Source organism: Microchirus variegatus (assembly GCF_963457635.1).
Source record: "Microchirus variegatus genome assembly, chromosome: 23".
In the NCBI taxonomy this organism is placed as follows: domain Eukaryota; kingdom Metazoa; phylum Chordata; class Actinopteri; order Pleuronectiformes; family Soleidae; genus Microchirus; species Microchirus variegatus.
The window spans coordinates 18,032,020-18,104,108 of record NC_139824.1 but is presented as its reverse complement, the minus strand read 5'-3'; the positions used below and the strand labels follow the sequence as shown (position 1 = coordinate 18,104,108).

The following is a 72,089-nucleotide window of genomic DNA, read 5'->3' as shown; positions in this document are numbered from 1 at the left end:
CCGTCTCGAGTCGGACCTGCTCGAAGGAGTAGATCTTCAGAGGCCGGTGAAAAAGCCAGTACAGGGAATAAATGCACAGGATTCCATAGACGCCGACGAAGCAGACGTAGCAGTAGGCTAGCTTGGAGAACAGATGGGCTTTGTTGTGGTTGCAGCAGTAGATGTCGTAACCGGTCAGGTCAGGAGGCACCAGGCAGCGCACGATGATCTCAACGTTCGGCACCATCACCGCGGTGTAGATGATGATCAACATAAACTTGAAGACCTTGACGGAGGTTTGGAGCACGTACATGACGTTCAAGAGGTCGCCCTCTTCCACGTGGGTTCGCAACTTCTTCACCTTCTCAAACAGAGCTTTGGCCTGCTCTCCCTCCTTCTTATCCAAGACGGACAGCGACGACTGAGGCTCTGCGGGTTTCTTCTCAGGATTGGACTTGACGGAGGACTGGCGGAGAAGGCCCACGCTCTCCTCCTCGTCCGCCCGTCGCTCCGCGTGGTCCTTCGACGTCGTGTTCCTTCTCAAGATGACGAGTTTCTCCTCTCCTCTCTCCTCAGAAACCTCGCTCAGGGCTCGCGTGGTCCACGGCGAGTCGAAGCACTTCCCCATGATGGTCACGAAGAGGTCGATTTTGGACGACGTCCCGGGGAACTTGAACCAGAAGCTGCTCGCGACCATGAAGATCAGCGTGTGGATCACGACCAGGTACGGGAAGTACTTTGCGTACCAGTGGACGAACCTCTCGTAGCAGTAGTAGTTGACAAACAGGTACTGGTGGATGTCCAAATTGTTCTTGCGGCCAACCACCTCGCGGATGATGGGCGTGGCGGTTTTGACCAGCGTGTGGCGCTGCGTCTCGTTCTCCTTGTAGCTGCGGATGTGGCTGCAGTCGATGGCTTCGGGCGTCGGGCTGCTGAGGGGACTCGGCAGGCAAGAGATCTTGTCTTGGGTGAGCTGTGGAGAACAGATGCGTGGGTTCATGAGTGCATTTAATGGAACCGTTGAAATACAGATATACTGTATAAGTAAGAACGCATGCATGGAGTTTGCATATCCCGTCCGTCAATACTGCTGCCGTGAGCTTGAACTTCATTGTACTATGGATTATTTTTTAAATTTGGAATTGATTTCCTATTTACTACATTTACTATCATTACAGTAAATGAATATGATATATAACATTTTCCAATAATATACGGTTTCTGCTTGATTTAAATTTAAGACATTACATTACTTTTCAACGGAAGCGTATTGCATTCACTTGAAAAAAAAAAAAAATCCAGTTTTTCTCAGTAATTAATTTTTGGTTTGATTTTTTGAATAATCTTTTTTCTGTTTTTCTGAGTAATATTTTTTCCCCTGTTTTTCTGTCTAATTTTTTTTCTGTTTTTCGGAGTAATTTTTTTTCTGTTTTTCGGAGTAATTTTTTTTTCTGTTTTTCGTGCACATTTTTTTTTTTTTCTGAGTTTAGAGAGCATTTGAAATAATAAACACATTCACTCCTTTATTGAGAGTTCGATTTATAACAACATGGATGGCTTGTTTAGTTTAAGGCTTACGATATAAGGATACAGTCCAAAACATAACTAACTAGAGTATCATAGCCTGTGTGTAACTAATTACACGCCTTACCTTAATTGACCCGCTACGGTAGATCATTTATGAGGCATGTATGTGCGGGAAGGAGTCATGTGTATGCATGGATGTATATCCATGGGTGTATGGGAGTCACTTGCAGGTTGGAGGTTCTCGCGAGAGTTCTCGATAATTCAGAAAAAAAATTACTCTGAAAAACAGGGAAAAAAGATTTGCACGAAAAACAGAAAAAAAAATGACTCAGAAAAACAGAAAAAAATGACTCAGAAAAACAGAAAAAAAAATTACTCAGAAAAACAGAAAATAATTAGACAAAAAAACAGAAAAAAAAAATATTCAAAAAATCAAACCGAAAATTAATTAGTGAGAAAAACAGGATTTTTTTTTTTTTCAAGTGAATGCAATACGCTTCCGTACTTTTTAATATCATTTTTTCTGTCGCCCATTTTTCCTTTCACCCCAACCGGTCGAGGCAGATGGCCGCATATTTTTTTCTTCCTCTTAAAGGGGAGATTTTTTCTCTCCAATAATACTTGCTCATTATGTGACTTGTTGGGTTTCTCTTCTCTCTGTAATATTGTAAAGGTTTCTGCCGACGGTGCTTTGACGGTGCTGTTGTTAGCATCCACTCCCATCTAATTTAGTGTAACAACTGTGTAATTAACCAATGTAGTGGAACTTGTTGTGTCTGTTGTCAGTTTAGTTTTGCTTTTCTCCCTGGGAGACAAAAACACAGAGTTAGCATACATACTAGCTCATCTTAATCCTGTTGATTTTCCTCTCTCTGCGACATTGCGCAGGTGTTGAGCGACACGTTAAGCGGTAAGTGGGTCAGGACGGTCTTCAGTGAGACTGTTGCCGTTTTCATCCTCGCTTGTAGGTCAGACAAAAGTGTTGTGACATAACAAACAGACGGTGGAGAAGGTTGTGGGGGAGCACAGTTTTACCCCAGATAAGACACTGAGTCACGGCCAGGTACACGTGCTGCAAACGTCTCGTCAATTCGGTACTGTGGAGGGTTAGTGTTGGTTACTGTGGTTACTATAGGGCCTCACCTGCAGCGTGCACCCAAAGACTCCGATCATGAGCATAGCGACGCACAGGTACTCTGAGAAAACATCCCACCATGGTTTCAGGACGCGTAACTTTGAATTCTGCTCAATGCCGAGGGATTTGAGTTCATTCACGGGGATCATCCTGGCTGCTGCTGCTGCTGAAACAAACGAGCATAGGACATCGTAGCTTTAAAAATCAACATTTTCATTTCGACATGATATTTTCTATATTAATAGTCAGCGTCACCCTGAACAAAGATCCATTGAAAATATTTGCGAATCTCTTAAGGAATAATTTTAATGAATTTTTGAAATTGAGAAAATGATCCATTCGCCAGTACGCACTTTAACAATGGGGGATCTTAGTCTTGCAGCAGAAGCTATTTTGACTGAGCTGCATAAAAACACTTTCTTGCTGTTTTTAAGCTCTGTTTTTGGTCTTAAGTTTCAAATGTGTGTGATCTTGACTTCATTGTAAGATTAGAACGTATAACCTCAGAGATACAAGTCATCTTCTGGTGGTCTGAGATACTTGTCTTCATGCTCTTACTCTGATTTTCTTGGTTTCTCATCTTGGTCAGAGTTTTTGAAACATTTAACCACTGAATTATGAGGACAAACTGTTTGAATGCTCATCAGTTCACTTATTTCATGTGATCGTCTGTCCCTGTCAAGAATGTCTTCAGCGCTGAGGGTGGTCCAGTGGACAAGGACGTTGCATCACGACTCAAAGGATCGTGGGTTCAAATCCAGCTGCAGGTATATGTTTACGAATATATGTGTGTCTGTCTGGGAATTTCAAAATAACTTCATTTGGACCAAAAAAAAATTTCAGCTAGCACTTTTGACAATTTTTGTGAAGTTATTTTCTAATTCCCAGACAGACACAGTGCTAGCTGAAATTTTTTATTGACTAAAATTTGGCTAAATCATCAACAACTTATGTTGTTCAAAAGTTGTTTTTTTTTTTTAAATGTTTGGTCAAAATTGGGCAAAATTTGACAAACGACATACTAGGTATATGTCGTCCATATGACAATGTTGTCCAAAATTTGACAAAACAAGACATACTATACTTTGTCGTCCAAAATCTGACCATTTTTTTGAAAACCATTTTTTTAGTTCAAAACTTGGACAAAAACGACATACTAAACTATGTCGTCCAAAATCTGACCATTTTTTTGAAAACCATTTTTTTGGTCCAAAACTTGACAAAAACGACATACTATACTATGTCGTCCAAAATCTGACCATTTTTGTGAAAACCATTTTTTTGAAAACCATTTTTTTGGTCCAAAACTTGACAAAAACGTCATACTATACTATGTAGTATGTCATACTATACTATGTCTCCAAAATGTGACCTTTTTGGAGAAAAACATTTTGGTCCAAAATTTGACAAAAACGACATACTATACTATGTAGTATGTCATACTATACTATGTCTCCAAAATGTGACCATTTTTGGATAAAAAATAATTTGGTCCAAAATTTGACAAAAACGACATACTATACTATGTCGTCCAAAATCTGACCATTTTTTTGAAAACCATTTTTTTGGTCCAAAACTTGACAAAAACGACATACTATACTATGTCGTCCAAAATCTGACCATTTTTTTGAAAACCATTTTTTTGGTCCAAAATTTGACAAAAACGACATACTATACTATGTCGTCCAAAATCTGACCATTTTTTTGGAAACCATTTTTTTGGTCCAGAACTTGACAAAAACGTCATACTATACTATGTAGTATGTCATACTATACTATGTCTCCAAAATGTGACCATTTTTGGAGAAAAAATAATTTGGTCCAAAATTTGACAAAAACGACATACTATACTTTGTCGTCCAAAATCTGACCATTTTTTTTGAAAACCATTTTTTTGGTCCAAAACTTGACAAAAACGTCATACTATACTATGTAGTCGTCATACTATACTATGTCTCCAAAATCGGACCATTTTTGGATAAAAAAACTTTTGGTCCAAAATTTGACAAAAACGACATACGATACTATGTCGTCCAAAATCTGACCATTTTTTTTAAAACCATTTTTTTGGTCCAAAACTTGACAAAAACGTCATACTATACTATGTAGTATGTCATACTATACTATGTCTCCAAAATGTGACCATTTTTGGATAAAAACATTTTGGGCCAAAATTTGACAAAAATGTCATACGATACTATGTAGTATGTCATACTATACTATGTCTCCAAAATGTGACCATTTTTGGATAAAAAATAATTTGGTCCAAAATTTGACAAAAACGACATACTATACTATGTCGTCCAAAATCTGACCATTTTTTTGAAAACCATTTTTTTGGTCCAAAACTTGACAAAAACGTCATACTATACTATGTAGTATGTCATACTATACTATGTCTCCAAAATGTGACCATTTTTGGATAAAAACATTTTGGTCCAAAATTTGACAAAAACGACATACGATACTATGTAGTATGTCATACTATACTATGTCTCCAAAATGTGACCATTTTTGGATAAAAAATAATTTGGTCCAAAATTTGACAAAAACGACATACTATACTATGTCGTCCAAAATCTGACCATTTTTTTGAAAACCATTTTTTTGGTCCAAAACTTGACAAAAACGACATACTATACTATGTCGTCCAAAATCTGACCATTTTTTTGAAAACCATTTTTTTGGTCCAAAATTTGACAAAAACGACATACTATACTTTGTCGTCCAAAATCTGACCATTTTTTTGAAAACCATTTTTTTGGTCCAAAACTTGACAAAAACGTCAGACTATACTATGTAGTATGTCATACTATACTATGTCTCCAAAATGTGACCATTTTTGGAGAAAAAACATTTTGGTCCAAAATTTGACAAAAACGACATACTATACTATGTCGTCCAAAATCTGACCATTTTTTTGAAAACCATTTTTTTGGTCCAAAACTTGACAAAAACGTCAGACTATACTATGTAGTATGTCATACTATACTATGTCTCCAAAATGTGACCATTTTTGGAGAAAAAACATTTTGGTCCAAAATTTGACAAAAACGACATACTATACTATGTCGTCCAAAATCTGACCATTTTTTTGAAAACCATTTTTTTGGTCCAAAACTTGACAAAAACGACATACTATACTATGTCGTCCAAAATCTGACCATTTTTTTGAAAACCATTTTTTTGGTCCAAAACTTGACAAAAACGTCATACTTTACTATGTAGTATGTCATACTATACTATGTCTTCAAAAAGTGACCATTTTTGGATAAAAAAGTTTTGGGCCAAAATTTGACAAAAACGACATACTATACTATGTCGTCCAAATTTCTGACCATTTTTTTGAAAATCATTTTTTTGGTCCAAAACTTGACAAAAACGTCATACTTTACTATGTAGTATGTCATACTATACTATGTCTTCAAAAAGTGACCATTTTTGGATGAAAAAGTTTTGGACCAAAATTTGACAAAAACGACATACTATGCTATGTCGTCCAAAATCGGACCATTTTTTTGAAAACCATTTTTTTGGTCCAAAACTTGACAAAAACGTCAGACTATACTATGTAGTATGTCATACTATACTATGTCTCCAAAATGTGACCATTTTTGGATAAAAAATTTTTGGACCAAAATTGGACAAAAACGACATACTATACTATGTCGTCCAAATTCTGACCATTTTTTTGAAAACCATTTTTTTGGTCCAAAACTTGACAAAAACGTCATACTTTACTATGTAGTATGTCATACTATACTATGTCTTCAAAAAGTGACCATTTTTGGATAAAAATTTTTTGGTCAAAAACTTGACAAAAACGACATACTATACTATGTCGTCCAAAATCTGACCATTTTTTCGAAAACCATTTTTTTGGTCCAAAACTTGACAAAAACGTCATACTTTACTATGTAGTATGTCATACTATACTATGTCTTCAAAAAGTGACCATTTTTGGATAAAAAAGTTTTGGACCAAAATTTGACAAAAACGACATACTATGCTATGTCGTCCAAAATCGGACCATTTTTTTGAAAACCATTTTTTTGGTCCAAAACTTGACAAAAACGTCAGACTATACTATGTAGTATGTCATACTATACTATGTCTCCAAAATGTGACCATTTTTGGATAAAAAAATTTTGGACCAAAATTGGACAAAAACGACATACTATACTATGTCGTCCAAAATCTGACCATTTTTTTGAAAACCATTTTTTTGGTCCAAAACTTGACAAAAGCGTCATCCTATACTATGTAGTATGTCATACTATACTATGTCTTCAAAAAGTGACCATTTTTGGATAAAAAAAATTTGGACCAAAATTTGACAAAAACGACATACTATACTATGTCGTCCAAAATCTGACCATTTTTTTGAAAACCATTTTTTTGGTCCAAAACTTGACAAAAACGTCATACTATACTATGTAGTATGTCATACTATACTATGTCTCCAAAATGTGACCATTTTTGGATAAAAATTTTTGGACCAAAATTGGACAAAAACGACATACTATACTATGTCGTCCAAAATCTGACCATTTTTTTGAAAACCTTTTTTTTGGTCCAAAACTTGACAAAAACGTCATACTATACTATGTAGTATGTCATACTATACTATGTCTTCAAAAAGTGACCATTTTTGGTTAAAAAAATTTTGGACCAAAATTTGACAAAAACGACATACTATACTATGTCGTCCAAAATCTGATCATTTTTTTGAAAACCATTTTTTTGGTCCAAAACTTGACAAAAGCGTCATCCTATCCTATGTAGCATGTCGTACTATACCATGTCTTCAAAAAGTGACCATTTTTGGATAAAAAAATTTGGACCAAAATTTGACAAAAACGACATACTATACTATGTCGTCCAAAATCTGACCATTTTTTTGAAAACCATTTTTTTGGTCCAAAACTTGACAAAAACGTCATACTATACTATGTAGTATGTCATACTATACTATGTCTTCAAAAAGTGACCATTTTTGGTTAAAAAAATTTGGACCAAAATTTGACAAAAACGACATACTATACTATGTCGTCCAAAATCTGACCATTTTTTTGAAAACCCTTTTTTTGGTCCAAAACTTGACAAAAACGTCATACTATACTATGTAGTATGTCATACTATACTATGTCTCCAAAATGTGACCATTTTTGGATAAAAATTTTTTGGACCAAAATTGGACAAAAACGACATACTATACTATGTCGTCCAAAATCTGACCATTTTTTTGAAAACCATTTTTTTGGTCCAAAACTTGACAAAAACGTCATCCTATCCTATGTAGTATGTCGTACTATACCATGTCTTCAAAAAGTGACCATTTTTGGATAAAAAAATTTGGACCAAAATTTGACAAAAACGACATACTATACTATGTCGTCCAAAATCTGACCATTTTTTTGAAAACCATTTTTTTGGTCCAAAACTTGACAAAAACGTCAGACTATACTATGTAGTATGTCATACTATACTATGTTTCCAAAATGTGACCATTTTTGGATAAAAAAATTTTGGGCCAAAATTGGACAAAAACGACATACTATACTATGTCGTCCAAAATCTGACCATTTTTTTGAAAATCATTTTTTTGGTCCAAAACTTGACAAAAACGTCATACTATACTATGTAGTATGTCATACTATACTATGTCTTCAAAAAGTGACCATTTTTGGATAAAAAAGTTTTGGGCCAAAATTGGACAAAAACGACATACTATACTATGCCGTCCAAAATCTGACAATTTTTTTGAAAACCATTTTTTTGGTCCAAAACTTGACAAAAACGTCATACTATACTATGTAGTATGTCATACTATACTATGTCTTCAAAAAGTGACCATTTTTGGATAAAAAAAATTTGGACCAAAATTTGACAAAAACGACATACTATACTATGTCGTCCAAAATCTGACCATTTTTTTGAAAACCATTTTTTTGGTCCAAAACTTGACAAAAACGTCATACTATACTATGTAGTATGTCATACTATACTATGTCTTCAAAAAGTGACCATTTTTGGTTAAAAAAATTTGGACCAAAATTTGACAAAAACGACATACTATACTATGTCGTCCAAAATCTGACAATTTTTTTGAAAAACCTTTTTTTGGTCCAAAACTTGACAAAAACGTCATACTATACTATGTAGTATGTCATACTATACTATGTCTCCAAAATGTGACCATTTTTGGATAAAATTTTTTTGGTCCAAAATTGGACAAAAACGACATACTATACTATGTCGTCCAAAATCTGACCATTTTTTTGAAAACCATTTTTTTGGTCCAAAACTTGACAAAAACGTCATCCTATCCTATGTAGTATGTCGTACTATACCATGTCTTCAAAAAGTGACCATTTTTGGATAAAAAAATTTGGACCAAAATTTGACAAAAACGACATACTATACTATGTCGTCCAAAATCTGACCATTTTTTTGAAAACCATTTTTTTGGTCCAAAACTTGACAAAAACGTCAGACTATACTATGTAGTATGTCATACTATACTATGTTTCCAAAATGTGACCATTTTTGGATAAAAAAATTTTGGGCCAAAATTGGACAAAAACGACATACTATACTATGTCGTCCAAAATCTGACCATTTTTTTGAAAATCATTTTTTTGGTCCAAAACTTGACAAAAACGTCATACTATACTATGTAGTATGTCATACTATACTATGTCTTCAAAAAGTGACCATTTTTGGATAAAAAAGTTTTGGGCCAAAATTTGACAAAAACGACATACTATACTATGTCGTCCAAATTTCTGACCATTTTTTTGAAAATCATTTTTTTGGTCCAAAACTTGACAAAAACGTCATACTATACTATGTAGTATGTCATACTATACTATGTCTTCAAAAAGTGACCATTTTTGGATAAAAAAGTTTTGGGCCAAAATTTGACAAAAACGACATACTATACTATGTCGTCCAAAATCGGACCATTTTTTTGAAAACCATTTTTTTGGTCCAAAACTTGACAAAAACGTCAGACTATACTATGTAGTATGTCATACTATACTATGTCTCCAAAATGTGACCATTTTTGGAGAAAAAACATTTTGGTCCAAAATTGGACAAAAACGACATACTATACTATGTCGTCCAAAATCTGACCATTTTTTTGAAAACCATTTTTTTGGTCCAAAACTTGACAAAAACGTCATAATATACTATGTAGTATGTCATACTATACTATGTCTTCAAAAAGTGACCATTTTTGGATAAAAAAGTTTTGGGCCAAAATTTGACAAAAACGACATACTATACTATGTCGTCCAAATTTCTGACCATTTTTTTGAAAATCATTTTTTTGGTCCAAAACTTGACAAAAACGTCATACTATACTATGTAGTATGTCATACTATACTATGTCTCCAAAATGTGACCATTTTTGGATAAAAAAATTTTGGACCAAAATTGGACAAAAACGACATACTATACTATGTCGTCCAAAATCTGACCATTTTTTTGAAAACCATTTTTTTGGTCCAAAACTTGACAAAAATGTCATACTATACTATGTAGTATGTCATACTATACTATGTCTCCAAAATGTGACCATTTTTGGAGAAAAAACATTTTGGTCCAAAATTGGACAAAAACGACATACTATATACTATGTCGTCCAAAATCTGACCATTTTTTTGAAAACCATTTTTTTGGTCCAAAACTTGACAAAAACGTCATACTATACTATGTAGTATGTCATACTATACTATGTCTTCAAAAAATGACCATTTTTGGATAAAAAAGTTTTGGCCAAAATTTGACAAAAACGACATACTATACTATGTCGTCCAAATTTCTGACCATTTTTTTGAAAATCATTTTTTTGGTCCAAAACTTGACAAAAACGTCATACTATACTATGTAGTATGTCATACTATACTATGTCTTCAAAAAGTGACCATTTTTGGATAAAAAAATTTTGGACCAAAATTTGACAAAAACGACATACTATACTATGTCGTCCAAAATCTGATCATTTTTTTGAAAACCATTTTTTTGGTCCAAAACTTGACAAAAGCGTCATCCTATCCTATGTAGCATGTCGTGCTATACCATGTCTTCAAAAAGTGACCATTTTTGGATAAAAAAATTTGGACCAAAATTTGACAAAAACGACATACTATACTATGTCGTCCAAAATCTGACCATTTTTTTGAAAACCATTTTTTTGGTCCAAAACTTGACAAAAACGTCAGACTATACTATGTAGTATGTCATACTATACTATGTCTCCAAAATGTGACCATTTTTGGAGAAAAAACATTTTGGTCCAAAATTGGACAAAAACGACATACTATACTATGCCGTCCAAAATCTGACCATTTTTTTGAAAACCATTTTTTTGGTCCAAAACTTGACAAAAACGTCATACTATACTATGTAGTATGTCATACTATACTATGTCTTCAAAAAGTGACCATTTTTGGATAAAAAAAATTTGGACCAAAATTTGACAAAAACGACATACTAAACTATGTCGTCCAAAATCTGATAATTTTTTTGAAAACCATTTTTTTGGTCCAAAACTTGACAAAAAACGTCATCCTATCCTATGTAGCATGTCGTACTATACCATGTCTTCAAAAAGTGACCATTTTTGGATAAAAAAATTTGGACCAAAATTTGACAAAAACGACATACTATACTATGTCGTCCAAAATCTGACCATTTTTTTGAAAACCATTTTTTTGGTCCAAAACTTGACAAAAACGTCATACTATACTATGTAGTATGTCATACTATACTATGTCTTCAAAAAGTGACCATTTTTGGTTAAAAAAATTTGGACCAAAATTTGACAAAAACGACATACTATACTATGTCGTCCAAAATCTGACCATTTTTTTGAAAACCCTTTTTTTGGTCCAAAACTTGACAAAAACGTCATACTATACTATGTAGTATGTCATACTATACTATGTCTCCAAAATGTGACCATTTTTGGATAAAAAATTTTTGGACCAAAATTGGACAAAAACGACATACTATACTATGTCGTCCAAAATCTGACCATTTTTTTGAAAACCATTTTTTTGGTCCAAAACTTGACAAAAACGTCATACTATACTATGTAGTATGTCATACTATACTATGTCTCCAAAATGTGACCATTTTTGGATAAAAAAATTTTGGGCCAAAATTTGACAAAAACGACATACTATACTATGTCGTCCAAAATCTGACCATTTTTTTGAAAACCATTTTTTTGGTCCAAAACTTGACAAAAACGTCATACTATACTATGTAGTATGTCATACTATACTATGTCTCCAAAATGTGACCATTTTTGGATAAAAAAATTTTGGGCCAAAATTTGACAAAAACGACATACTATACTATGTCGTCCAAAATCTGACCATTTTTTTGAAAACCATTTTTTGGTGCAAAACTTGACAAAAACGTCATACTATACTATGTAGTATGTCATACTATACTATGTCTCCAAAATGTGACCATTTTTGGATGAAAAATTTTGGACCAAAATTGGACAAAAACGACATACTATACTATGTCGTCCAAAATCTGACCATTTTTTTGAAAACCATTTTTTTGGTCCAAAACTTGACAAAAACGTCATACTATACTATGTAGTATGTCATACTATACTATGTCTCCAAAATGTGACCATTTTTGGAGAAAAAACATTTTGGTCCAAAATTGGACAAAAACGACATACTATACTATGTCGTCCAAAATCTGACCATTTTTTTGAAAACCATTTTTTTGGTCCAAAACTTGACAAAAACGTCATACTATACTATGTAGTATGTCATACTATACTATGTCTTCAAAAAATGACCATTTTTGGATAAAAAAGTTTTGGGCCAAAATTTGACAAAAACGACATACTATACTATGTCGTCCAAATTTCTGACCATTTTTTTGAAAATCATTTTTTTGGTCCAAAACTTGACAAAAACGTCATACTATACTATGTAGTATGTCATACTATACTATGTCTTCAAAAAGTGACCATTTTTGGATAAAAAAATTTTGGACCAAAATTTGACAAAAACGACATACTATACTATGTCGTCCAAAATCTGACCATTTTTTTGAAAACCATTTTTTTGGTCCAAAACTTGACAAAAACGTCATACTATACTATGTAGTATGTCATACTATACTATGTCTCCAAAATGTGACCATTTTTGGATAAAAAAAATTTGGACCAAAATTGGACAAAAACGACATACTATACTATGTCGTCCAAAATCGGACCATTTTTTTGAAAACCATTTTTTTGGTCCAAAACTTGACAAAAACGTCAGACTATACTATGTAGTATGTCATACTATACTATGTCTCCAAAATGTGACCATTTTTGGATAAAAAAATTTTGGACCAAAATCGGACAAAAACGACATACTATACTATGTCGTCCAAAATCTGACCATTTTTTTGAAAACCATTTTTTTGGTCCAAAACTTGACAAAAGCGTCATCCTATACTATGTAGTATGTCATACTATACTATGTCTTCAAAAAGTGACCATTTTTGGATAAAAAAAATTTGGACCAAAATTTGACAAAAACGACATACTATACTGTCGTCCAAAATCTGACCATTTTTTTGAAAACCATTTTTTTGGTCCAAAACTTGACATAAACGTCATACTATACTATGTAGTATGTCATACTATACTATGTCTCCAAAATGTGACCATTTTTGGATAAAAAAATTTTGGGCCAAAATTTGACAAAAACGACATACTATACTATGTCGTCCAAAATCTGACCATTTTTTTGAAAATCATTTTTTTGGTCCAAAACTTGACAAAAACGTCATACTATACTATGTAGTATGTCATACTATACCATGTCTTCAAAAAGTGACCATTTTTGGTTAAAAAAATTTGGACCAAAATTTGACAAAAACGACATACTATACTATGTCGTCCAAAATCTGACCATTTTTTTGAAAACCATTTTTTTGGTCCAAAACTTGACAAAAACGTCATACTATACTATGTAGTATGTCATACTATACTATGTCTCCAAAATGTGACCATTTTTGGATAAAAATTTTTTGGACCAAAATTGGACAAAAACGACATAGTATAGTATGTCGTTTTTGTCCAATTTTGGTCCAAAATCTGACCATTTTTTTGAAAACCATTTTTTTGGTCCAAAACTTGACAAAAACGTCATCCTATCCTATGTAGTATGTCATACTATACTATGTCTTCAAAAAGTGACCATTTTTGGATAAAAAAAATTTGGACTAAAATTTGACAAAAACGACATACTATACTATGTCGTCCAAAATCTGACCATTTTTTTGAAAACCATTTTTTTGGTCCAAAACTTGACAAAAACGTCATACTATACTATGTAGTATGTCATACTATACTATGTCTTCAAAAAGTGACCATTTTTGGATAAAAAAGTTTTGGGCCAAAATTTGACAAAAACGACATACTATACTATGTCGTCCAAATTTCTGACCATTTTTTTGAAAATCATTTTTTTGGTCCAAAACTTGACAAAAACGTCATACTATACTATGTAGTATGTCATACTATACTATGTCGTCCAAAATCTGACCATTTTTTTGAAAACCACTTTTTTTGGTCCAAAACTTGACAAAAACGTCATACTATACTATGTAGTATGTCATACTATACTATGTCTTCAAAAAGTGACCATTTTTGGATAAAAAAGTTTTGGGCCAAAATTTGACAAAAACGACATACTATACTATGTCGTCCAAATTTCTGACCATTTTTTTGAAAATCATTTTTTTGGTCCAAAACTTGACAAATACGTCATACTATACTATGTAGTATGTCATACTATACTATGTCTTCAAAAAGTGACCATTTTTGGATAAAAAAGTTTTGGACCAAAATTTGACAAAAACGACATACTATACTATGTCGTCCAAAATCGGACCATTTTTTTGAAAACCATTTTTTTGGTCCAAAACTTGACAAAAACGTCAGACTATACTATGTAGTATGTCATACTATACTATGTCTCCAAAATGTGACCATTTTTGGATAAAAAAATTTTGGACCAAAATCGGACAAATACGACATACTATACTATGTCGTCCAAAATCTGACCATTTTTTTGAAAACCATTTTTTTGGTCCAAAACTTGACAAAAGCGTCATCCTATACTATGTAGTATGTCATACTATACTATGTCTTCAAAAAGTGACCATTTTTGGATAAAAAAAATTTGGACCAAAATTTGACAAAAACGACATACTATACTGTCGTCCAAAATCTGACCATTTTTTTGAAAACCATTTTTTTGGTCCAAAACTTGACATAAACGTCATACTATACTATGTAGTATGTCATACTATACTATGTCTCCAAAATGTGACCATTTTTGGATAAAAAAATTTTGGGCCAAAATTTGACAAAAACGACATACTATACTATGTCGTCCAAAATCTGACCATTTTTTTGAAAATCATTTTTTTGGTCCAAAACTTGACAAAAACGTCATACTATACTATGTAGTATGTCATACTATACTATGTCTTCAAAAAGTGACCATTTTTGGTTAAAAAAATTTGGACCAAAATTTGACAAAAACGACATACTATACTATGTCGTCCAAAATCTGACCATTTTTTTGAAAACCATTTTTTTGGTCCAAAACTTGACAAAAACGTCATACTATACTATGTAGTATGTCATACTATACTATGTCTCCAAAATGTGACCATTTTTGGATAAAAAATTTTTGGACCAAAATTGGACAAAAACGACATACTATACTATGTCGTCCAAAATCTGACCATTTTTTTGAAAACCATTTTTTTGGTCCAAAACTCGACAAAAACGTCATCCTATCCTATGTAGTATGTCATACTATACTATGTCTTCAAAAAGTGACCATTTTTGGATAAAAAAAATTTGGACCAAAATTTGACAAAAACGACATACTATACTATGTCGTCCAAAATCTGACCATTTTTTTGAAAACCATTTTTTTGGTCCAAAACTTGACAAAAACGTCATACTATACTATGTAGTATGTCATACTATACTATGTCTTCAAAAAGTGACCATTTTTGGATAAAAAAGTTTTGGGCCAAAATTTGACAAAAACGACATACTATACTATGTCGTCCAAATTTCTGACCATTTTTTTGAAAATCATTTTTTTGGTCCAAAACTTGACAAAAACGTCATACTATACTATGTAGTATGTCATACTATACTATGTCTCCAAAATGTGACCATTTTTGGATAAAAAATTTTTGGACCAAAATTGGACAAAAACGACATACTATACTATGTCGTCCAAAATCTGACCATTTTTTTGAAAACCATTTTTTTGGTCCAAAACTTGACAAAAATGTCATACTATACTATGTAGTATGTCATACTATACTATGTCTCCAAAATGTGACCATTTTTGGATAAAAAAAATTTGGACCAAAATTGGACAAAAACGACATACTATACTATGTCGTCCAAAATCTGACCATTTTTTTGAAAACCATTTTTTTGGTCCAAAACTTGACAAAAACGTCATACTATACTATGTAGTATGTCATACTATACTATGTCTTCAAAAAGTGACCATTTTTGGATAAAAAAGTTTTGGGCCAAAATTTGACAAAAACGACATACTATACTATGTCGTCCAAATTTCTGACCATTTTTTTGAAAATCATTTTTTTGGTCCAAAACTTGACAAATACGTCATACTATACTATGTAGTATGTCATACTATACTATGTCTTCAAAAAGTGACCATTTTTGGATAAAAAAGTTTTGGACCAAAATTTGACAAAAACGACATACTATACTATGTCGTCCAAAATCGGACCATTTTTTTGAAAACCATTTTTTTGGTCCAAAACTTGACAAAAACGTCAGACTATACTATGTAGTATGTCATACTATACTATGTCTCCAAAATGTGACCATTTTTGGATAAAAAAATTTTGGACCAAAATTGGACAAAAACGACATACTATACTATGTCGTCCAAAATCTGACCATTTTTTTGAAAACCATTTTTTTGGGTCCAAAACTTGACAAAAGCGTCATCCTATACTATGTAGTATGTCATACTATACTATGTCTTCAAAAAGTGACCATTTTTGGATAAAAAAATTTGGACCAAAATTTGACAAAAACGACATACTATACTATGTCGTCCAAAATCTGACCATTTTTTTGAAACCATTTTTTTGGTCCAAAACTTGACATAAACGTCATACTATACTATGTAGTATGTCATACTATACTATGTCTCCAAAATGTGACCATTTTTGGATAAAAAAATTTTGGGCCAAAATTTGACAAAAACGACATACTATACTATGTCGTCCAAAATCTGACCATTTTTTTGAAAATCATTTTTTTGGTCCAAAACTTGACAAAAACGTCATACTATACTATGTAGTATGTCATACTATACTATGTCTCCAAATGTGACCATTTTTGGATAAAAATTTTTTGGACCAAAATTGGACAAAAACGACATACTATACTATGTCGTCCAAAATCTGACCATTTTTTTGAAACCATTTTTTTGGTCCAAAACTTGACAAAAATGTCATACTATACTATGTAGTATGTCATACTATACTATGTCTCCAAAATGTGACCATTTTGGAGAAAAAACATTTTGGTCCAAAATTGGACAAAAACGACATACTATATACTATGTCGTCCAAAATCTGACCATTTTTTTGAAAACCATTTTTTGGTCCAAAACTTGACAAAAACGTCATACTATACTATGTAGTATGTCATACTATACTATGTCTTCAAAAAATGACCATTTTTGGATAAAAAAGTTTTGGCCAAAATTGACAAAAACGACATACTATACTATGTCGTCCAAAATCTGATCATTTTTTGAAAACCATTTTTTTGGTCCAAAACTTGACAAAAAACGTCATCCTATCCTATGTAGCATGTCGTACTATACCATGTCTTCAAAAAGTGACCATTTTTGGATAAAAAAATTTGGACCAAAATTTGACAAAAACGACATACTATACTATGTCGTCCAAAATCTGACCATTTTTTTGAAAACCATTTTTTTGGTCCAAAACTTGACAAAAACGTCATACTATACTATGTAGTATGTCATACTATACTATGTCTTCAAAAAGTGACCATTTTTGGTTAAAAAAATTTGGACCAAAATTTGACAAAAACGACATACTATACTATGTCGTCCAAAATCTGACCATTTTTTTGAAAACCCTTTTTTTGGTCCAAAACTTGACAAAAACGTCATACTATACTATGTAGTATGTCATACTATACTATGTCTCCAAAATGTGACCATTTTTGGATAAAAAATTTTTGGACCAAAATTGGACAAAAACGACATACTATACTATGTCGTCCAAAATCTGACCATTTTTTTGAAAACCATTTTTTTGGTCCAAAACTTGACAAAAACGTCATACTATACTATGTAGTATGTCATACTATACTATGTCTCCAAAATGTGACCATTTTTGGATAAAAAAATTTTGGGCCAAAATTTGACAAAAACGACATACTATACTATGTCGTCCAAAATCTGACCATTTTTTTGAAAACCATTTTTTTGGTCCAAAACTTGACAAAAACGTCATACTATACTATGTAGTATGTCATACTATACTATGTCTCCAAAATGTGACCATTTTTGGATAAAAAAATTTTGGGCCAAAATTTGACAAAAACGACATACTATACTATGTCGTCCAAAATCTGACCATTTTTTTGAAAACCATTTTTTGGTGCAAAACTTGACAAAAACGTCATACTATACTATGTAGTATGTCATACTATACTATGTCTCCAAAATGTGACCATTTTTGGATGAAAAATTTTGGACCAAAATTGGACAAAAACGACATACTATACTATGTCGTCCAAAATCTGACCATTTTTTTGAAAACCATTTTTTTGGTCCAAAACTTGACAAAAACGTCATACTATACTATGTAGTATGTCATACTATACTATGTCTCCAAAATGTGACCATTTTTGGAGAAAAAACATTTTGGTCCAAAATTGGACAAAAACGACATACTATACTATGTCGTCCAAAATCTGACCATTTTTTTGAAAACCATTTTTTTGGTCCAAAACTTGACAAAAACGTCATACTATACTATGTAGTATGTCATACTATACTATGTCTTCAAAAAATGACCATTTTTGGATAAAAAAGTTTTGGGCCAAAATTTGACAAAAACGACATACTATACTATGTCGTCCAAATTTCTGACCATTTTTTTGAAAATCATTTTTTTGGTCCAAAACTTGACAAAAACGTCATACTATACTATGTAGTATGTCATACTATACTATGTCTTCAAAAAGTGACCATTTTTGGATAAAAAAATTTTGGACCAAAATTTGACAAAAACGACATACTATACTATGTCGTCCAAAATCTGACCATTTTTTTGAAAACCATTTTTTTGGTCCAAAACTTGACAAAAACGTCATACTATACTATGTAGTATGTCATACTATACTATGTCTCCAAAATGTGACCATTTTTGGATAAAAAAAATTTGGACCAAAATTGGACAAAAACGACATACTATACTATGTCGTCCAAAATCGGACCATTTTTTTGAAAACCATTTTTTTGGTCCAAAACTTGACAAAAACGTCAGACTATACTATGTAGTATGTCATACTATACTATGTCTCCAAAATGTGACCATTTTTGGATAAAAAAATTTTGGACCAAAATCGGACAAAAACGACATACTATACTATGTCGTCCAAAATCTGACCATTTTTTTGAAAACCATTTTTTTGGTCCAAAACTTGACAAAAGCGTCATCCTATACTATGTAGTATGTCATACTATACTATGTCTTCAAAAAGTGACCATTTTTGGATAAAAAAATTTGGACCAAAATTTGACAAAAACGACATACTATACTGTCGTCCAAAATCTGACCATTTTTTTGAAAACCATTTTTTTGGTCCAAAACTTGACATAAACGTCATACTATACTATGTAGTATGTCATACTATACTATGTCTCCAAAATGTGACCATTTTTGGATAAAAAAATTTTGGGCCAAAATTTGACAAAAACGACATACTATACTATGTCGTCCAAAATCTGACCATTTTTTTGAAAATCATTTTTTTGGTCCAAAACTTGACAAAAACGTCATACTATACTATGTAGTATGTCATACTATACTATGTCTTCAAAAAGTGACCATTTTTGGTTAAAAAAATTTGGACCAAAATTTGACAAAAACGACATACTATACTATGTCGTCCAAAATCTGACCATTTTTTTGAAAACCATTTTTTTGGTCCAAAACTTGACAAAAACGTCATACTATACTATGTAGTATGTCATACTATACTATGTCTCCAAAATGTGACCATTTTTGGATAAAAATTTTTTGGACCAAAATTGGACAAAAACGACATAGTATAGTATGTCGTTTTTGTCCAATTTTGGTCCAAAATCTGACCATTTTTTTGAAAACCATTTTTTTGGTCCAAAACTTGACAAAAACGTCATCCTATCCTATGTAGTATGTCATACTATACTATGTCTTCAAAAAGTGACCATTTTTGGATAAAAAAAATTTGGACCAAAATTTGACAAAAACGACATACTATACTATGTCGTCCAAAATCTGACCATTTTTTTGAAAACCATTTTTTTGGTCCAAAACTTGACAAAAACGTCATACTATACTATGTAGTATGTCATACTATACTATGTCTTCAAAAAGTGACCATTTTTGGATAAAAAAGTTTTGGGCCAAAATTTGACAAAAACGACATACTATACTATGTCGTCCAAATTTCTGACCATTTTTTTGAAAATCATTTTTTTGGTCCAAAACTTGACAAAAACGTCATACTATACTATGTAGTATGTCATACTATACTATGTCGTCCAAAATCTGACCATTTTTTTGAAAACCATTTTTTTGGTCCAAAACTTGACAAAAACGTCATACTATACTATGTAGTATGTCATACTATACTATGTCTTCAAAAAGTGACCATTTTTGGATAAAAAAGTTTTGGGCCAAAATTTGACAAAAACGACATACTATACTATGTCGTCCAAATTTCTGACCATTTTTTTGAAAACCATTTTTTTGGTCCAAAACTTGACAAATACGTCATACTATACTATGTAGTATGTCATACTATACTATGCCTTCAAAAAGTGACCATTTTTGGATAAAAAAGTTTTGGACCAAAATTTGACAAAAACGACATACTATACTATGTCGTCCAAAATCGGACCATTTTTTTGAAAACCATTTTTTTGGTCCAAAACTTGACAAAAACGTCAGACTATACTATGTAGTATGTCATACTATACTATGTCTCCAAAATGTGACCATTTTTGGATAAAAAAATTTTGGACCAAAATCGGACAAATACGACATACTATACTCTGTCGTCCAAATCTGACCATTTTTTTGAAAACCATTTTTTTGGTCCAAAACTTGACAAAAGCGTCATCCTATACTATGTAGTATGTCATACTATACTATGTCTTCAAAAAGTGACCATTTTTGGATAAAAAAAATTTGGACCAAAATTTGACAAAAACGACATACTATACTGTCGTCCAAAATCTGACCATTTTTTTGAAAACCATTTTTTTGGTCCAAAACTTGACATAAACGTCATACTATACTATGTAGTATGTCATACTATACTATGTCTCCAAAATGTGACCATTTTTGGATAAAAAAATTTTGGGCCAAAATTTGACAAAAACGACATACTATACTATGTCGTCCAAAATCTGACCATTTTTTTGAAAATCATTTTTTTGGTCCAAAACTTGACAAAAACGTCATACTATACTATGTAGTATGTCATACTATACTATGTCTTCAAAAAGTGACCATTTTTGGTTAAAAAAATTTGGACCAAAATTTGACAAAAACGACATACTATACTATGTCGTCCAAAATCTGACCATTTTTTTGAAAACCATTTTTTTGGTCCAAAACTTGACAAAAACGTCATACTATACTATGTAGTATGTCATACTATACTATGTCTCCAAAATGTGACCATTTTTGGATAAAAAATTTTTGGACCAAAATTGGACAAAAACGACATACTATACTATGTCGTCCAAAATCTGACCATTTTTTTGAAAACCATTTTTTTGGTCCAAAACTTGACAAAAACGTCATCCTATCCTATGTAGTATGTCATACTATACTATGTCTTCAAAAAGTGACCATTTTTGGATAAAAAAAATTTGGACCAAAATTTGACAAAAACGACATACTATACTATGTCGTCCAAAATCTGACCATTTTTTTGAAAACCATTTTTTTGGTCCAAAACTTGACAAAAACGTCATACTATACTATGTAGTATGTCATACTATACTATGTCTTCAAAAAGTGACCATTTTTGGATAAAAAAGTTTTGGGCCAAAATTTGACAAAAACGACATACTATACTATGTCGTCCAAATTTCTGACCATTTTTTTGAAAATCATTTTTTTGGTCCAAAACTTGACAAAAACGTCATACTATACTATGTAGTATGTCATACTATACTATGTCTCCAAAATGTGACCATTTTTGGATAAAAAAAATTTGGACCAAAATTGGACAAAAACGACATACTATACTATGTCGTCCAAAATCTGACCATTTTTTTGAAAACCATTTTTTTGGTCCAAAACTTGACAAAAACGTCATACTATACTATGTAGTATGTCATACTATACTATGTCTTCAAAAAGTGACCATTTTTGGATAAAAAAGTTTTGGGCCAAAATTTGACAAAAACGACATACTATACTATGTCGTCCAAATTTCTGACCATTTTTTTGAAAATCATTTTTTTGGTCCAAAACTTGACAAATACGTCATACTATACTATGTAGTATGTCATACTATACTATGTCTTCAAAAAGTGACCATTTTTGGATAAAAAAGTTTTGGACCAAAATTTGACAAAAACGACATACTATACTATGTCGTCCAAAATCGGACCATTTTTTTGAAAACCATTTTTTTGGTCCAAAACTTGACAAAAACGTCAGACTATACTATGTAGTATGTCATACTATACTATGTCTCCAAAATGTGACCATTTTTGGATAAAAAAATTTTGGACCAAAATTGGACAAAAACGACATACTATACTATGTCGTCCAAAATCTGACCATTTTTTTGAAAACCATTTTTTTGGTCCAAAACTTGACAAAAGCGTCATCCTATACTATGTAGTATGTCATACTATACTATGTCTTCAAAAAGTGACCATTTTTGGATAAAAAAAATTTGGAACAAAATTTGACAAAAACGACATACTATACTATGTCGTCCAAAATCTGACCATTTTTTTGAAAACCATTTTTTTGGTCCAAAACTTGACATAAACGTCATACTATACTATGTAGTATGTCATACTATACTATGTCTCCAAAATGTGACCATTTTTGGATAAAAAAATTTTGGGCCAAAATTTGACAAAAACGACATACTATACTATGTCGTCCAAAATCTGACCATTTTTTTGAAAATCATTTTTTTGGTCCAAAACTTGACAAAAACGTCATACTATACTATGTAGTATGTCATACTATACTATGTCTCCAAAATGTGACCATTTTTGGATAAAAATTTTTTGGACCAAAATTGGACAAAAACGACATACTATACTATGTCGTCCAAAATCTGACCATTTTTTTGAAAACCATTTTTTTGGTCCAAAACTTGACAAAAACGTCATCCTATCCTATGTAGTATGTCATACTATACTATGTCTCCAAAATGTGACCATTTTTGGATAAAAAAAATTTGGACCAAAATTTGACAAAAACGACATACTATACTATGTCGTCCAAAATCTGACCATTTTTTTGAAAATCATTTTTTTGGTCCAAAACTTGACAAAAACGTCATACTATACTATGTAGTATGTCATACTATACTATGTCTTCAAAAAGTGACCATTTTTGGTTAAAAAAATTTGGACCAAAATTTGACAAAAACGACATACTATACTATGTCGTCCAAAATCTGACCATTTTTTTGAAAACCATTTTTTTGGTCCAAAACTTGACAAAAACGTCATACTATACTATGTAGTATGTCATACTATACTATGTCTCCAAAATGTGACCATTTTTGGATAAAAATTTTTTGGACCAAAATTGGACAAAAACGACATACTATACTATGTCGTCCAAAATCTGACCATTTTTTTGAAAACCATTTTTTTGGTCCAAAACTTGACAAAAGCGTCATCCTATCCTATGTAGTATGTCATACTATACTATGTCTTCAAAAAGTGACCATTTTTGGATAAAAAAAATTTGGACCAAAATTTGACAAAAACGACATACTATACTATGTCGTCCAAAATCTGACCATTTTTTTGAAAACCATTTTTTTGGTCCAAAACTTGACAAAAGCGTCATCCTATACTATGTAGTATGTCATACTATACTATGTCTTCAAAAAGTGACCATTTTTGGATAAAAAAAATTTGGACCAAAATTTGACAAAAACGACATACTATACTATGTCGTCCAAAATCTGACCATTTTTTTGAAAACCATTTTTTTGGTCCAAAACTTGACAAAAACGTCATACTATACTATGTAGTATGTCATACTATACTATGTCTCCAAAATGTGACCATTTTTGGATAAAAAAAGTTTTGGGCCAAAATTTGACAAAAACGACATACTATACTATGTCGTCCAAAATCTGACCATTTTTTTGAAAACCATTTTTTTGGTCCAAAACTTGACAAAAACGTCATACTATACTATGTAGTATGTCATACTATACTATGTCTTCAAAAAGTGACCATTTTTGGTTAAAAAAATTTGGACCAAAATTTGACAAAAACGACATACTATACTATGTCGTCCAAAATCTGACCATTTTTTTGAAAACCATTTTTTTGGTCCAAAACTTGACAAAAGCGTCATCCTATACTATGTAGTATGTCATACTATACTATGTCTTCAAAAAGTGACCATTTTTGGATAAAAAAAATTTGGACCAAAATTTGACAAAAACGACATACTATACTATGTCGTCCAAAATCTGACCATTTTTTTGAAAACCATTTTTTTGGTCCAAAACTTGACAAAAACGTCATACTATACTATGTAGTATGTCATACTATACTATGTCTCCAAAATGTGACCATTTTTGGATAAAAAAAGTTTTGGGCCAAAATTGGACAAAAACGACATACTATACTATGTCGTCCAAAATCTGACCATTTTTTTGAAAACCATTTTTTTGGTCCAAAACTTGACAAAAACGTCATACTATACTATGTAGTATGTCATACTATACTATGTCTTCAAAAAGTGACCATTTTTGGTTAAAAAAATTTGGACCAAAATTTGACAAAAACGACATACTATACTATGTCGTCCAAAATCTGACCATTTTTTTGAAAACCATTTTTTTGGTCCAAAACTTGACAAAAACGTCATACTATACTATGTAGTATGTCATACTATACTATGTCTCCAAAATGTGACCATTTTTGGATAAAAAATTTTTGGACCAAAATTGGACAAAAACGACATACTATACTATGTCGTCCAAAATCTGACCATTTTTTTGAAAACCATTTTTTTGGTCCAAAACTTGACAAAAACGTCATACTATACTATGTAGTATGTCATACTATACTATGTCTCCAAAATGTGACCATTTTTGGATAAAAAAATTTTGGGCCAAAATTTGACAAAAACGACATACTATACTATGTCGTCCAAAATCTGACCATTTTTTTGAAAACCATTTTTTTGGTCCAAAACTTGACAAAAACGTCATACTATACTATGTAGTATGTCATACTATACTATGTCTTCAAAAAGTGACCATTTTTGGTTAAAAAAAATTTGGACCAAAATTTGACAAAAACGACATACTATACTATGTCGTCCAAAATCTGATCATTTTTTTGAAAACCATTTTTTTGGTCCAAAACTTGACAAAAACGTCATACTATACTATGTAGTATGTCATACTATACTATGTCTCCAAAATGTGACCATTTTTGGATAAAAAAAATTTGGACCAAGATTAGACAAAAACGACATACTATACTATGTCGTCCAAAATCTGACCATTTTTTTGAAAACCATTTTTTTGGTCCAAAACTTGACAAAAACGTCATACTATACTATGTAGTATGGCATACTATACTATGTCTTCAAAAAGTGACAATTTTTGGATAAAAAAAGTTTTGGGCCAAAATTGGACAAAAACGACATACTATATACTATGTCGTCCAAAATCTGACCATTTTTTTGAAAACCATTTTTTTGGTCCAAAACTTGACAAAAACGTCATACTATACTATGTAGTATGTCATACTATACTATGTCTTCAAAAAGTGACCATTTTTGGTTAAAAAAATTTGGACCAAAATTTGACAAAAACGACATACTATACTATGTCGTCCAAAATCTGACCATTTTTTTGAAAACCATTTTTTGGTCCAAAACTTGACAAAAACGTCATACTATACTATGTAGTATGTCATACTATACTATGTCTCCAAAATGTGACCATTTTTGGATAAAAATTTTTTGGACCAAAATTGGACAAAAACGACATACTATACTATGTCGTCCAAAATCTGACCATTTTTTTGAAAACCATTTTTTTGGTCCAAAACTTGACAAAAGCGTCATCCTATCCTATGTAGTATGTCATACTATACTATGTCTTCAAAAAGTGACCATTTTTGGATAAAAAAAATTTGGACCAAAATTTGACAAAAACGACATACTATACTATGTGGTCCAAAATCTGACCATTTTTTTGAAAACCATTTTTTTGGTCCAAAACTTGACAAAAACGTCATACTATACTATGTAGTATGTCATACTATACTATGTCTCCAAAATGTGACCATTTTTGGATAAAAAAATTTTGGACCAAAATTGGACAAAAACGACATACTATACTATGTCGTCCAAAATCTGACCATTTTTTTGAAAGCCATTTTTTTGGTCCAAAACTTGACTAAAGCGTCATCCTATCCTATGTAGTATGTCATACTATACTATGTCTTCAAAAAGTGACCATTTTTGGATAAAAAAAATTTGGACCAAAATTTGACAAAAACGACATACTAAACTATGTCGTCCAAAATCTGACCATTTTTTTGAAAACCATTTTTTTGGTCCAAAACTTGACAAAAACGTCATACTATACTATGTAGTATGTCATACTATACTATGTCTCCAAAATGTGACCATTTTTGGAGAAAAAATTTTTGGGCCAAAATTTGACAAAAACGACATACTATACTATGTCGTCCAAAATCTGACCATTTTTTTGAAAGCCATTTTTTTGGTCCAAAACTTGACAAAAGCGTCATCCTATCCTATGTAGTATGTCATACTATACTATGTCTTCAAAAAGTGACCATTTTTGGATAAAAAAAATTTGGACCAAAATTTGACAAAAACGACATACTATACTCTGTCGTCCAAAATCTGACCATTTTTTTGAAAACCATTTTTTTGGTCCAAAACTTGACAAAAACGTCATACTATACCATGTAGTATGTCATACTATACTATGTCTCCAAAATGTGACCATTTTTGGATAAAAAAAATTTTGGACCAAAATTGGACAAAAACGACATACTATACTATGTCGTCCAAAATCTGACCATTTTTTGAAAACCATTTTTTTGGTCCAAAACTTGACAAAAGCGTCATCCTATACTATGTAGTATGTCATACTATACTATGTCTTCAAAAAGTGACCATTTTTGGATAAAAAAAATTTGGACCAAAATTTGACAAAAACGACATACTATATACTATGTCGTCCAAAATCTGACCATTTTTTTGAAAACCATTTTTTTGGTCCAAAACTTGACAAAAACGTCATACTATACTCTGTTGTATGTCATACTATACTATGTCTCCAAAATGTGACCATTTTTGGAGAAAAAATTTTTGGGCCAAAATTGGACAAAAACGACATACTATACTATGTCGTCCAAAATCTGAAAATTTTTTTGAAAACCATTTTTTTGGTCCAAAACTTGACAAAAACGTCATACTATACTATGTAGTATGTCATACTATACTATGTCTTCAAAAAGTGACCATTTTTGGTTAAAAAAAATTTGGACCAAAATTTGACAAAAACGACATACTATACTATGTCGTCCAAAATCTGATCATTTTTTTGAAAACCATTTTTTTGGTCCAAAACTTGACAAAAACGTCATACTATACTATGTAGTATGTCATACTATACTATGTCTCCAAAATGTGACCATTTTTGGATAAAAAAATTTTGGACCAAGATTAGACAAAAACGACATACTATACTATGTCGTCCAAAATCTGACCATTTTTTTGAAAACCATTTTTTTGGTCCAAAACTTGACAAAAACGTCATACTATACTATGTAGTATGTCATACTATACTATGTCTCCAAAATGTGACCATTTTTGGAGAAAAAATTTTTGGGCCAAAATTTGACAAAAACGACATACTATATACTATGTCGTCCAAAATCTGACCATTTTTTTGAAAGCCATTTTTTTGGTCCAAAACTTGACAAAAGCGTCATCCTATCCTATGTAGTATGTCATACTATACTATGTCTTCAAAAAGTGACCATTTTTGGATAAAAAAAATTTGGACCAAAATTTGACAAAAACGACATACTATACTATGTCGTCCAAAATCTGACCATTTTTTTGAAAACCATTTTTTTGGTCCAAAACTTGACAAAAGCGTCATCCTATACTATGTAGTATGTCATACTATACTATGTCTTCAAAAAGTGACCATTTTTGGATAAAAAAAATTTGGACCAAAATTTGACAAAAACGACATACTATATACTATGTCGTCCAAAATCTGACCATTTTTTTGAAAACCATTTTTTTGGTCCAAAACTTGACAAAAACGTCATACTATACTATGTAGTATGTCATACTATACTATGTCTCCAAAATGTGACCATTTTTGGAGAAAAATTTTTTGGGCCAAAATTTGACAAAAACGACATACTATACTATGTCGTCCAAAATCTGACAATTTTTTTGAAAACCATTTTTTTGGTCCAAAACTTGACAAAAACGTCATACTATACTATGTAGTATGTCATACTATACTATGTCTTCAAAAAGTGACCATTTTTGGTTAAAAAAAATTTGGACCAAAATTTGACAAAAACGACATACCATACTATGTCGTCCAAAATCTGATCATTTTTTTGAAAACCATTTTTTTGGTCCAAAACTTGACAAAAACGTCATACTATACTATGTAGTATGTCATACTATACTATGTCTCCAAAATGTGACCATTTTTGGATAAAAACATTTTGGACCAAGATTAGACAAAAACGACATACTATACTATGTCGTCCAAAATCTGACCATTTTTTTGAAAACCATTTTTTTGGTCCAAAACTTGACAAAAACGTCATACTATACTATGTAGTATGTCATACTATACTATGTCTCCAAAATGTGACCATTTTATGATAAAAAAAATTTGGTCCAAAATTTGACAAAAACAACATACTATACTATGTCATCCAAAATCTGACCTTTTTTTCTGAAAACCATTTTTTTGGTCCAAAACTTGACAAAAACGTCATACTATACTATGTAGTATGTCATACTATACTATGTCTTCAAAAAGTGACCATTTTTGGATAAAAAAAATTTGGTCCAAAATTTGACAAAAACAACATACTATACTATGTCGTCCAAAATCTGACCATTTTTTTGAAAACCATTTTTTTGGTCCAAAACTTGACAAAAACGTCATACTATACTATGTAGTATGTCATACTATACTATGTCTCCAAAATGTGAGCATTTTTGGATAAAAAAATTTTGGACCAAGATTAGACAAAAACGACATACTATACTATGTCGTCCAAAATCTGACCATTTTTTTGAAAACCATTTTTTTGGTCCAAAACTTGACAAAAACGTCATACTATAATATGTCTCCAAAATGTGACAATTTTTGGAGAAAAAAATGTCATTCTATACTATGTCATTCAAAGTTTAAAAAATGTTTGTATAGTTGACAAAACCGTCATACTATACTATGTCGTTCAAAATATGACCATTTTTTGAGAAAAAAAAATTTGGACCAAAATTGACAAAAACATCATACTATACTTTGTCAAGTCAAGTCAAATTTATTCATAACACCCATTTACAAGTGGCTGAGCTGCAACCAAAGTCCAAAATTTGACAAAAATGTCATACTATAGCATGTGACCAAAAGTCTTACATTGGTATCATTTGAAAATAACTTTTTTCAACAACTACCACATGGACTGTTTGTTTCCATGACACTGGATAAAGACTATGACTATTTTAATACAGAACACTACATGTCACGACTGTAACTCTTAAACACTGGACCATCAGAGCACAAAAAGACCAAATCTCCAGAATGGATCACGTACAGAATGTTCAGGTGTGAGCAGCTGTGATCATTATGTCGACAGAAACTATAAGTGTCAGGTCTTTATAATGGATGAGCAGAGCTCTGGAGCTGACGCTGGCTTCAAAGTGGATAAACTCGTTTGACCACAATGACACAAAGTAAACTCCCACGATAGAAACGGATGAGGGTGAGTTTTGTTTGAAAATCTATGGAAGTTACAAAGTTAAAATCCCATAAATGTAATAAACACTTGTAAATAACATCACTCAATCAAACATTAAAAATCATTTAATTTCTGCTCTGGTGTTTAGAAGTAAACAATAAAAAGTTACTAAGTTACCTGTTTGACTTTAACCAGTTTCCACACAAACACACACTTCTAATTAGAGAAAGTTAAACATCACAGCAGGAAAACCACTGGACCGTGTTTGGCAACAGGATCACACAGACACTCAATTAATCATTAAAAACAATATGACATGAAATCAGGAAAAAAAAAGTGGTAAGTTTGTGTCTGAAGTGTCAAACACAAACACGTCACAGTGAAACACAAACGCGCGATATATTGTTCCGCTTGAACCAGGTGAATTAAACTTTACCTGAGGCCGCAGAGGATCCACAGGTGTCCGCCGGCTGCGAGGATCCAGGTCTGATCCGGGACTGATGTTCATGCTTGAAGACGAGCGCGAGCACCGGTGTCAAGTTACAGGGAAACAACAAACATCCGGGCGGGATTTTCAAAATAAGGCCTTTCTCAAAATAAGTCCACACTCCACCAGGAAGTGAACAACATGTATAGACATACACATACATATATATATATATATATATATATATATATATATATATATATATATATATATATATATACATACACACATATATATATATATATATATGTATATATATGTATAAATATACAAACATATACATACATATATATATATACATGAAATACATATATACATGTATATATGTATGTATCTATACATATATGTATATATACATATATATATACATATACATATATGTATATATACATATGTATATCTATATATACATACATATATACATGTATATATGTATATATATATACATACATATGTATATATGCGTATATATATATCTATATATACACATACATATATACATGTATATATATACACATATACATATATATGTGTAAAAAAATATATATATATACATATATGTATATACATATATATATCTATATATACATACATATAGACACATATATATACACATATATATACATACATATATATACACACATATACATACATATATACACACACATATATATGTATATACATGCACACATATACGTATATATATATATGTATATATAACTTAACTGTCACAATTAATGCATACAATTGCTATTGTCTTTTGAAGCACTGAACAGCCTTGGGATACAAAGTTTCCTATATTTTATTCCATTATAATTTTTTGTATTCATGTTTCCTCCATGAAAAAGAAAGTACTAGATTCCATTATGGAATCTAGTATTTTCTTTTAGACAAAATAAATTATTATTTTATATATATTTCATCATATATCGATAATAGCTGGGGCCTGTTGTGATTTTAATGTGAGTGATTTAAAGTGCGTTGGCTGCAGATGTTAGTGCAGCTGTATCAGCTCCTCTCTGATGTGGTTCTAACCGTCTAAACCCTCTCAGGGTTTTGCCAGGATCGGGTCCTGATGCTCTTGTAAGCCTCATAATCAGGTGCGTTTTCCTCTCGGATGAGAACATAATCCCGGTGTTTCTCAGCGTGTCCGTGCAGACGTGTCTGGGATGAGCCTGGGTGGTCGACGAAAGACTCCAGAACACATTTACAGACGGAAGAAATGTGATATTGATTTGTGTTGATTATGATGACAAGAGAAAAACAGCTTCAGTGTTTGTTTAGTGTCCAAGAGCTTTGACTCCCCCTAGTGGCCACTGCTCTAAAATGACCAAAAAGATTCTCCAGCAGTACAATAAACATATATTTTATTTTACAATGTATTATTGTACAGAACATTTTTGCTTGGAAAAAAAAAATGTACAAAGCAGACCTTAAATATTCTAATTTCCATTCCAACTACTGACAAACAGGAAACAAAGTCCCTTTTCTTCTTCTTTTTTTTTTTTTTTTTTTAAAGTGAAGCTATATATATATATATATATATATATATATATATATATATATATTTCTTTTTTAAATTTTTTTTATTTTTTTTTAGCAAACATTCAAAATTAGCAATTAAACAGGCATTCCTAACCAGTTACAACACATGCTAGTAATAAAAAAAACAAAAAAAACAGCAACAGAGTCCGATTGAATACAAAGCCGACGTCAGTTTAGAGGAACAAGAAAAAAAGAGAAGAGAATTTGAACAAATAAATAAAAAAGTGAGCTCAAATTCTGTACAAGATGTCTTTAGAGTATCAATGTACAAAATGTCATTTAAAAACCTGCGCAGCTTAAATTGCCGTTAGAAATACACTGTTAACGTTAAGCGTTTGTCGTCGGCGTTGGACGTTAAAACGCCGACGTACAAACGGTCGCGGTCACGTCTGTTTTCAGAGGTCTGATGGAACCAAACGTGAGAGAGAGGCTCTCGAGAGTTAGTGTTTTTTATTTATTTTTATTAAAAAACACATTATGGAACACTTTTATTTTTATATTATTTTTTTTAAATGCTACAGTATTCTGTTTCCTCTAAACACAGTCGTCACAAAAACTTTCTTCATCTTCTTGGCACTCTGACCAACTACACACACACACACACACACACACACACACACGTCTATTTTTTACTGTGATGTTCTGCCATCTTCTCCTGTAACACGCTCATTTTAGGCCTAATGCAAGAACCCACACTGTAGATCTGCTCTTCAGGGACACATAAAAAAATAATTGATTTATTCTCTTTGTACGTAAAGGTTTTACGGCCGTATTTTTTACGGTCTCGCAAATTTGAAATAGGTGGATTAAAATGGGTTTAATGAGCAGTGAACAGATAATATTTGATGACCCTGACCACAGAAACAAAAAGGTTCTTGCATGAGGCTCAATCTGTGTCTACAGAAGTGTACTGCATTCACTTAATTTTTTTAAATTATTCTTTCAAGTTTGTTTTTTTTTAATATTTTTTTTCTGTTTTTCTGACAAATATATATATATTTTTTTCTGTTTTTGTGCAATTTTTTTTTCTGTTTTTCGTGCAAATTTTCCCCCCATTTTTTTATGAATTATTGCGAACTCTCGCGATATCCTCCAACCTGCAAGTGACTCCCATAGAGTCTCTACTCTATACTCCGAAAAAGAGAAAAACATTAGACAGAAAAACAGGAAAAAAATGTATCCAAAAAAAAAAACACGAAAATTTACTACTCAGAAAAACAGGATTTTTGTGTGAATTTTTTGTGATTTTTTTTTTTTTTTTTTTAAGTGAATGCAATACACTTCCGTATGCGTCTGTGTTCATGTTTATGTCACACAGTGACCGTCTGTGACCTCACAACAACGAGCACCGAAATACAATATACTGACCACAGTAATGGCACTTTGAACGATGCTGCTCTGCCCATACTGACAAATGCTACTTTCATGTACTTTATATATATAGATATATATATATATCTATATATATATATATAAAAATAATACAATCATTTGAAATCCTTTCCTCCTCTCAGATTAAACATTACCAACATTTCCCCCCTGATGACTCAATAAGTACTTTTTTAGTATGCAGCCCTTTACTCCCATGACTTACACCTGGGAGATGGTACGATGGTCCGACATGAACACGCACACACTCACAAGTTGGATTTGGCAAAAAAAAAAAAAAAAGGATTTACCATGGAAGGGCCGTGTTCTCAGGTGCTTTGTTAGCGTGCGTGTGCACGCGCGGCGTCAGGTTCTTCTTCTTCTTCTTCTTCAGTTGCTTTTACCAAACGGCGAGCTGTTCCTCTGATTGTGGTAAAACCCAGAGCCAGAGTTCGCCGCCGCCGCCGCGCTCTCCCTCTCCCGCTCGGACGTTTGACACGGCGGAGGAGGAGGAGGCGGCTCTTTCTGACAGGGCTCCATGGTCACGGCCACGCCCACGCCGCTGCGCCCGGACGTCATCCTCGTCACCTCCGACCAGGTGTCCCTCTCCGGGTCGTAGCACTCCACGCTGTCCAGGAACGTGTTGCCGTCGTAGCCTCCTGTGAACGCAGCGTTTGACGTGTGTTAATTCTAGAGCTGAAACCATTAATCGATTATTAATCCATTACTAAATTAATCGGCAACTGTTTTGATAATCGATTTGAAGCTTTTTTTCATGATTAAAACAAGATTTCTGATTGTTTTAGCTTCTTAAATGTGAATATTTTCTTTGTTTCTTTGCTCCACATAAACAAAGAAATCATTAAAACTGAATCATTTTGGTTTGTGGACAAAACAAGACGTTCAAGAACATCATCATTTCCAGGTTTGACAAACACTGATCAACGTTTTTTAACATTTTATGGACCAAACGATTCATCGAGAAAATAATAGACGGATTAATCGATTACGAAAATAATCCTTAGTTGCAGCTGTGATTAATTCCCACATGCGCGGCACTTTTTTTTTACTTGTTTCAGGTAAAAACGATGATTTATTGGCTGTAAATTAGCACCTGGAAATCAGATGACATTTACATACACTGATGTTAATCTGAGATTTAAATATTGGGAAAAGAAAAATTCAAACTGAATAAAACCAAATTGTACACGACACAATCTGTCACTACTATGAAATTAGATGTGTCAATATTTTCAAACAACACTATTGTTCATTTGTTCTTTGCTTCATTTTTGTTATTTGTGGGCGGGCCTTAGGAAGCCGTCTGCTGATTGGCTACTGGGTTTTGAGTGACAGCTCAATGGACCGGAAGTCGTCACGGGCTCAAAGTTGCAGATTTTACGAGATTAAAAGTGTCAAATACACGAGAAAATAAAGTGGCAGAATTATGAGAAAGCGTTGTTTGAATCGTGAAAAGTGGCATGTCTCACAAAACCACATGTGAGCAGTGACGTGGGCAGTAAAAGTCACATTATTGACGCAATGTTGGATTTTTGGTGTTGGATTACGTCTGAAAAACAAGTTTCTCTGGTTAAGTTTCTGCCATTTTACTCCTGGTCCCTATTTTCACCCGGTCCTGGTCTCTGATCTGGTCTGAAATGGGTCTCAGTGTCGAGGCAAATCCCCACAAAGCACATTGTGACGTTGAAAGGGTCTAACATTTTTTTTTTTTTGTGATTTAATGGTATTAATACAGATAATGTCATAAATCTGCATGACTGTTATAAGTCTGTATGAATGTGTGATCGTTCAAAGTGTGATAACAACTTTAAACCTGCCACGATGGAGCAAAATAAAACATCTATAAGGCAAAATCTTACTTTAAACACTGGTATGTGTATCGTTGTAAATAATAATGGTGGGTCTGAAGAACACTATGTAAAGTTAGCAGGAGACGACCTCACTTTGTGAGATAAAGACGTGCCTGCAGCACAGGAAATGCGTCAGTGTCCTTGAAACAAAACCGGTTTGTCTGCAAAACAACAGGCTGAGTGTGTGAGTGAGTGAGTGAGTGAGTGAGTGAGTGAGTGAGTGAGTGAGTGAGTGCTGCGGAACTACAGTAGATGAAAAAGGCCGAGCAGAACAACTCACCCAAAACAAAGATGCGTCCGTGTAAGGCGGTGACTCCCAGAGCGCTGCGCCGGTGCCTCATGGAGGCGGCGAAGCTCCACGTGTCCGCCTCCACGTCGTAGCGCTCCACCGTGTTCAGCTGGTTGGTGCCGTCGTAGCCGCCCATCACGAAGATTTGATTCCCCAGCGCACAAACACCTGGATCGTACAAGTGAAGTTAAAGGCGCCATATGTAAGAATGTGGCCAAAAACAGTTACTACATCCAAATTCAAAATACAGAGGTCTTTTAGGTTTGGTTTTCTGACGTAACTGGCAACCCGTGGTTGCTCGGCAGCTGAGACTCTACTGACTGCAATGATCGGTAGACGGCGGTAGGTGGCGCCACATGACGCCAAAACATGATTTCAAAACATAAACATGATTTGCAGTCTGCAAAATATTTTTGTTTTTAATGCAAATATTTTGTCTGTACTGTTGTTGTTGGTGAGTTCAGTTTGTTATATGAACATTATTCCTGAGTCTCTGTGACATATTAGGAGGATTTTATGATTTATTACATAATGCACCTTTAACTTTCAAGTCACAAGTGGTTTAACTGGAGATGAGCTGTAATATCTCTGTAATATCTGCTGCTACGATACGACACCTGTGTACAAAATAGAAATAAACACTTCTATTATAATAATAATACAGAATGAATTGGTATGGATTCATGGACACATGAAAACCACCTTCCTCTCTGATTTAAAACCCTCTCATTGATCTCACCAGCATGAGTAAAGCAACATTTAAATCATTAAACACTTCTTAAAATTATTTTTATAGACTGGCCTTTATGTGATGCTGTATTTCTGTCTCTTTTTTATCCTTCGATCTCATTGCTCTTTCTTTGTAAGCGCCTTAAATCAATTCATATTTGTTCTATTTATACTGTTTATATGTGTGTATTTCCATTTGTATGTAAAAGCACTTTTAAACTGGTGCTATACAAATAAAGCTATTATTACGAGTATTATTATTATTATTATTTGCAGCAGATTAAAAACTCGAAACTACGTGAAACTAAACGTTCAAACACATGCTGCGCCAAAGTCTTATTTACCGGCTCCGGAGCGCACTGTGTTCATGGGCACCATGGTCTTCCACTCGTCCCTCTCCGGGTTGTAGCACTCGCAGGAGCTGAGCCGGTTGGCGCCGTCGAAGCCTCCCACGGCGTACAGCAGTCGGTTGATGACGGCCACGCCCACGCCGATGCGCCGCGTCAGCATGGGCGCCACCAGCTGCCACTGGTCTCTCTCTGGATCATACCTGCACGGAACAAACACCGCAATTCAGTTTCCTTCATACTCTTTTACGTGGGTTTTAATCCCAATTTCTCCTCGATCCGACAGTAGGATTAGACACCGTTGCACAGAGGAAGTGTGCAGCTGCTCCTGTTCCTGTTTCACAGTGGTTGATTAGCCACTGCTGCCTGTTTTGCATCATTAGCAGACAGAAGCCAGACGACGGACACATTTTCAACCATAAATAAATGATTGACTGATTTGCAGACGACCTGGCAGATTATGGATTATGTCACAGGTCTCTGTCTGAAGCAGAACAAACAACAATGACAGTTCACAGGTGTGAGGTTATTCCTCTGGTGGACAGAAACTTCCTCTATGAACTAAAAATACACAATGGGAACAAAACTAATCGTTTTCTCAGGAAGTTCCCACACCACACCACAGTTTTGCAGGATTAAGTCCATGCTTTTTTATACACTACTGTTCAAAAGTTTGGGCTCACTTAGAAATGTCCTTATTTTTGAAGGAAAAGCTCCTTTTTTCCAATGAATATAACATTAAATGAATCATAAATACACTCTATACATTGTTAATGTGGTAAACGTCTGTTTTTAATGGAATATGTACATAGGTGCATAGAGGCCCATTTCTTAGAAGTGTCTATATTTTTTAAAAAAAATTTAAGGAAAAGCACTTATTTTCAATGAATATAACATTAAATTAATTAGAATCAGAGCACCTCAGAGCTCAAATGCTTTTTTTGCTTAGATATTGTAGTGTTACGTCTAGTTTTTCTGTTACACCTCAGAAGTTAAAGGATGAGGATACTTTCTCTAGGTTATATGAGGAAAGAACAATGCATTTTGGGGGATTGAGGTCATGGAAACCACTCGATGTGAAGCATTGTGTGACTTTTATGGGCCACTGTGTTGTGAATGCATTAAAACTCTTGCATTTAAATCTGATATTGAACACAGACAAAGTCAGTTTTGGGCGCAAAAAATGTTCAAACAACAAAAACAAAGCTTAAAAGTTTGGGGTCACTGAGAAATGTCCTTATTTTGGAAGGAAAATCACTTTTATTTCAATGAATAGAACGTTAAATGAATCATAAATAAACTCTATACATTGTTAATGTGGTAAAAACGTCTTGTTTGGTTTTTAATGGAATATGTACAGGCCCATTTCCAGTGTTCTAATGGTACATTGTTTTTTCTAATGGCGTTAGAAGGCTATTGGATGATTAGAAAACCCTTGTGCAATGATGTTAGCACAGCTGAAAACAGTTTTATTTGGAATAGAAATCATTATTTCAAATCATGACTATATTTTCTATTCATTTTCCAACTCTTTTGATGAATAAAAGTCTGACTTTTAATGAAAAACACAACAAAAACGGTATAGGTGAGCCCAAACTTTTGAACGGTAGGGTACAAGTGTATAAAGTAAATAAGGAACATATATTCTGAGGATTAAAAATAACCTCCTATAAATGAAAACATACACACACACACACACACCCACCATGTGTCAGCTGTGGTCATACAGGTCAGACTTGTTTTCAGGATAAATTCATCACCGGTTTCAGAGAAACTCTCGAGCCTTTCACACATTTGCACATCTTACCTTTCCACGCTGTTGTGATGAATGCAGCCATGCGATCCTCCGACCGCGTACACCATCCCGTCGATAACGCCCACTCCGATCCGGTTCCTGGGCATGCTCATCGGCGCGCACGGCAGCCAGCAGTCGTTCATGGGGTTATAGCAGTCCAGAGCGTTCGAGTCCATGTTGCCGTCGGGCGCGTTGTTTCTTCCGCCCACGGCGTAGAAGAGCCCGCTGATGACGCAGGCTGCCAGGCCACTGCGCGGCACCTGCAGGTCAGCGAGCCTCAGCCACGTCCCCGAACACGGATTATAGGCCTCCAGGTAACTGAGCGACTGGCGGAAATAACCCCCCGCCGTGTAGATGAGCTGCGGCACCTTCGGCGTTCGGCAAGAAATCACCTTGTTGGGCTTGTGCAAGGTGAGGTCTTGGAAGATCTGCGCCAGGTAGTCTTTACACTGAGGGTCCCACTCCAGAGACTGGAGCTGGGCCTGCAGGAAGTTTGGCGTGAGGGAATGGCAGCGGACGGCCTTGAGCAGGGCCTGGACGTACGGCCGGCGGTTCTCGCGGTCGTAGCGCACCCAGGCCACGCACGCCTGGAAGACCTCGGACTCGCAGCGCACGTTGAGCTCGTCGCGGCTGATGAGGTTGACGAGCTGACAGTGGGACAGGTTGAAGAACTCCTCCTGTGTCGCCACCTGGAGGCACAAGTCGGGATAAAAAAGTTGCTTTTACACGACAAGAGAAAATAATGGATCTAGTTATTCAAGTTTGTGGAGCAAGGAGACTGTAATCAACCAAAGAAACTCTTGGTCGACTAAAAATCGACTAAACGTTGTGCTTTGCGGGGCTTTTCAAATTAAGAGCCTCTTTTAATTTGAAAAGACCCGCAGCCGCGGCTGGACACGCGACAGGAGGACTGACTGTAGCCTAAAATGAAAAGCTCAAAATTCACGTCTAATTAATGGCAACGCTAATCTGTCTGTCTCTCGTTAGCCACGGAGCGACAACAACCCACTGGGCTGGACTAAACCAAAATAGTGGAAAGCAAGGGGGGGGGGTGTTCTCTGAAGACACGCAGTTACCTGTGAAACACGGGTGCTCCAAAACACCCCTATTAGCTCTTTCTTCCTAATGAAATTCACCATAATAATAACAATAATAATATTTTTTTTTTCGACTTTTGACTTTACAGCCCTAAAGGAGATTATTCAATTATTTCTTAATAAGAAAAGTCCTAGACCATAAGGACCGAAAACAAGTTTCAGCATGTGCAATATACTGTCTTTTTTACAAAAGTGCAATATAAACATATAATACCCGATGCTCAATCTCTGTCTATAATGTAAATATCTAACCCATACTGTATATATTCTGGAAATTGTCCATTACGTATACTTGTATACTGTTTTATATAGTCTCAGTGTTAATATATTTTTATATTGTACTTTTCTTGTTAATGCATGGTTATTATTTATTATTCTTATTACTGTCTTTCTGCTGCAACTCTGTAAACTCTCGTATATCTTATATACAAGACAATACAGTCAAAAACACCCTTTCCATATGAATTTTCTCACAGATAGATATAAAATAATAATAATAACTCATTTTATATCACAACTGATCTGGCTCAACTGCCACTGTTGAACTCAACTCACTTTAATGTCACATGAATAATGTCCCAGTAGAGAGAATAAATTACAGTAAATCTGTAATTTTATTACAAATCTGCGTCACGTGATCGTTTGCGTCTTCGCTGCTGCTGCTGCGTTGTACCGTCATATTTTCAAAGTCAGTCATGTTTGCTCAAACCACATGAAAGGCTGCGCAGCCCTCGTCGTGACTCATAAACCTGCATTCTTGACAACCGTGAGACGCTCTGAAGAGGAAAGAGTCAGCCGGCAAAAACCACAATGGAAACTACCTTTGCTCGCGTCTCATCACTCGACACACACACACACTGTATAAATAGTTCTATATATATAAAAAAAAAAAAAGGTGAATATCAGATGTCTTTTTTCAGTTATGAGCAGATACACTTACACGTATCACTGTGACTGATTATTGTAGATCACTTTAGTGTTACCTGAGCATCTACTACTACTACTTAAAGCGGAACTAGACCGGAAGTTCCTATTAACGCTGTTTTTTTAGTGTGTATCTGCGTCATTACCTTGTTTATGAAGCCCTGAAGGTTCTAAACAAACAGTTCAGCCATTGATGAGAACGCTGTGTTTTATTGTAATCTCGGGGCTCAACGAGATCACAGAAAATCCCGTAATAGTTACGTAAACAGCGGCTCTCCTGAACAGCAGATCCTCCTGCTCTGGGCACTAGTCCGGGCACATCCGGTTGCGTACATTGAACCGCAGAAGAAGAATAACGTCCGTTGTGGAGGTGTTTCACGAGCGACAGTGTCTTCTGACTCTGGGTCTGACTCCGGGTCAAAGGTCGTCAAAGGGACTGAGGCGGGGAGTCGTGAAGAAGCTATTTTTAAACACTGTTATAACAATGTTTTGATAATGAGGAGCAGTGCATCCACCGTTCCAGAGGGGGGCGCTGCGCTTCTGAGAACGGATGTGCTGGATAGTACTGGCCAATCACAACACACTCTGTCTTCTGGGGGTAAAAGTTCACTCTGAAATCTCGCAGCAGAAAAACACCGGCAGAAAAGAGGATTTCTATCGGCTCGTTTACAGCAACTAGGAGGTTTTTGACCATAAAAACAAGTTAATGTATGTAAGTAGACCTCCATAACTAACATATATGTGCAACAGGACCACTCTATGTCACCTTTAAGATTTATCTGGCTGGCTAGAGATGATAATCCTGTCCTTACAGTGAATGTACAAAACGATCCTCACCTCACTGAAGTTCATGTAGATGTACTCTCTGGCCTTCTGGTGCAGCTCGGTGCAGCCGATCTGCTCGGCGAAGCTGGCGATGCCGATGGCGTTGCTGGGGTCGAGCTGCTGCACCAGGAAGTCGCAGCAGGCCTTGACCACGCTGTCGATCTGGTACATGACGGCGCCGTTCATCACGTGGATCACGCACTTCTCGCCCACGGAGATGCTGGCCGTGTAGGCGAACTCGATCAGTCTCTCCATTACCTGAACGATAAGGCGAGGAGGACAAAAAAAACGATTGGAGAGGGGGGGGGGAGGAAGGAAGGAAGGCGTTGGCAGAGTGAAAGGAACAAAGAAACGGGTGAGGGTAATTACACGGAAAGAAAGGGAAGGAAAACACAGCTCAGCTGCTTTTTAGTGTGTACACTTTAACCCATTGATGCTACGTAATTCTACCATAAACGCCGGTAAAGTGGATATGTCAATTTTCGGGGGGTATAAGGATTCCTCGCGACTTTGTTTTGAAATTTCTTGGAGCAAACATGGAGGAGAGATTTCTGAAGGCAGTGATTTTGAGGAGTTTCTCGTCTTCGATGACATCATCGCTGATAACTTGGAACGCGCTGAACCAATCGACCGTGATTTATAGTTAAAGGTGCGTTATGTAAATAAATCTAAATCAACAGGCCGTAAAATCCTCCTAATATGTCACAGAGACTCAGGAATAATGTTCATATAACAAACAGAACTCACCAACAACAACAGTACAGACAAAATATTTGCATTAAAAAAAATCTTTTGCAGACTGCAAATCATGTTTATGTTTTGAAATCATGTGGCGCCACCTACCGCCATCTACCAGTCATTGCAGTCGGTAGAGTCTCAGCTGCCGAGCAACCACGGGTTGCCAGTTATGTCAGAAAACGGAAAAAAAAATTTGAATGTAGTGACTGTTTTTGGCCACATTCTTACCAATGGCGCCTTTAAGACGTAATTGTGTTTGAAGACGACGAGGTCGGCGATAACGACGATGAGTTTGAAGGTTTTGAAAGTGACTTCAGACGGAGAATTAGCGCCGTAATTGACGGAGTGTTTACAACCGCGCAGCAGGGGTGAAAGTGGATTTACCTGCAGATGTACGCACTATCACCGTCACATGTGAAAGAGACTGTTACCGTCATTACATGCTGTTCTTGTTCTTCATCAGAACTAAATCAAGGCACTGACAAGTTGATATTAGTTTATTTTCTTACCGTTTTTTAATCGAAAATAGTTAATCACTTTACTTTTACATCTAAATAAACTCAATTTCCCTGGAAAGCCACATGTGTGAGCTCTCAAATACTTTTTGAACTGTGTTCCTATATCTGCTACAGAGGCTGAGAAATCATTTTAGTCGGCCTTGAAGCTCAGGTTTTAGAGGCGTTTTTTCCAGGCGTTTCAGGCCTTAATGGGTTAAATGCGGTGATATTTGAAGATGGAAAACTTCTGATAATTCAACTCAGTTGTAAGGACACTGCGAGTAAGGAAATCAGTAAAGGGAAAAATCTAGAGTCTGATGTCTTTGTGTCTGAGCTCTTAAAATAATAGATGAGTCATGCTTATGTAAGGAGTGTTTGTGTGTCAAACCCAGAGCGAATCGAAAACAAGGCACGTTGCTCACCTTGGGGTGGATGCCCTCGATGGGCACCAGCTCCATGCCGCACTCCTTCAGCCCGTTGGTGAACATGGCCCTGAAGACGGGCGACGAGGAGGCCAGCACCACCTTGTGCGCCACAAAGTCCACCGCCTCCAGGTCCTTGTAGCGCACGCGCAGCGTGACGTCGCACAGCTGCCGCCCGGCGCGCAGCTCGCTCATGATGGCGAAGGCGGCCGCCGTGTGGCTCTCGAGCGTGTAGCTGAAGACGCGGTGGCCGTTGCGCGTGGACGGAGTCACCAGCGCTTTGCATTCTGTCAAGCACTCTGTCATTTCCCACCCGTTCTGCTGCTGCTGCTCCTCCTCCACCTCCACCTCCTCCTCAGTCTCGTTCTCAGGAGCAGCGGGTGTTGTTATGGGGCATCCTTGCTCCACATGCAGGCATAGTTAAATTAAAAAGAAAGGCTCTCCTGGGTACGGCTGGTTTTTGACTGCGCGGAAGAGTTTTAAAGTGGATTTATTTGGACATCAGGATCACCACTAGAGTCCAGCTGTACTGCTCAATATGGCGTTAGCGTAGAGTCCTGCGGGAGCTGCTGGGTGAGCTGTAACACGCTGCATTTCCAGCATAATCACAATGTCCCAGAATTCCTCTGGGTTTTTGCCTAAAGGCTCAAAGTTGAAGATGCAGGTTGAAGAAAAACAGGCTGCGAAAACTTTCAACCTGCACGAGTCAGGTCTGTCCTGCACGTGGATTATTTCAGAGAAATGTCCGGATCACGTCCTCATATCAAAAGTAGTTGAAGTTGGGTGTTGGGCGGCTTTTTCCAAAAACGTCTTTCGTGGAGTTTTCTCTGCTATGGTATTGATGTGCACTGCTGTGTTTAGAAGGAAACCATTGCTGATATCTGGAAGAAAATAGAGACAGTGAGTGTGTATCCATATGTTATATTTGTTTCAATAAGGAATAATACAGTTAATAAACGTATGCTCAGGTCTACTAAATGCAGACAAAGTTGTATAATGTAATAAGTGACGCAGCACGAGCGTCTCACAGCAGAGGTTTATCTGTTTATCATCATGACTTTTACATCCAGGTGTATTCTTCCTGGTGCAGTTCACTCACTGGGGTCAAAGGTTTCCTCCTTGTCACAATGCAAATTATACTTTTACTTAGGGATGACACAGTGTCAGATAACAGTCAGATAACCACAGCAGCAGCATATTCAAGTAACTATTTGTTAGTATTCAAATATTTGGGGTTTTCCGACTGCATGAGATCCAGCGAATTTGACCAAAATCTGACCTTTCCAGATACTGAAAATCAGCACTTGAGCTGAAACAATTAATCATTTACTAAACGAATCGTCAACTGTTTTGATCGTCGATTATTTGAACAAAGAAATAATTAAAACTGAATCATTTTGGTTTGTGGACAAAACAAAAACACTGATCAATGTTTTTTTTAACATTTTCTGACATTTTATGGACCAAACGATTAATCGAGAAAATAATCGACACATTAATCGATTAGGAAAATAATCTTTAGTTAGCTCTAATCAGCTCATCCTTACTTTTATTTACTTTTCTGCTCCTTTAGAGCAGATAAGGAGGCGGAAGTATGAGCTGGTCTGAAGGACAGCGGAGTGACTCTAATTAGACTTTAATTGTACGCCACGACTTCTCCGTCCTGTGACCAGCTCAGCTTTGAGATGGGGACGAGGAAGCATTTTACACAAACGCGTCATTTTAACAGGTTTTTGTTTACCTGTCGTAAGAATGCGGCAAACGACAAAGCGAGAGAGCAACGCCAGACACATTAGTCAGTGACTGCTCCTACTGGGAATACCGGAGAAGACGATCTCTCACTGTGTGTCGAGCCATTAAAAGAACCCTGAGGGATGCTGTGAAATAAACACCGCGTCGTCCTCCGTATTGTAGAGCTCCTACTTCTTCTTCTTTTTCAGAATAAGAACTGCCGGTGACAGTGACTGTGATCGGGACGAGTCAGAGTTACTCAGCAACAACGCCGCTCTCAGAGTTACATAAGAAATGATCTCGATCAGTAATCGTTAACTTGAGATCGTGATAAGAGGATGCAGTGAACTGTATGTCACCGCTGCTGCTGCTGCTGCTGCTGCTGCTGCTGCTGCTGCTGCTGCTTCACTGATTCCCCCAGTAGGTTTCTGTGTATGCGCTAATCAGTAAAAGATGAGGAAATAAAGTGTTTTTCTTTTTTAAAATGCCGGGGCATGGTGACATAGCAATGTGTGTGTTATTTCACGCAGCAGTGAAAGTTCAGCCTCCTCCTGTAATATGAAACACACTGATTTCATGTTACGCTCATGCTCATGCGATTCTGGGTAGAAACGGTTTCACAGGACACATATTATCGCTCAGTCGCTCTCAGAGGAACACGGAAACAGAGTGTGTACCTGTTTGCGAGATCACACGGCACACGCACGCACACACCAAACACAATACAGAGAAAGTAGCTTCCTCTTTTCACAGGCCAACACAAAGAAAGAATTTAACTGAAATGATTAGCTGCGACTCCTGATATTTCATAAACCTTTTACTTTCTACAAAAACAGGGTCTCGCAGGTTTCAACAAGTCAAATTTAAGACTTTTTTAAAAGACCATAATGAATACAATTTAAGACCCATTTCAAATACATACTGGCAAAAAAGTACAAAAGACATGAAGGAAAATTGGAGCCACAAATTGTCGAACTTGCAATTCAGCTTAGCTGTGGGCTTTCATTAAGTTTTCTCCGCTGCTATGCTAAGCTAAGCTGTAACACACCGCGGCGCGCCCACAGCACACTAGCTAGTGGTGCTGGATAAATTCCCACCGTGCAGCATAGGTGGACTACTTTAGTTCCGTGTTGCAGTTCTGTTATCGCATCCTCAAAAATAGAAACATTTCAAAGCGAGACTGAAGTTTATGCATGTTTTAAATAAAAGCAACGATTTTTAAGACCTTTCAAAATTGTATTTAAGACCTTTTATGAGATTTTGGGAGAATTTAAGACATTTTAAGGCCTTAAATTGAAATCATTTGAATTTTTAAGACTTTTTAAGACCCCATGAATACCCTGAAAAATGTCCATTATTACACATCATGTCCTACAGCCCATGAGACTTCTTCAAATGTCCAATTCTGTCCGATCAACAGTCGAGAAGATCACACAATGTTATTTACGTAGAAATAAATCCATGAAAATCCATGCCTGGTCAGCATTGACCGCTGCTTAATACACACGACTTTGACACTACGTTATCCATTATCCACACTTGATTTTTACTTATATTTCACTTTTGTTAACAACGTTACAAAACAAATGAAAACTTAGAGGGTAATTAAGTTATACAACAAAATCAGCAGATCTTAAACCAGCTTAATCTTTCTGTATTAATCTCTGCAAATTCAATTTTGCAGTAGTAGTCGTAGTAGCAACACAGCACAACATCACACATAATTGCCTGATATCGACATAAAAACAAATCACTTCCTGTGTGCAGTGTGGGAATGTCGCCAGGTGACATGAGAATTTAAAAACAGCCTTAATCAGCAATGTAAATGGTTTGAATTTATATAGCGCTTTTCTAATCTTCTACATCTTCAATGTAATTGCTTGTAATCACTGAAGTTATTTAAGTGAACAGAAGGCAAACAGACAGATACTCTGTGAGTATCAGAGAGGCTGTAACTGCTCCTGAGAACTGAAGACACCTTCATGGACTTGTGACTCAGCGTCACCACCTCTGTTTGGGGAAACACCTGACACAATCCTTGGATTCCATTCACCAGCGATCATTGCACAATTAGTGACATGACTGAAACTTTAACCCTTTAAGGTACGAACCAAGAAAAAAGCAAAGAAACATTTTTTATTATTTTATTTTATTTATTTATTTATGATAACAATAACGGCAATCAATATTTATTTATTTTTAAATTAGACCCTAGAGTATTTCAAACTCTGGTTTGCATAATTCATAAAGTACAACATTCAGAACAAGTGACATTAATTTAGTGTTTAGTGAGTTCAGCTTGATGCATTTTTCAATGGGATATAGAGACAAGAGCTGCAACTAACATTATTTTCGTAATCGATTGATCCGTCGATTATTTTCTCGATTAATCGATGAATAATTTGGTCCAGAAAATGTCAGAAAAAAACCGTTGATCAGTGTTTGTCAAAGCTGAATTATGATGTTCTCGAATGTCTTATTTTGTCCACAAACCAAAATGATTCAGTTTGAATGATTTCTTTGTTATGTGGAGCAAAGAAAACAAGAAAATATTCACATTTAAGAAGCTAAATCAATCATAAATCTTGTTTTAATCGTGAAAAAAGCTTCAAACCGATTATCAAAATAGTTGGCGATTAATTTAGTAATCGATTAATAATCGATTAATCGTTTCAGCTCTAATTGTGACTTAAAGTGTGGTCGACCAAATGGTTGAGTAGCACCTTAAAGGGATAAAGTTAATCAGTGTAATCAGAGGCCAAAGTTTAATTCAACAAACCTGACAAACAGTAAGGGTCACAACAACAACAACAACAACAACAACAAAGCAGGAGTTGATGTGTTGTTTTTAAACGCATTTCACTGTCACTTTGGCAGTCGATCGTTCCTCGGTGACTCATCCTGAACTCTTCACCGAGCAAACTCACTGTGGAACTGGATGTACCAAAACATGACCCAGAAGGAGAAGCGCGTCCTTATGTAAACCCGAGCTGGAATTACATTTCCACTCACACACTCACACTCACACACACACACAAAAACACCCGTTTTTCTACCTCTGGTCCAATCACAGGTTACTAAGAAAAACTGATCGTTTTCTGCGCTTGTTATGGTCGAAAAATACTCTGAAAATACGCGCGACACAGGTGGAACTAGATCCGTTTGGTCCGCGACGAGTCGTGAGCTCACCGAGTACACACAAAAACACGAAGGAGACACCGAATAAACACGCTAAACGTTTCGGAAATAGAGCTGGCTACGATTCAGGCTACTAATAATAGACAGTAGCGTAACGGCTGTGTATGTGTGTGTGTGTGTGTGTGTGTGTGAGCTGCTCCGAGCTCAAAAATGCTAACAAAGCGCTCACCAAAACATAGCCCCGTAAGCTAGCCGCCCGCTCACTTTTTAAATGTCCGCGCTACACAAGTCACATTATTCACCGTTTTCCGCTTAATATGTGATAGAAAAGAAACTCACGCAGTCTACTTCACATCGTCCATCGCTGACTGTCGAGCTGTGCGCCACATAGGAGGGAGGAGGGAAGGAGGGAGGAGGGATGAAGGAGGTAAAGCAGTAACTCACCATGACTAAGCATTGTGCCGGCCTCGTCTCGCCTTCACAATAAGAGCCCCCCCGCTGGACCGCCGCTGTTTAAACAGCGCCGAGGGCGACATGGGGCTTTTATTGCGGAGGGGCGTTGAAATGAAAGGAAAACAAGGCCGGTGCGTTTACTGACAGGACGCCGCTAAACGAATGGTGCGTTTAAGGGTTAATATCAATCAGGTTAAATTCAATACCTTACATTTAATGAGATATTTGTGACATGTTAAGACATCATCATGACTTTAGATCACTTTGTTATGTATGGAAGCCCATTTCTGCCAGTGTAAAAAAAAAAAGATCCCACTATCTCGACATATTGAAATAGTATCTCAATATATTGACTTAGTATCTCATTATTTTGAGATACTAAGTCAATATATTGAGATACTAAGTCAATATATTAAGATACTATCTCATTATTTTGAGATACTAAGTCAATATATTGAGATACTAAGTCATTATTTTGAGATATTAAGTCAATATTTTGAGATACTAAGTCATTATATTGAGATACAAAGATAATATATTGAGATACTAAGTCATTATTTTGAGATACTAAGTCATTATATTGAGATACTAAGTCATTATTTTGAGATACTAAGTCAATATATTGAGATACTAAGTCAATATATTGAGATACTAAGTCAATATATTGAGATACTATCTCATTATTTTGAGATACTAAGTCATTATTTTGAGATACTAAGTCTATATATTGAGATACTATCTCATTATTTTGAGATAGTGGGATCTTTTTTTTTTTACACTGGCGTAAATGGGCTTCCATACTTTATGAAGCTATTTGATTTTATTGTTGACATATTTTCCAGAACTTACTAAAAATGGAAAGGCGCTGTTTCCCCCCCCCCCTGCCAGTGTGTGATTGTGTGAGCCGCTGACACATGGTGCGTTGGCACTTACTTTGAAAAACATTCTTTTTCAGTTGCAGAGAAAGTTTCCACTTTCAAACAGTGAAACACACACTCTGTGGCTGGTTTGTACGTTTTGGACTGATGTAGAAAAACAGTGCAAAACGGCCACTTCTGTAAAGTAGGGGAACATTATTTTTTATTTCAAAAGTACAAAACAACAGATGATATTTATTAGTTTTATTTTAAAGCTATAGCACATTTATGCAAAAACCCTGCACTGGAACTTTACATCATCAACAGTTTAAGAATGTTTGTTGCTTTATTTTCCTTTTAGACAGACTTTTACACCCAGAAACCACTAAATTATGACTATTATGACTCACAAGTTGGAAAAGACTGTGTAATGAAAAGATTACATATCTGTAAGCTGTCTCAGACAATAGCCATCAGTACCACCTTATACAGCCATGATTCAAAAGCCTGCGTTATTAAGTGAACTGTAATAATATACATAATAAATCCTCATTTACAGCTCACCATGGCTTCCATCACCAAAACCAGGTCCCAGGTCCCTCTTTGCATGCTCTGGGCAGATACTGGCACACAGTACAGTGTGTTTCAATCCCGTCTTGCAAAATAAACAAAACAAAAAAAAAGTAAAGTCAACATTTATTGTATCCTCAATTCTTGACAATAGCCACAAGGTGGCGCCACAGGCCAACTGTGAAACTGCAGGCCCCAAAAAGACCGACTTTGTCTTCAGCTGGAAAACACTTTTCATTCAAGTGAGAGAACTGAGAACTGTGAGGTATGAAATATTAACTATTTATTGCACTATAAAACTATGCACAGCACGTCGGTCACGTTATATACGTTTTATAATGTCCTTAAAACACGGTGCAGCACATTTAGTATTTGCACAAACTGTACACATTATCTACAGAATGTCTTAGAAATAGACGTGTTCATTAAGACATCAGGAACTAGTTTAACTTGGGGTAATAGGGTATAATATGGGCTCTTTAAGTCATTTTTAATCATGATTTAGAGGTGAAAAGCTTTGTTCTGTAGGCAATGAACGGTTAAAAAAGGTTTTTCTATTGATGAAACTTGTAAAGGAATAAATTAAGCACACGTCGTCCCCGACATCAGCGCTGACATCCAGCTGCAGGTGACGTTTGGTGAAAGTACGTCTTCTCAGTCTTCTTGGCCAAGGAGGAAGGAAGGAGCGACGGCTCGTCTTACTGATGGAATAACAAAAAGTTGAGTTTTCAGTGTGTGAATAATAGCTGCATTGTGTGCCACGCAGCGTTTGTAAAAGAACACTGTAACGTACGTACGTATGCATGAATGTAGGCCAATGCCATTACCAGATGTGAGAGCAGGGGGCTGACTTCCTGTGGCGCTTCTTCAAGGACGCTGCTTCCATTCACTGATGCGGTGAAAAAACAAACCTCATTTATTTAAGAAAACATTTTTTTATTTCTTTTATGAAAAGAAAAAAAGACACTCGCTCTGTCGCTGTTAAACAAAATAGATATAATTTACAATATAGATGATGTAAAAAAAAACAATGTTTTCAGCGTTATCAAACGTTTGCTACATGAATTACAGTACAAAAAAAAACACATTCATTCATTATGGTTTGAAAAGAACAGCTGTAGAAAAACTCATTTCATAATAGACTACAATCAGACATGTTGTGTGTCTGTGGGTTAAGTTGCAGATATATTGTCCTTAATAGTCCTGATGCAGGCCGAGGATAAAGAAGATTAACTACATGTTTACGTCACCTGATCATTTATTATTCCTACAGGTGACGTAAACAACATTATTTGACGTCATTTTTGTGTTGTAGTTGTTGTTTTTCCTGCAGATGAACACCTGTCATTTCAGAAGAGAGTGTGTGTGTGTGTCTGTGGGGGGGGGGGGGTATTTTGTTGCCTCCCACGTCGTCTACGCCACATAAAAATTCCATCAGGTTGTTTGTGTAACAGCATTTCTCTCGTTATCTCGTTCCCCCCCCGTCGCCTGCAGAACTTACACAAACTTTATCATCACTCATCAACTACACTCTTAGAAATAAAAGTGCTAAGAAGAACCATGTAAGGTTCTTCGGCTTGTCCTCATAGGAGAACCCTTTTTGGCTCCAGGACCCACCTGGATCCCCTTTTGGAGGGTTCCACCAAGAACCCTTTTAAAACCTTTTATTCAGGTTTTAAAGGGTTCTGTGGATCAAAATGGTTCTTACTGGAACCATTGGTGTTACCAAGAACCCTTGAAAACCCCCTTTCAGAAGCAAATGGTTTCAGGTAGAACCTCAGCCCTTGTAGAAGAACCCTTTTGGAACCCTTATTTCTAAGAGTGTACAACATCATATTGTCATCTATTGTTAAGGCATTTCGTTAAGAAACGGCAAAGAAGTTACTCGTTCAGTCACGTCGGTCCTCGTGTTCCACAGAACTGTCCTTCCAGGCTTTATTATCCGAGTCTGCTGCTCCACTTCTTGTGATAGTTCAGTGCAAATTAGTTAAGAAGTCTCATCACTTCAGGTTAAGGTTTGTTCATATTTTGAGCGGAATCCATCTCAATCCACACTTTCCTTTGGAGTTGCATTGCTGACGCGTCACGGTAAGCCCCCTTTTTCATCGTCTGCCGCTAACGCTAATGCTACATAACGTCTTCTGTTTAGTGGGAAAAACCCATTCACACGTTTGTTCGGTCCCAACCCTTCGAGGTCCGTCTGTGTCCTTATGATTTGAAGAGTTTAGGGTAAAGAGCTTTGATCGGAGAGGGCGTGGTGATGACGTTCCCCGAGGAAATGGTCGTCTCCAGTCCGCCCTCTAACTTCTGCGAAGCCACCTCAGTTTTGCTGAAGCTGCATTCCAGGAAGGGCATCCCGATCTTCTTCACCTGACCGTCTCTGGTCATCAGACACGGCCGACAGAGCAGCCTGAGGATGGCTCTCCTCATGTCTTTGCTGGTCAGGGTGTAGATGATGGGGTTGAGGAGCGAGTTGACCATAGCCACTCCCAGGAAGTAATCGGCCTTGTAGAGCAGGCTGCAACTGTGCGTCGGACAGAAAAAGTCCAGGAGGAGGAGCAGGAAGAGGGGCAGCCAGCAGGCGATGAAGACGCCCAGCACGATGGTGACCGTCTTCAGGAGGGCGATGTACTTCTGCGACTTCCTCGCCAGGCCTTTGCGGACGCTGCCCGACAGTCCCAGCCGCTGGCGATGCGTGTTGATGCGCACGATGCGGAAAACCCGGGCGTAGAGCACCACGATGGCCAGGAGCACGGCGCTGAACGCGGACACGCAGCACAGGATGTAGCTCTTGGCGTAAAGCGGCAGAACCGTGGAACACTGGTCCAGTCTGTGCATGCAGTTCCAGCCCAGAATGGGCAGGACCCCGAGAAAGCCCGAGAGCGCCCAACTGGCACCGATCAGCGCCAACATCCTGCCCCGCTTCGCCCCGTGGTACGGCCTCATCGTCACCATGGTCACGTGGCGCTCAATCGCGATGGCCAACAAACTGATGATGGACGCGGCCAGGGTGATGAAAACCCCGCCCTCCCTGAGGAACCACAGCAACGGCGTCAGCTTCAAACTGTTAGGTCCGGACATGATGATGTTGGCCATGTACGTAATCCCGGCCAGGAGGTCGGACAGCGCCAGGTTGCCCAGCAGGTAGTACATGGGCAGGTGGAACTTCTTGTTCCTCCAGATGGCGACGAGGACCACGGCGTTCTCCAGGACGATGAGGAGACACACCACCAGGAAGGCGATGCCCTCGGGCTTGAGACCCTCGCGGTAGCGGTCCTTCTGGAGCTTGCCCGTGTAGTTGTAATGCGCCACGAGGACAGAATTGTCGTGGTACTCCCAGAAGAACTGCAAGTAGCCGGGAGAGGCGGGAGTAGGGCATGTCGGGAATATGGACGTAGAGGGGGACGTCTCTGTAAACGCAGAACTCCAAGCCTCCATGGTTTACGTTGCTTTTCTTCAGTGGCTATAAAGTCATTTTCGCGGACATGCTTTTAGCATTTTGGGCTTTGGAGGATTTTTGGAGTGATGTTGTCCCTTCTGCCAGAAGACGGTGCTCTTGAGCTCTGCTCGTCCTGGGTCAGTGGCTCCAAACTCTGCAGAAAGACATGAAAAATTAACATTTATAAAGACTAGCTAACTAACTATGAGTTTCAAGAGCTTCATGAAGAGCATTTGCAGTTCTCGAGAATCAAAGCGTCAGCTGCTCTTGTGGTCGCGAAGGGGTTTTCTGAAACTTCGTTTTGGGCTAAATGCTTCAACGTGAGTCACACATTCACACAGATGATCCGACCAATTGATCACGGTGTGAAAGTGAACCCCCAGACACGACCTTCTGTTGTTCGACAGAGGTGATTGAGCGGTGATAATGGCTGATTATGTGAGGCAAATACAGAAAAGCGAACATCAGGGAGAAGAGAACCATGAGAAACATATGCACATCATTTAAAGCACACATGCAGCTGCTTTTCCCTCCTCCAGCTTCACCGCTGTGCTTTTCGCAGTATAGACGAGGTGTGTTTGAAGTGCTCCACACATGCAAATGCACTTTAAAAAAAGCTGCGGTCAAATTATTTTAGCTTTTAACGCTGAAAACAATCAGGGGTGATTAGGGCTGCATTCCTGAGCCTGTGTCGCGTGAGGGAATGTTTTCCTCATCTCTGGAGTCATATGTTAACATTTAACAAAAATGGTCTGGAGGTTGAAACTTCTCCAATATGCAACCAGGAATTTGAAAAATGAGTGACCACACTTGGAGAGATGGAAGATGAACTATTAAAATTTTGCCCCACGAGCAATGAACAATTGAAACATCATCATTAACAACAAAAACATGTGCACCATTAAAAATAATAGTAGTTTATAATACATTAAAGCATCAATGAGATGTACACGCGGCATAATTAAACTGCATTAAAACACATTTGAAACAAATGAAATCATGCTACATCTCTCACACATGATCACATATTAACATCAGACATGTAAATGCAGCACTGACCTGGTTCTGATTCTCCACTTCATTTGTTCTTCAGCGAAGGAGGAAAAATTCAAACCCTAAGCTGCACCGAGCGACTCCCAGACAAACGGAGAATGAAGTGAGAGCTCAGTTCAAACATGCAACAGCTCGAGGGGGTTGGTCCTTACTCTCTCTCTCTCTCCCTCTCTCTCTCACACACACTCTGAAATGTGAGTGACACACACACACACACACACACACACACACTCATATACAGCAAAGCCTCTTGACTCTTGAGGAACTATTGTCAGGATTAGGATGTCAGCGATTGTGACGACAGCTGAGATGATGTCAAATTTCAAAGTTCTCACACACTGATCTACAGACTCACTCTCTACACCAGGGGTTCTCAAAGTTCTGATACCTGAGGGCCAATTTAGGAACCCAACATTGGACTGAGGGTCGCCAAAGGAAAAAAAAAACAGAAACAAATCCCATTTGTAATAATTTTATTGACCAGATTACAGTTCTACAGTTTAGCGTTAACTAATATAAGCGTTAATATAATGTAATTTAAGCATTAATATAATAACTCTTTATAATTTACTAGGTAATTACCCAGTATTTTGGCCATTGTTCTTACCTTCAAATTACAGGTTAATACCAAGTAACACATTTCTGTTATATTTACTCGCTACCTGCTTATTACCAGCTTATAACCCAATAATACACTAAAATTCACCATATAGAAACCAGGTAAATACCCAGTATTTTTGTTTACACTTATTGGTCTGTATCCAGTAATGTCCAATAAACATTTAACAAGCTTAGTCGCTCCTGGATTAAAACTATCAACTGTAATTCAATGCGGGGCCGCCAGAAATGTTTCTGCGGGCCGACATTGGCCCCCGGGCTGCACTTTGAGAACCAATGGTCTACAAGCTATAATATAATCATTAAAATGCTTCCTGGTACACAATAACCTTAAAAAGCCCTCAAAATATTATTGTGTCATTTATTTAATATATGTACTGTATTGTTTGTTCTTAGGTCTATTCGGTCACGTTTGCATGTTTTATTTATTTGTGATACAGGACAATCAAATCGAGAACAAACAGACTTAAAAAATAGTTTCTATACGACAGCAATAAGCACCATAAACAACAATCCTTAAAACAACACTATATTATATATATTATAACACTACTATTTTTTTAATGTTTTATCTATTTATTGATGCACTTTTTCATTTCGTTGTACAGTTTACAATGACAATAAAGGACTATTCTATTCTATTTATTTATCTCTGATGAACAGCACTTCATCTCAGCTGTTATTGTCTTTAAAGTGCTTTATAAATAAAGTTGGATTGGTTTGTCAGAAATAATTTTTTCTACTGTTGTGTTTGTGAATATTCAGCAGAATGACAGTGACATAAATCCTGAGTTTGAAAGTATTTGTGTGTCCTGCGTAAACTCTTCAACTTTCTGAAGTAATAAAAAATCTTGCTTGAAGAACCAGTTTGCAAGCGAAGCGGCTTAGTATCACATACCCCGAACTCTGTGAAAGTGAAACGATACGCGGATGATGCGAGGTTTTGTGTTTCTGGACTTCCTGATTGTGTGTTTTTACGTTCGGATTCGCTGCTCCCACGATTCTCCGTTTGCAAAGCTCCTGCTCCTGCGTATGCGCGAAGAGAAGCGACGTGATTCACATTCACGTGAGTCGTAAATGGCTGAATGATTCCAAACTCCCAGGGCCTGTCGGCCTGTCGGCGTGCAGTGACACGCTCACCTGCACAGGATGATGCTCCCTGCAGGGATCTGCAGGAGCTTTATCAGGTCAGAGGGACTCTGCATCAGCCACAAATACAACAATTTACTGCTTTTGTTCCTGTGCTCTCTGCACATGCGTTCATGCACTTCAGTGCAGGTGTTCCAACATATTCGCCCACAGTATTTCCCTGTGACAGTTGGAAATCCTGCTCTTTATCCGGCTGCTCGTCTTGATGTGTTACACGACACTGTGTGACAGAATCTCCCTTCAGCCAAACCTGTTTGTTGTGGCTTTACCTGAATAATTCTGTGTCTTTATCCCCACTTCTCTTCTGTATCCTACTCTGACTGCATGTTCTTCATCTGTCTGACAGGGTCAAGTGGCAGCTTTTATTTTCCGAGCCCCCTCCAGCTGATAGTGCCAGTTGAGTGCGAGCGGTGACTTGCCGCCAACAGGGGCGCAGCTTCTGAATAGGCAGGGCGGGCAACTGCTTGGGGCCCCCCGAGCCAATAGGGGGCCCTGGACACTCGGAGCCTGAGGGCTGTTTTTACTGAAATGTGCAGTGAGCAGCCGCCTCCCCGTCCCCCTTAAACAACAATAACATCTCAGTAGGAAACCCCCCCTAAAGGGGCCCCACCTCACTTTAACCTGTGGGAAGTTATCGTTCTGCAAGTTGGAAAATGAAGAGGATTATTTACAGTGTAATGCATATCTTTTTTTACTCAGTTTATATATGTTTTTTCAGTTATTTACAGTATTTTATTGTTCTATATATTTATATTGTTTTATAATGTGGGTTCTTTACAGTGTAATGTATTTTTTTTTACTAAGTTTATATAGTTTTTAAAAAGCTATTTACAGTATTTTATTGTTCTTTACATTTATATTTTCACATACTTTTTAATTACATTAAGAAAAAAAAAATATTTTGAACTCATACATTTTTCGTTGGTGTCAGATTATTTGTAATATAATGGTGATGAACACTGGTTGGAAGGAAGGGCCCCCCTGGGAATTCTTGCTTAGGGCCCCTACAGACTCTAGAATCGCCTCTGGCCGCCAACAGATCTAACGGTCACGATACTTCGAGCCAATGTTCGTCCAGGGTTCAAACCTGGACGAAAAAGGATCAAACTGAGTCGAATAAAAACGAAGGCTTGTTATGTCCTGTTCAAGGCACGTTTGTGTCTGTGTTTGCACTCGTAGACGAGTGGATAAACTGTGCATCTGTGTGTAAATGCAACACGCTCGAGCTTCACTCCCTGCTGTGTGTGTGTGTGTGGGAGACGAGCCGCGTCCTCTCAGATCATTAAAGAGCAATATCCTGTTCAAAAAGCCTCACATCAAAGCCTCACATGGACTCTGACAGGATGAGTAGTCGAGCAGATCTACAGCGCACGCACACACTCACACACATACACACACACTTGTGTACTTGCTGCATACTGAGGACCGGGTTGCTGACAAAGTGAGGACCATCATTTCCACTTTATAAATCAACACAATTACAAATATCTACTTCATGAATGACATCTATATAGAACAAAATTTGACAAAAACGTCATACTATACTATGTCATTCAAAAGTTTAAAAAAAAATTAAAAAAAAAAATTAGGTCCAAAATTTGACAAAAACCTCATACTATACTGTCGTCCAAAAGTTGATAAAAATTTGCCCAAAATTTTTGGTCCAAAATTTGACAAAAACCTCATACTATACTATGTCGTCCCAAATTTTTGCATTTTTTTGAATTTTTTGACAAATTGAGTATAGCATGTTTTAGCAATCTAAGGAAGTGATTTCAAAAATCAAAACAAAATGAGGACCGGCCAAAATGTCCTCACTTTGTAAAAATGACCTCACTTTGTTGGTTAAAAACCCTCACTGGTCCTCAGTATGCCACAAGTACAAGAACACACACACACACACACACACACACACACACACACACACTCACACACACCATGCTCTCTTTCATCTCGTGAGGGTTTACTCCGCTTCCTCGTTGGACACGGATTCACAGTTGAATCGTTTCCAACGTGCTTCTGTTTTGTTTACTCTTACTACGCTCTTACTACGCACACACACACACACTTATATTCCAGCCGAGGCAGCTCGTCGTGGGGCGCGGACGCAGCGTTGACCCCGCTGAACTCGTCACGTGACCAGCGGCACCTGTTGGTGGTGCGTTTGGGGCCTTTACGTTTGACCGCGGCCACCGCGCTGACGTTGATGTGATGTTACGGTGGCTTATGTCAACAACGGGTACTCAACAGTAACAGCGTTAATACTTTCTTATGCCCTCTCCACACGGGTGGTAAAACATTACCACCCGTGTGGAGAGGTAAGATAGTGCGGGGAAATCAGGACCACCTTCAGTGTGGCACTGTGGTATTTATTTCATGCACTGTAAAAAAAGAAACAGTTGAGAAAACTCAGCATTTCAAGGAAGCTTATAAACTCTTAGAAATAAAAGTAGAAACATATAAGGTTCTTCGGCTTGTTCAACCTGGAACCGTGAGTGTTACCAAGAACCCTTCACAGCCCTTGTAGAAGAACACTTTTTGAACCCTTACACTGTAAAAAAAAAGTAGAGAAAACTCAAAATTTCAAGGCAACTTGATGCAATCTTTTTTTGTGTTTACAGACCAATGAAAGATCTTGAGTTTTTGCTAATTCAAAATTCTCTTTTCAAACAGTTTGGCTAACTAATCTTTTGTTCAGATAATTTAATTTAATAAAATTTAAACTAAAAAAATACATTTAGAATTTTGAGTTGGCACAAGTTAGTCTAACAAAAATAATATTAGTTGGTGGAACTTTTTAAAAAACTTGAGATCTTTTGTTGGACTGTAAACTAAAAGTAAGTTTTTTTTACAGTGTGTTTTGGAGGTAGGTTTTGGCCTGATTGTGATCCTGAACCCTCACTTCCTCTCAGTGCAATAAAACTTTCAAACCAACCCAGGTGTTTTTTTTTATTCTATTATTATTATAATAAAATACAATTAAAGTTCTTCCAAACTTTCTTCCTCATAAACTTTTATTTGGAATTAAGGCGGAGGCTTTTCAAATCCATCAGCACTCAGCTGTTATCCACTGATAAAATTAAAGAAGCCAGACCAACACTGTGACGATAAGACAGCATTCCACACACACGCACACACACATTCTTGTACTTGCTGCATACTGAGGACTGGGTTGCTGACAAAGTGAGGACCAGCATTTCCACTTTATAAATCAATACAGTTACAAATATCTACTTCATGAATGACATCTAGATGAAACTGCTGGTTGCAGTACCATGTCTGCAGGTGGAGCCCCAGAGAAAAAAGGGCTGGAAAACTTTTTCGATTTATTTAAATTTTTGGTCCAAAATTTTACAAAAACATCATACTTATATTATGTCATCCAAAACTTGAAAAAAAAACTTTACTCAAAATTTTTGGTCCAAAATTTGACAAAAACGTCAAACTATACTATGTCGTCCAAAATTTGAAAAAAAAAATTGACCCAAAATTTTTGGTCCTAAATTTTTGGTCCAAAATACGACAAAAATGTCATACTTATACTATGTCGTCCAAAATTTGAAAAAATCTTTGACAAAAAAATGTTGGTCCAAAATTTGACAAAAACATCATACTTATACTATGTCGACCAAAATTTAAAAAAAAATTAGACAAAAAAATTTTTTGTCCGAAATTTAAAAAAAAATTAGACAAAAACATTTTTGGTCCAAAATTTGACAAAAACATCATACTATACTATGTCGACCAAAATGTAAAAAAAAAATTTGACCAAAAAATTTCGATCCAAAATTTGACAAAAACGTCATTCTATACTATGTCGTCCAAAATTTGAAAAAAATCTTTGACAAAAACATTTTGGTCCAAAATTTGACAAAAACGTCAAACTATACTATGTCGTCCAAAATTTGAAAAAAAAAATTGACCCAAAATTTTTGGTCCTAAATTTTTGATCCAAAATTTGACAAAAACGTCATTCTATACTATGTCGTCCAAAATTTGAAAAAATCTTTGACAAAAAAATTTTGGTCCAAAATTTGACAAAGACGTCAAACTATACTATGTCGTCCAAAATTTGAAAAAAAAAATTGACCCAAAATTTTTGGTCCTAAATTTTTGGTCCAAAATACGACAAAAATGTCATACTTATACTATGTCGTCCAAAATTTGAAAAAATCTTTGACAAAAAATGTTGGTCCAAAATTTGACAAAAACATCATACTTATACTATGTCGACCAAAATTTAAAAAAAAATTAGACAAAAAAAATTTTGGTCCAAAATTTAAAAAAAAATTAGACAAAAAAATTTTTGGTCCAAAATTTGACAAAAACATCATACTATACTATGTCGACCAAAATGTAAAAAAAAAATTTGACCAAAAAATTTCGATCCAAAATTTGACAAAAACGTCATTCTATACTATGTCGTCCAAAATTTGAAAAAATCTTTGACAAAAACATTTTGGTCCAAAATTTGACAAAAACGTCAAACTATACTATGTCGTCCAAAATTTGAAAAAAAAAATTGACCCAAAATTTTTGGTCCTAAATTTTTGATCCAAAATTTGACAAAAACGTCATTCTATACTATGTCGTCCAAAATTTGAAAAAATCTTTGACAAAAACATTTTGGTCCAAAATTTGACAAAAACGTCAAACTATACTATGTCGTCCAAAATTTGAAAAAAAAAATTGACCCAAAATTTTTGGTCCTAAATTTTTGATCCAAAATTTGACAAAAACGTCATTCTATACTATGTCGTCCAAAATTTGAAAAAATCTTTGACAAAAACATTTTGGTCCAAAATTTGACAAAAACGTCATACTATACTATGTCGTCCAAAATGTGATTTTTTTTTTTTTTTGACAAATTGAGTATAGCATGTTATAGCAACCTAAGGAAGTGATTTCAATGAAAACAAAGTGAGGACCGGCCAAAAAAGGACCTCACTTTGTTGGTTAAAAACCCTCACTGGTCCTCAGTATGCCGCAAGTACAAGAACACACACACACACACACACAGCCTCAGTGAAGCGCTCTGTTTACTTTCCAGTGCCCAATCACTGGCTGATGAGCTCAGGAGTCTTTGTGTCGTTGCGTGACCTAAGAAGAGCTCCAGCCCTCGCTCATCAGTATACACTGTTTGTTTGGATTCCTCCTGCAGCCTCGCTGAGGTTTGGGGTCTCGCTCCAAAGGCCATTTTTTACGACGGTTATGCGTTTCCTTTGAAGAAGAAGAAGAAGAAGAGACGAGCTGACGCTGCAGCTTCACCAGGATGAGTTCAGAGGGAGGGGAGGAGGATTGTGGGAAGAACGGGGGTACAACAAGTGATCTGGTCTTCTTCTGACGACGACGACAGCCCAGGGCGTTGCTAGGAGACGCAGGGACAAGCAATAAACCAATCTCCCAGGAAGTGACCCCCCCCCCCCGTCGCTGCTGTTACAGTGATAAGAGTTTAGATAAGCATTGATCCCTGTGCTGTGAGTGGAAGTATATACCTGTACGTCTGTTTTCTGTGTGTTTTTCTACACCTATATCCTCCTATAGTTTTCCTGCAGCGGTTTCCATCTTTCGACTCTGTGTTCTTTGGCTCGACCGTCGAGCCTGAGTTTCGGCTGCAGTTTGGATGTGTTCACTCCAGCACTGGCAGACTGCGGCACTAACGAGAACCACATGGAGAGCGTTTCTTTGTTTAGTGCGTGATACTGAAACACTGACCCTCCTCCTCCTCCTCCTCCTCCTCCTCCTCCTCCTGCTGGTGGTTCAACCATCAACATCAAGCCTGGAGATGATGTATTCATTCCTGCGATGCCAGAGCGAACGCAGAACGTCAATCATAGCTTTTGTCCCTGAGGTCGTCATAGTTACAGACACATATCTCTTTCTCTAAAGTGAAGTAATAACATGGTAAAATAGCTTGGTTGTAGTTTTAGTGAGTGAATAAGGCTTGAATTTGGCCAAATAAAAAAGCATTAGAAGGCAACGTAAATAAAAAAAATAGCTCTATCATTCTCTCATTCAAATAAAATGAAACAAGATTCTATTACAGCAAATTCTATAGGAGGAAACATCGTGGTCAGACCATCTTATTCAAAGAAATAGCTTGGTAATGACAATAGGGAGATTAATAAATAATAAATAATAAAATAAATATAATTTTATAGCCTCCAACTCATCTCCACATTAAAAAAAAAAGGTATCACTTCCTGTGTGCAGCTGTCTCACTTTACTACAGCACTGTTGCCGATGCTTCCAACCGTCTCCACATTAAAAAAAAGGTATCACTTCCTGTTTGCAGCTGTCTCACTTTACTACAGCACTGTTACCGATGCTTCCAACCGTCTCCACATTAAAAAAAAGGTATCACTTCCTGTTTGCAGCTGTCTCACTTTACTACAGCACTGTTACCGATGCTTCCAACCGTCTCCACATTAAAAAAAAGGTATCACTTCCTGTTTGCAGCTGTCTCACTTTACTACATCACTTTTTTTCTGATGCCTCCAAACGTCTCCACATGTAAAAAAAAAGGTATCACTTCCTGTGTGCAGCTGTCTCACTTTACTACAGCGCTTTTTTTCTGATGCCTCCAAACGTCTCCACATGTAAAAAAAAAGGTATCACTTCCTGTTTGCAGCTGTCTCACTTTACTACAGCGCTGTTGCTGAAGCCTCCAACTCATCTCCACATTAAAAAAGGTATTATTATTATTTATGTCGAGTAAAATTCATAAAGTGGTCATAAACAGATTGTTATTATAAAAGAGGAAGACGTTTGTGTTATGATACGTTCTATATATATTTGTCATATTTGTCTCAAACTTGCGGCCCGAGGGCCAAATGCGGCCCGCCAGTTGATGTCCTGCGGCCCCGCACTTATTTTGAAATGATTAAATTCAACATTTAATTCTATGTTAGCTTGTATTTGCTGATTTCATGTTTATATTCTGTTTTTGTTATTTATAGATTCATTTGGCGTTTTGTGAGCTACTGTATATATCAAAACAAAAACGCTTTTACTTTGAAATTATGTGCAATGTCATCCTCAGTATTTGCAATTGCAACAGCGTGACAGATTTTTTAATTGAATTGTTCGACATTTTTCACTTGACCCCGCCCCCTCCTGACCAGCCTAGAAGTTCACCGGCCCCCAGGTCATTTTGAATTATAATATATTAGAATATATTTTGTGTTGTGCAGAAACAAAACAAACAACTCTGGAGGAACAGAGTGACGTGGAGACGGAGAGGCAGATATTTTCCTAAGGAGTCGGTGAAAACAAGCAAACACGGGCGTGTGCGGAAAGATGCTAACGCTGCTGTCTGAGGGCGGCGTCAATCAAATAAGTAAAGTTTGTTTACACCCTTGTTAGAAACAACTTTTAAAGAAGCTGCACCAGAGAAGGTTAACCAAGCATATTTCACAAGAACTGCGTGAGCATATAAATCCACATGTAAGTCACAGAATAACACTCGCTCGTCCGTATCGTATGTAAATTGCGACGGGATTTCACTTTTTTTTTTTTTTTTAACAAACCCACAAGCTCTACCATGGCGTAGCCCAGGAGACGCGATGGTAATCAGAGGAGATGGGCGGACAAAGACGTTACAACCGCACGGCAGCCTTACACCGTCCCTGTGGGACGCTCACATCGGGGATTCTGCTCTCTGAACCGCTGCCGCTCTGCTGCTTTTTGGCCCCTCGAAATTCCATCTCTCTTTTCTTTTTTGAGAGGAGGAGGAGGGGGGGGGGGGGGGGGGGGGGAAGGGAAAAAAAAAAAAAGCAGGAAAAGCTAGAAACCAGTAAGAATGTAAATGAATACCAGCTCTCTGAGTTTCAACCCCGACTCCGTCCGTCGCAGAGATGCTAATAAGTCGAGTTCAGGCCTGAAATATTTAACTTCTGCTTCTCTAACGCTCACATGTTTCCGTTCAGAAGGTGCTTCACAAAGTTCAGCTCATGAAAGAACCGGGCAGAGCACCAGCTCGGTAAGGTTAGCATGAATGGAAGTGATTTGAAGCAAAGCCCGACTTCCTCCTCTTATTTATACCGAAGGAGCTCAGAAAACGCTGAGCTCAGGTTAAAAAAATAGCTCCTTTACAGAAAAGTACAAAAAAAAAGCGGAGCTGACAGTATATATAACGCTCTCTATTTCCTCTCCGCTCTATTGGACTTTAGTGCAACGTTGTTTCTCAATCAAACGCCAATGAAAACCTGATTAAAGACATTTGCTGCATCTTCAGTGCAACATGTGTCACAGATGTGAGGCCGCGCTGTTACGCATGTTTGTGTTTCTTATAAATAAATAAAATAACCGCAGAGCTTCATTGATGCAAGGTTTTAGCAGAGCAGCAGGAAGTGGTTCATAGACTCCAAGTGTTAGAAGACATGTCGTCTAAATTTTATATGACTTTAGAGATGGAACAGGACAGCGACAGGGATAAGGACTTTCAATAGGGATAAGAACCCTATTGAAATTGAAGGAATTCTTATTCTCCCATGCCCCAAAACTCACAGACGTTTGCAACCACATCAGACCTGGTGAACGACTGCGTGCCAAAGTCTTTTTTTCGGAAAAATTTGTGGAAAATTTGAAGTGGGAGGGGCTAAAAATGGACAGCAAAAAAAGTGCTAGTAGGTCATCGAAACTTCTTTAATTCTATATAAGCTTGTATTTGCTGATTTCGTGTTTTAATTCTGTTTAATTCATTTGGCGTCATAAATATGTTTTTTTGTGAGCTACTGTATATATCAAAACAAATGCTTTTACTTTGAAATTATGTGCAATGTCATCCTCAGTATTTGCAATTGCAACAGCGTGATGGATTATCAAGATATAATCGTAATTATTTTCCCAAATTCTCTGACTTTTTTCACTTGACCCCGCCCCCTCCTGAGCACGACTGTGCAATCCTGTGCTATTATTATTATTATTATTATTCTGCGGAATAAATCGCGTTTTTGAGGCTTTTCCCATGCCCCAAAACTCACAGATGTTTGCAACCACGTCAGACCTGGTGAACGACTGTGTGCGAAAGTCATTTTTAAGAAAAAAAAGTGTGGAAAATTGGAAGTGGGAGGGGCTAAAAACGGACGCAAAAAAGCGCTAGTAGGTCATCTCCTGTCGAGTTTAACTTACACGAACGAAACTTGGTACAAGCGTTCGTTAGGTCGTGCCATGAATAAAAGTCGATGACAAGTGTCCTGTGAGTCCTACGGGAAGGCCGCCATTTTGGATTGAACGCGGAAAAACAGAGGCGCCTTTGGCGAATTTGCACCAATGTTACAAAATCTATCAAGTTGTCAATTGTCACCGTCACGTTTTCTATTCCCCCTTTTCATTTATTTACTGTATTTTTTTATAAAACCTTATATATGTATTTTTTTTCCAGGATTATATTAAGTTCTACTCCAACTTTTCACCCCATGTCATCAGATTGGCGCCGCCCACGACTCTCGAAACGAAATATATAAATAAGAACCCCTGTTTCAACAAAGACAGCAGCTGCACAAACCCAAAATAAGAAGATTATAAACCCCTGTGTGTTTAAAAAGCCTCATGCACCATCTCAACTATTTTGTTTTCAACAACACCGCGGACTCTTTTCCTACAGCAGTCGTGAGTCCACGCTGTGATGTCATTCAAACTCCTCTGCAACCAATTACGTGCGGTTTCGGAGGAGAATTCAGATGCAGTAACTTCATGTTTTTTTCCCCCCACCACACATCTATGTTTCAGTCAGTCACCCCCTCATCATCACCACCTCCTCCTCCTCCACCAGAGAAACCACACTTCAGCTCGGTGCAGCAGCAGCAGCAGCAGCAGCAGCAGCAGCAGCTGGGTCCTGTTTCAGGCTGCCGCGGTGTAAGTAGAGTGCCTGAAAAACGGAGTGTCACGAGTGCATCGTCGGGACCGCGCTGAGACGCAAAGCAGCTGCGCTCTTCGGCTAATTTCCCCGAGCAAGAAAAGCAACGTTCTGATGCGAACTGCAGGGTTTCCCCCCCCCCCTCCTTCACTGCACCTTGAGTGATCGCAGCAGCAGAATATTCACATGTGCCTTCACGCTCACGTGTACGGGCACGCACACACACACACACACACACATTGAGAGAGTCACTGGGGAGGAGGGTGAAATCTCTTCATTTCCCTCTTTACCCTCAGACTTCAGATCAGAAATAGCTGCAGCTGACAGACGTCAGGGACCCCGACAAATCTCCAGAGTCACAAATGGTTCTCTAGAAACTTTCTCACGTTTTCAACGACGTCCCGAACGCTCTCTTCACTTCTGATTGGACTGTTTTCATTCAATCGTGACCCCCCAGCTGCTTAGAGGATTGGGTTACGCCGACTTAAGGCCTCAGTATACTCCTGCGTAAAGTGCTCTACGTAGGTTTACGGAGACCCCTCTAAAGGCCACATTATACTTCTACTACTGCGCAATGCGTTGTCCGACTGCGTAACCACGGAGACCCCTCCAGCCTTCATACTTCTGCGTCGTGGTGACGGATACACGCTGCAATTTCCCGCCCGATCAGTAGGGGTCGCTGTGCAAGGTTGTCGTGCTTTTGGCTACAGTGAGCAATGGCGTCCGAGAGAGACTTTTCTGTGTCACGGAACGCAGTTTTAAGATCATTTGAGGCGAGAAATTGGCCATTTAGAATCTAAACATGTGGTTTGTGTGTATTAAGATATGACGTATTTATAGTTTGGCAGCGACGTCGTCGGCGGTGATCAGCTCCGCCTCTGTGGCCGGCACAGAGCAGCGTTATCTCGGCCTGTTCCTGAGGACCAATCGCAGCTCTTGCCGTCTCTGTTGTCCCTTGACGGGCTACGATTGGTGCCTTCCACAGAGGCGGAGCTGATCACCGCCGACAACGTCGCTGCCAAACTATAAACACGTCATATCTTAATACACAAACACCACACGTGTAGACTCTAAATGGCTAATTTCTCGCCTCAAATGATCTTAAATCTTCGTTCGGGGACAGAAAAATATATATTTCAGGTGAGAAACGGCCACTGTTTCAATGTTATTCAGCTGCAACAACAACAACAACAACAACAGTCTTTCTCTCTCGGACTCCAGAAGCACAACAACCTCGCGTAGCGACCCCTACTGATCGGGGTGGGAAATTGCAGCACGTATCCCGCACCACGACGGAGAACGACGATGAAGGCTGGAGGGGTCTCCGTGGTTACCTCATTTACCCGATTCTAACATCACTGCCTGAACCCTTTGGCAGGTCTATCATATTATTCAAAAAGCCCCAGAACTTGTCATTTCTCGTCAAGTTGCCAAAGACATCAAATAAGCCGTGGATGATGAATTACAGGGGAATGCGTTTAAAATTACACACACGAGACATCAAAAGTTTTATGTCTTATTTCGTTTCATTAATTGTAAACGTAGCGCCGCGACGTGCTGGAACACGCGGCTCACAATCACGTTTATCTTCCTTTTAACGCTACTTAAAGAAGGAGAAGGAGGTTGTTTTAGCGGCCTGTGGAGCCCTGATGAGTCCCCACAGGGCCACGATCTAACTGTTCAAGCTTGGCGAATGAGGAGGTTGTTCCTTAGGCTCCGTCCCAATTCCCCCTTAAAATGTCCAGTTGGTTTTGAGTTCCCTCAACCCCTAAATTCCCCCTCGTTGAGGGAAGTGGTATTGCGACATCACTACATGCAAATTAGCGTAGTTAACGTAACGAACGCGATAACCTACGTTAGTTTTTCTCCGTCCTCGTAAACACTAAATCACGAATGTGATCTGACAAGTCCGGGGTATTCATGTTCAAGTGAACGCCGCTACACACATCCAAACACTGACAAAACTACCCAGATGTAGCAGCGCTAGCTGGCGGCTATTTGCCGGGTGCTTCGAGAACATTTGCTCTGTCGGGGCGCTCGGCGGGTAGCCGCTCGCTAGCTAGTTAGCTAGCTGCTTTCATAAATGGTCACTTTAGACATTGACGTTAGTGTTCAAAGCTCAACGGTCCTTTGGATGTGTATCAAACCAACATATTCCAACCCAATCCGACATCGCAACGTGCTTATTTGCGAAAATACATTACGACGAAAATGTTCCTCGGCGGATGTGGCCGCCATCTTTGTTGATGGCGGCCATGAACAAAGATGGCCATACCCATGATGCTTTGCGGCTCGCTGAATTCGCAAAGCATCATGGGTAATTTCATCTTCCACTTCTTTTTAAGCCTGCATCAGAGCTCACTACGTTTTGAGGATTGATTATAAGGAGAAAATCACATTTCCCCTTGCTACTCCCTACACGTGAACGCGCAAAATGTAGGGTTAGGGTAAAAAATGTAGGGTTAGGGTAAAAATGTAGGGTTAGGGTAGAAATGTAGGGTTAAGGTAAAAATGTAGGGTAAGGGTAGAAATGTAGGGTTAAGGTAAAAATGTAGGGTTAGGGTAGAAATGTAGGGTTAGGGTAAAAATGTAGGGTTAGGGTAGAAATGTAGGGTTAAGGTAAAAATGTAGGGTTAGGGTAGAAATGTAGGGTTAAGGTAAAAATGTAGGGTTAGGGTAGAAATGTAGGGTTAGGGTAAAAATGTAGGGTTAGGGGAGGTATTGGGACAGGGCCTTCGTTTGCAAGGTCTTCCATATTCTGATGTCTGTGCAGAGAGAGTTACATGTGGCTGGAGAAAGCCATGAAAAGGAGGCAGTGGTGATGGATTTCACAAGCTTCCTGATGAGCTCCTGACATTCCCACTGGGACTTGTCATCCCGGACCTTTCCCCCCTTTTTTACCTCCTGAGCCAGGAGCAATTTAGACCAGAGGAAGACAGTTTTAAGAAGAGAAGAGAGGACGAGAAAGCTGGACACAAATCAAGAGGAAAACATGAAAACTTGAGCTGTGAGTGCATAGCTGCAGATATGCCAGTGTAGACCTCTCTGGAGCTTGTTTAGTCTGGAGAGGAAAAGATCCTCAATAACTCTCGGTGCTGTCATCCAGTGTCTTTTCCACTTGTGTAAACCTAAACCTTCCCCCCTCTCTCTGATCATGTTTTCCTCCGGCGTACAGTTCAGTTCTCAGAGGTGAAAATCTCTCCCCCCCCCGCTGCACATCTGTGCTTATCTGCAGGAAAACATCACTGTAGCAAAAGGATTTTCTGCGTCAGCCGCGTCGTCGCATCATTTAGCAAAGACACGGTGAACAGAAGAGGACATTAGGCAGCCAGAGGGTTTGGCATTACGCTTATAAACCAGTGGCTTTGGTTGTGTATTTACAGACAGACACAGGAACATGAAGACAGGAGGTTTAGAAGGGGGGGGGGGGTGGGAAAACGCCATTGTGATGAAATATTTGGCAGAGCTCAGGACGAGTGTGAGAACCCAGCTGGACCATGCTGCAGGGCTCAGTGTTCTCACCCATCCTTCACTCTTAAACTTTCCTCTGTTTCCTCAAATCCTCTGCTCCACAGTTGAGTGGCAGCTTTGTGGTAAAGGTCACATGACCTGAACCAAAATGGTCTTTGGATCATCGAACAACTAAAACTCTTTTTAATCTAGGGTGGGAGGCTGTGACTGACAGTTAAGCCCTGTTTCCATCATGGTACAGTTTGGAAATCTTCAGTGTGGCGATATCCAGAGGCGCAGTTTGTGAACAGGCAGGGCAGGCAACTGCTTGGGGCCACGAGATGATAGGGGGCCCCCGACACTCGGAGACTGAGGGCTGTTTTTACTGAATTGTGCAGTAAGCAGCCGCCTCCCCGTCCCCCTTAAACAACAATGGGAAATTTGCAAAGGCATCTCTCTAGTTAACCCCCCTAAAGGGGCCCCACCTCACTTTAACCTGTGTGAAGTTATCGTTCTGCAAGTTGGAAATATATTGTTTTATAATGTGGGTTCTTTACAGTGTAATGTATTTTTTTTACTAAGTTTATGTAGTTTTTTAAAAGCTATTTACAGTATTTTATTGTTCTTTACATTTATATTTTCACATACTTTTTAATTACAAGGTTTTTCCATGTTATTTCATTCATTTCGAAAAAAAAATAATATTTTGAACTCATACATTTTTCATTGGTGTCAGATTATTTATAACATAATGATGATGAACACTGGTTGGAAGGAAGGGCCCCCTGGGAATTTTTGCTTAGGGCCCCTACAGACTCTTGAATCGCCTCTGGCTATATCCAACAATGACATTGAAATATCAAACACGGGAAAACACAAAAGTACGTACCGTACACTCTTAGAAATAAGGGAGTTTTCAAAAATGGTTCTTCTACAAGGGCTGAGGTTCTACCTGGAACCATTTTCCAGAAGAAAGGGTTTTTCAAGAGTTCTTGGTCACACTAATCATGGTTCCTAAGAACCATTTTGATCCAGAGAACCCTTTAAAAACCTCTTTCCTGAATAAAGGGTTTTAAAAGGTTCCACCTGGAGCCCTTATATGGTTCTACTTAGCACTTTTATTTCTAAGAGTGTACCACACTGAACCAGACTAGACTGAACCGGACTGGACTGGACTGTTCCATACGGTGGAAAACGCGGCTTTATTTCAGTCAGAATGGAGAATCTAAACGTTTGAGATACCGTAATCAAACGCACCTACCTGGAGCACCAGGTAAGTAAATCCTCCATGTTGTCCTGTCCACTGGTGGTGACTGGTGAGATTCAGCAGTGATTGGGAGGTGGAAGACGCCAAACTATGGCAAGAAGAGAGGAACACAATTAGAAAGGAAGCAGCAAATGATGATTGGAGTGTGTACTTTTGGCCATTTGGAACAGCTATAAACACTTGGAATTCAAACCACATCAGAGAAAAGTGATCAGTAAATTGTAAAAAAAAACAAGGATAGAAAATGCAGCCTGGTGATGATGACACAAGAGAATGAAGTACAGTAACAGACAGTGTCATCAGGACAGAGATTATAGGAGCACACATTTTCCCATGATTAGTACTTTACTCCGTCCAACTTCAGGCCAGAAAAAAACCTCCGCCGGTTGGTATGAAAATGATTATTTGGACGAGTCGACGAGAAAAACCAGCTCCAGATGGACAAAAATCTCCCTTCAGGCCGTCGTCCAAATTCCATCTTTGTCGAGAGCAGCTGACAATTTCATGCCTTCGTTTCTGCACAGATCTCATGCTGCAGAACCAGGGAACCACGCAAACACAACAACAATAACAACAACCAAGAGTTATCCTCACGTCCGTTCGTCCTGTACATTAACTGTACATGTAAAATAGGTCATTTATAGGCTATGACAGTCAACGTGTGGGCCACGCCCCTCAAGTGGGCCGTTACTGTACTGCAGGTATTAATAAATAAATATGTATTTTTAATTGTCAGTTTTATATATATATAATTCATTAATTAATCCATTTATGTATTACATGATTTACTTAGCTGGTGCTCAAGGTAGGTGCTATATTTATTTATTTAATAAATACACATTTATTAATTAAAAATTAAGAAATGTACATTGACTTCAAATACAGAAATATTGGGCCTGTATGCTGACCAGTTGACACTAAATACTTACACATAAAAATATCACAATATTGCTATATATACGTATATATGTGTGTGTGTGTATATATATATATATATTAATTAATTAATTAATTAATTAATTAAATAAATAAATAAATAAATAGCACCTATACATATATATCTCAATAAGTAATTAATTATTTAAGTATATATATATATAAGTATATATACATATATATATAAGTATATATGTATATATACATATTTAATTAATTAATTAATTAATTAATTAAATAAATAAATAAATAAATAGCACCTACCTTGAGCACCAGGTAAATAAATCATTTAATACATAAATGTATTAATTAATTAATTAATTAATTAATTAATTAATTAATTAATTAATTAATCAATTAATTAATTAATTAATTAAATAATTAAATAATTAAGCCCA

At 36.8% G+C, this 72,089-nt stretch overlaps 3 protein-coding genes across 3 annotated transcripts in view; all 3 read right to left on the bottom strand.

The window, feature by feature from the left end:
- LOC310943967 (volume-regulated anion channel subunit LRRC8E) overlaps positions 1-2,790 on the bottom strand; it is a gene marked incomplete at both ends in the record, with an annotated part of 4,124 nt that extends 1,334 nt beyond the window's left edge. Inside the window, 2 exons of the mRNA XM_083909663.1 lie at positions 1-952; positions 2,650-2,790. The exon at positions 1-952 is cut by the window's left edge and continues 1,334 nt beyond it. Coding sequence (XP_083765789.1) covers positions 1-952; positions 2,650-2,790 — 1,093 coding nt within the window. The remainder of the gene's footprint in view (positions 953-2,649) is intronic.
- Positions 2,791-32,329: 29,539 nt separating this feature from the next.
- keap1b (kelch-like ECH-associated protein 1b) lies at positions 32,330-48,435 on the bottom strand. Its single transcript, XM_083909585.1, has 7 exons — positions 48,380-48,435; positions 43,172-44,052; positions 41,527-41,772; positions 38,681-39,357; positions 36,871-37,076; positions 35,789-35,965; positions 32,330-34,296 (listed from the first exon to the last, which is right to left on the bottom strand). Exons 2-7 carry the CDS (start codon positions 43,475-43,477, stop codon positions 34,028-34,030), a joined length of 1,881 nt encoding a protein of 626 aa, XP_083765711.1. The 5' UTR covers positions 43,478-44,052; positions 48,380-48,435; the 3' UTR covers positions 32,330-34,027.
- A 2,474-nt stretch (positions 48,436-50,909) lies between these two features.
- Positions 50,910-53,434, bottom strand: s1pr5b (sphingosine-1-phosphate receptor 5b). Its single transcript, XM_083909518.1, has one exon. The coding sequence runs from the start codon at positions 53,356-53,358 to the stop codon at positions 52,129-52,131; it is 1,230 nt and encodes a 409-aa protein (XP_083765644.1). The 5' UTR covers positions 53,359-53,434; the 3' UTR covers positions 50,910-52,128.
- Between the last annotated feature and the right edge of the window lie 18,655 nt (positions 53,435-72,089).

Bases quoted from the DNA above. Each gene is read 5' to 3' on its own strand.
- keap1b (XM_083909585.1), bottom strand. From the start codon at position 43,477: ATGACAGAGTGCTTGACAGAATGCAAAGCGCTGGTGACTCCGTCCACG. The intron at 37,077-38,680 runs GTAAGATGTGCA...TGTTCCGTGCAG, and splicing joins CATCACAACAGCGTGGAAAG to GTATGATCCAGAGAGAGACC. The intron at 35,966-36,870 runs GTAAATAAGACT...TGTACGATCCAG, and splicing joins CACAGTGCGCTCCGGAGCCG to GTGTTTGTGCGCTGGGGAAT.
- s1pr5b (XM_083909518.1), bottom strand. From the start codon at position 53,358: ATGGAGGCTTGGAGTTCTGCGTTTACAGAGACGTCCCCCTCTACGTCC.